We start from the raw sequence: 72,089 nt of genomic DNA on the forward strand, positions 1-72,089 counted from the left end.
ACTTCGAGTTCCATCTAGTGGAATTTGATGCCTGAAGGGTTTTTCATCCTCTAATATTTCTGTTGCATTTATTGACTTTCTTACAAAACTTAGCATTTTTGAAACCTTGGCAATAACCAGCTTCATGATTGAGCTTCATTCATTTAACCAAACTCTGACGACTAGTTGGAGAGTGTGGGTATAGCAGCGTAGGTGTTTGGAAGACAATCAGAGTCACTTTCAAACTCATTGTCATCACATGATAATTCTAGGTTTTCCTTCATACCCTCATCTTGAAAACCAGGGATTGGAATATTAAATGTCTTTACCATATTAGCAGCATTGTTATTAACTACACATGACATTGTATCGCTTATTTCATAGCATTCTTAAATCTCTTCATGCATGTCATAGTCTTGTCTAAAATATTCAGCTGTATGGTTGGCTTTAAAGCGTGAACAGGTTTACATAACAGATGTCATGGTACAATCTAATATGAAATGCCCTCTTATGCCCCAAAACCCTCTCATTTGCCTGTGTGACCACAAGTCAATAGTTAGACAAGGATTTAGTTTTTACTTTGATGTTGAATTCTGTCTTTATCATGTAATGTATTAGGCGATTTCTGCATTTGCCTTATCACATCATCTTCCCTGACACATAATTCTTTGTAATCGTCTTTTTCCATTGCATACGTAGTCCTTTCGTGATTGAAATATACACGTGTATCAGTTCAGTTTCTAGCGTCACAAAATTCTGTACAAACACCGGTACATTGACGGCTCATATGCATGTTCGACTAAAGAATTGTCCATTAGATTGACAAAAATTCTGTCCGCAGTGAAAGAGGGTCTTCAGAAATACTTTGAATCTGTTTACTCGCGTAGTGGTATTAGATAATTTTAAATCTTGATCTTTTTCTGAAATAAGTTATATCAAAACTTTTGATTTTTCAACCATGAATACCATCATTCCACATGTGAAATTGAAAACATAAAAATGTTAACATACGCTATAAATTTATTACTTTGAGATACTTTACGGCATATTTTGTTAGTAGTGAACAAAAAGGTGAAACATGCTACATGCTGGAGTTTCTTATTGACAATATATTTGTTGAATTTGGAAGTAGACTTCTTCAACAAATTGTCGGCATTACTATGGGAACGAACCCTGCGCCTTTCCTTGCAGACCTCTTCTTATTTTCATATGAATCGGAGTTCCGTCAGACACTTGTCAAAAACAAGAAGATAAAAAAAGCCAGGTCATTTAATTTCACATTTATATATATTAACGATGTTCTTTCCATTAACAATTCACACTTTTCCGATTGTTTTCCATTAATATATCCCCAGAAATAGAAATTAAAGAAACAACAGACACGGCTTCCTACGCCTCATTGTTAGACTTTTTCCTCGAATTTTACATACACGGTCATCTCAGTTCCAAAATCTATGACAAACGAGAGTATTTTAATTTTGAAATTATCAATTCCCCCCACCTTAGTAGCAATATACCAACCTCACCTGCATATGGGATATACATTACCAACTTATTCGGTATTCAAGACTTGCAGCTCCTTCTCAGAATTTGTAAAACGTCACCAGTGTCTGAGGAGAAAGTTGGAATCAGGGGTATGTCAAAGAACGTCTCGTTCGTTTTCTAAAAAAAGTTCATCGGAAGGTACCAAGACCATGTTGGTAAATATCCCGTATCAAATTCACAAATAATACACGATGGTTTTGAAGTATAGATTCTGGGTACTGATGTTGTTTATGATCTTAACCTGTTATAGTATTCTTTTATTTGTCTTTATGAATATTACTTTTTAGTCTGTTTTTGGTGATACCCATTTGACGTGAATCTACTTCTATATCCCGTCATAGTGTTATTGTTCTATGATAATTTTTGTATAATGGTCTTTCATTTCGGCTAATGTGCTTTTTCTATATGCCTTTTTTGTGTTTCTTTTATACATATGACGTGGCTCTGTACTTAAACATCCCTTCATTGTGCTATAGCAAAAGATTTTGTATTCTTGTCTTTAATTTTTGCTTATGTGCTTCATTGTTACATATTTGTTTTTATAGTGATAAAGATTATAATACAATGTTGACTGTTGTACTCCTATTTTTGACATTTTTACTTATTATGTCTGTTTGTTTTGTTCACACATCGTTGTCAATATAATGGAATTGAATGCTAGTCATACAAGTGAGAGGTTAAGCTAGCTTTAAAACCAGGTTTAATCCACCTTTTTCTACATAAGAAAATGCCTGTACCAAGTCAGGAATATGACAGTTTGATGTGTTTGTTGAGCATTTGATTTTGCCATTAGATTAGGGACTTTCCGTTTTGAATTTTCCTCGGAGTTCAGTATTTTTGTGATTTTACTTTTTTCTGTCTTCTATTACCGACCTAAATCCGTCATTTGAAAAATTATATTTTTCCGTTGTCCTCTATAACAAAACCGCAAATCTGAACCAAATTTGGCAGGAACAGTATATATGAAATGTCCATAAAACCATTAATAAAATGTTTATTTCCCTGTTTGAAACTTTGTCCAAATTTAACCAACCGCGTAGGACTGATGTATGAAAAATCTTCTATGAATGATTCACACTGGGTTCTTATCCAATTAAATGCATGATATGATGAGAGTCTGGTCAACTTACACGACACTATAGTCCAGATGGGATAGCATACTTTTCTTCAGTTGCTACGGTTTTATGTGAACACTCATATTTGCATCTTTTTGATTTATCTAATCACTTGATTCCTAGCGAGTATTGCGTACTGTGGTATTTCTGACGAGTATTGGAATAAGCGATTTTTCATTGTTCATTATTATCAACGTTTTCGTGTACAAAGATAATAATAGTTTTATTTAAGAGATAGTTTGCGGTAAAGTTGAACATATTCAATATAGTTATCATTAACTATATCAAAAGTATTGTATTGTTAAGTATTAGCATGTCTCATATAAAAGGGAGATCTTTACTGTGATACTATTTTAAATTAATGTGTTTAGAGAATAAATGAAGTATGTCTTGCAGAGCCAAGAACTTGGATTGATATCAGAATCTCTAGAAGGATAAGGATATCTACATCTTTTAAACTTTTTTTCTCCAAGTCATCGATAATGCGTAAAATCAGTTAGTGTTTTAATAGGTAGTAGACCTAGGCGTGTTTGTGAAAAATATACCAGTTTAAAATAGATATATGATGGTCTATTTATTAGTCTGTGCATTTAAAGGTATGGATTGTTTTGTTCTAATAGGTATTCTTTTGATATATTAAATGGAAATTGTATCTGAATGAAAACGTTTTTAGACTTTTAAGTTGGTTAAATGCATATAACAACACTTGTTTATTCTAACATGTGGTACACATGTGGTATATACGTTTCATTGAATTTACATTAAAATTTAATGTTCCAAACGAAGACTGCATTTGATGCGAAAGGAATATTAATTAAATCAGTAGAAACTGAGACAAAAGAATCAATCAAATCATCAGGGCATTCTTGATTGGTTTTGAAAATGATAAACACAGGAAGCTTAGTAATCAGGTACATCTGATGAAAGATTTTGGACTCTTTTTAAACACTTGAGTGTCTTCTTCAGTCGATTCAATTAGTTGATGGGGAAGATTTGAACTGATTTAGTCATTAAAGACGCCCAAATTTAAGCTTAAATATTGAAAATCTATCAAATATGCCATAAAATATCACTTTTCAGATGTTTTTGCGTTTTCGCATTCGCGTTCATTCTCAACCTTTATATATGTTATGTATTATTATCAAATACAACATACATTTAAATATTAAGACTAAACACAAATACGGCCACTTCCATTTGAGACGGAAGCTGTCTAAAAACGAGCTCAAATGCTAAAATTTTGAAGATTTGATTTATTCTGCAAGACATAATGATGGTTGTACCCGATACATGTGCATTGCATTGTCAAATTTTAAAGTATTACAGAATGACTGGTAAATATCATGCACAAATAGAAGGTGTGCGATACAGTGTTCCTGTATTTTGATTGTCTAACCAGAATCTCGTGTCATTCTGAAATTAACCTTCATTTCAAAATGAAATGTAACATTCATGATGACACGTGCTTCGACAATAAAGTGCACAGGTAAATAAATGAAAATATTCTTGTTGTCCATTCGTTGGATGTGTTTTTTTGCCATTTGATTACGGACTTTACGTTTTGAATTTTCTTCGGGGTTTTCTATTTTTGTGATTTTACTTTTTGATAGACATCCTAGAAAAAAAATGTAATTCTAGGTATTGAATGCTTTTTTTTTGTAATTTTATAGTGTTGTAAAAGCGTTGACTATGCGCACATTTTTAAAATGAAGCGCGGAAATGTACATCGGTCATTGCTTTTAAACCTCAATATATTTACAAAAAGAAGCATTCGTTTCTTAAATAAATGACATGCGACCAAAGGGTTTTGCTGGATTTACCTTCATTTAGATCTCTCAAAGCCGAATATTTAAAAGCCAATCATGTAAAAGAACCAAAACAGTTGAAGATCTATATAGCTAAAAAAGGTTAAGTAATAATAGCCAAATCCATCAAAGATAAATTTCCTGAGGGAGCATAAATCTTAGTTTCTTGATAATTTCTAAATCTATCAACGGACAATTTAAATCAGCTTGATATAAGCATATCGGTACTGAAGTCCTGTCTACTGAGCTGTTGACTTATAGCCCACCGACATCGATATCAACACATGATCAACTTAGAAATGTAAAGATTGAAAACAACACTATAAATTGCATGTTTCCAAAGCGGTTTCTGTGGACAATCTTATCTGTCACAACCATTACAGCAACTGTCGGTGTAGTATGGGTAATTTCCGTCATCTTGTGTTGATAGGTTTAAGATGCTCATTGTCCTCTATGTTCTTAATTTTATTTTGTATTGCAATTAATGCACTATATAATATATAAAATAATATAACAGATTCGTATTTGTATTTATCTGGAAAAATTACCAATTGACGTATTAATTCTGAGTTTTTTGGGTCCTTTTCAGCCTACCAGATCGAAGTCTTTATTTATAATATTTCTTACCCATTGTATTGCTCTTCCTATGTTTATTTTTGTTCTTTATTATTTTATATTATATTGTAAAAAACGTTCAAATTTGCATATACTGAACTTTGTAAAAAGAAAGTTCATCAGATCCTGCTTTCATATAGTTTGAAAAGCGTTGGTGAAATATTTTAACTTGAGAAAGGAATTCATTCACATATTATTACAAATATTGAAAACTCCAAATAAAGCTTGAAAATAAAAATCTGAAACAATAATGTCTCTCGCCTGCAGAGTTGTGGCGCTTTTTATTCTTTATTTATTCATAAGTACTTCTCACGAAATTTGAGAACGGTTATTACATTTAATACTTGGGTGCATAAAAAACTAAAAATATTACACACGACCAAAATTACCCATATACTGCCGACTCACCAGTTTAATCCTGAAATAAATACATATTTATCATGTTTATGAAATCAACATTTTTGTTTATGAAAAAAGAATTTTAGGTATGCAAGTTCTGAGAAAGTGGACACAGCGCTTACGGCACAATAGGGATTAACAAGCAGCAATCTAGATCTTAGACTATAAACAGTAAAATAAATATGTGACTTTAAACAATTGTAAGCCATTTATCTAATACTCGGAAACATATTTTGATTTGTAAAAACGATATGTTTTATTATATTGAGGTGACTTATAAATCGATTTGAATCTATAGTACGTTTTGTCTTTAGTAGGAGTTTTTCAATTGCCCTCTTTCGTAAACAAATATTTTAAGAGGGTCATGTCTTTCCGTGTAGTTGTTCATTTTTTTCAATCCTCCACCAACCGTGACTATATTATCGTCATTTGTTTTCTTATATATTGACTGCAAATATAAGTAATGGTTATGGTGAAAACGAAAGTCTAAAAGGTTTTCAATAAAAGAAGAATAATATTTTGCTTTGCATTTTGAGATTGTTTATAGATCGTTTATGTAAAATATTCATCAGAGGTAAGATAAACTTTAACACATCATTTATCCATCAGACAGGATTGTTTTTTTTTTTGTTTTTTGTTTTTTTTTGTTTTTATTTAGTTTTTTGTGTTTCATATCACTATGATTACATCATACGGTTATATTATATAAATACTTTTATTACAAGTTTCTGATTGTTAAATTTCATACGGTAACCTATTGTTGCGTACGTCCTTTTCCGATGGTCTGGTAAATAGTTGTCACATTGGCACTCATACTACATCATTTTGTATATAGATAATTAGGTTCAAAAGGTTATTATTAATTGTATCTTAACGTGAAGTGGACACTGATAAAATGATTTTACTTTTTTGTCTTTGAGACATGTTTGTATTAATAGTCGTAAAATTATGAAAGACAGTTAAACTGTCGTATTAATGATACAGTTGAATGAAACAGACAAAGGGGTACAGAAGCTGCAATACACAACCGGAACGAGAATTTTTTTTTACGGCTTACATACAAATATTTAGAAAAAAGAAGTCGGTAGATACAAAGAGTGCAAAAATAACCAGGATTCGTAAAAGAGAAATTATAATGTAGCCAAAAAGACTTTCAACTGCGAAATATTTATTACCGTTTAGAAATTCATTGCAGACAATAAGGCACGCTTTCCAAACAAATAAATGTATTGTTGATGTGTATATGTATATTGCTTAATTGACTAAAAGCGAGTTATCTGAAGAGTACTGAATTTACCCCAGTCGATTTCTTAACATTTACTGAAAAACTGAGCAAAACGAACCCAACAAGAAACTGTGGGTGCTCTCAGGTGTTCAAAAAGGGTAAGCAGATCATGCTCAAGTACAGTTCATGCAAGCACAAATTAGGTGATGAGTTGCATTTGCTGGAGCTCACATTTTTGTCTCGATTTATTACCGTCGGTTTGAAAACAATACGACATTTAAATACGTCAATAGGTTTTTGGTTTTAATATTTCTGTAGGTTGTCTCAAGTCTATACAATAAACTGACTGGTCCTACAAATTGAATTGTTTAAAAAATGGAAGAAAAGAAATAAAGATAAATTTTCAGCATTTAGACATCCATTTCTATGAACCGTGATTTGATAATTTTGCACATGAAATTTTGATATATAAAACAATTATTAATTAATCCATATTGATTTATATATAAAAGCATGTGTTTTAGTTGTAATATCACGTTATCATGTTACGTCTCATCCGGTTTCATATAACAAAAAAAGGGTCGAACAAAAAATAATCACTTGAATTTTACAGTTGTAAGAAATTAAACCTTCATTTCATTGCAGTACATAATTTCTTAGTCATAAACATATATCTTGGGTGTTTCAAGGCACAATTCCTTTTTTATTTGGTGTTTCTACAGAATATTTTGGAAACGTGAGGCTTAGTACATGGTTACTAAATCTTGAATACAGGTGGAAAAGGGGGAACATTTGATTGGTTAACTTCCAGTGATCGTTATTTCTTATATGCAATGAAATGCATTAATAATATCCTCGAATTAAAAACCCCATCGAAATTAAACCTCCAAAGATTAATACTTTCACTAACTGGAAACCATTACAATGAATTCCTATGAAATAAAGATAAAAAGATATAACCAAGAAATGGCAACATTTAGTAAATTAATGTTTGTATCCATTGCATTGAATATCATACCAAGAAATGTTAAAGTTTCTGTTATTAATGTGCCATGATAGAATACTTAGTTGTTGGCGTCAATGTTTATCATTTTGATAAATGCCAATTTATTTTTTTATGTTTCATGGGGTGACGTTGTGCTTAGTTAACAATGGAAGAATGTTACAAGTGTTTTATGGAAAGGAAATCTACCGTTTGAAACCTTCATTTACTAAAAGGTAAGAAAAAACACAGAAATTTTTGGATAGTGTACTCGTTAGTCCTGAAATGACTTTATATGTACTTTACCCATTTATACAATGTTAACGTTAACCCAGAGGTGTATAAAAATGTATTTTAGGACAAGGCTAGAAAATGATACTAAGTATTGTTTGATCCATACATGTATCTGTTTGATCATTGTACCCTTTAAAATACGAATGAAAGTATTCTACATACAGATTGTTTCGACATTTTTGAGCCAAATAAGAAATGAATAATAACCTTTTTAGTAGGCTGCGTCGTTGGAGCTGGAATAGGTGGCGATGGTGGAGTAGGTGACGTAGGAGGAGTCTGAGTAGTTGTCGTTGAACCACATTGACATGCAACACCACAGAAAGATTTAATTGTCGTCTGACAATGGATGTTGCGCGTTGGCGGTCGTTTTAACTCGTACTTTGATGTCATCTGACAACAGACATCCTGCGTTGGCGGACGTTGTATCTCGTATTTTGATTTCGTCTGACAATGGACGTTGCGCGTTGGCGGTATTTGTATCTTGTACCTTGGGGTCATTTGACAACAGACGTCGCGCATTGGCGGTCGTTGTATCCCGTACTTTGATGTCATCTGACAACAGACATCCTGCGTTGGCGGAGGTTGTATCTCGTATTTTGATGTCGTCTGACAATAAACGTTGCGCGTTGGCGGTAGTTGTATCTTGTACCTTGGGGTCATTTGACAACAGACGTCGCGCATTGGCGGTCGTTGTATCCCGTATTTTGTTGTCATCTGACAATGGACGTCGCGCGTTGACACACGTCGAACTACATTATCTATCGGGTGTTTATATATTTCAGTTTTTGAAAAGTCTTTTCATCAGCATGATCAGTTGTCGGTGTTATCGTAACATACCCAAAAGGTTTTCTATCTCTAGAATTTCTTTATTTTTTCCTCACTAGAAAGCATATGTTCTTCGTCTATATAAATATTGCCTCGTCTGCCCTCGGGAGCATATTGAACACGTGAATCTTTAATTCTAGATGACCTCACATCATGCTTACATCGCATACGCTCGCCCATTTTATAAATATCCTAGGTGTAAATTGAACACATCAGGAAAAATATACACTGTCGGCTGTTTTAACACATCAGCATGTTATTGTCTCCTTCTGTTGTTTGTTCGTTTTTTGTAAAACGGTTTGTTTTTAGTTTTTTCCGCTCTCGATTTATTATATTCATGTATGTGCTGTGCTGTCAACTGCTCATCACAGTCCATGGAATCATAGAACACAAAATTACCTCGTAAAAAATCCAGCCGCAGTTTAGGAAATTAAAGCATTTTTCTTTTTATACAAATGTGTAGTTATAATTACTAAATATAGGTCCATCCGTCAATCAAAGGCCTATTTCCTAGTTACCAGGTTTGTTTGGCAAATATAAGGTTAAACTATACTGTCAATTTCTCTACGTCACACACTTGAACTCATGTAGATCAATATCTCATTAAAAAAACCTTTAGAAAAAGAAAGAAATTATGTTTTACATTTATTCTCCGTAGAACAATGGCCATATATAAACGATTATCAATAGCGCGTTAAGTCTATCCATATCGTTGATTCAATGTCAACCCTGGTATTATTAAATTTTTAGATTGAAATTTTATATTTGGTTGTCTAATTGCGTGCGGTGATTTTTCGATTTCGTCTATTAAAAGTTATTCGCAGAATTAAAAAAAAACAAAAAAACTTTTAAAGTAACAAAATTGCAAAAGTAATTAAGCTTTATTCAGAATACCAGCATATAATAAGTATTGGTACATTTTTGTTTAATCCAATACAAAATGGCATTGTAATCGAATTAATCAGAATTACAGTAAGGCTATTACATAATTAATAGATAGTAGTTAATTGCTTTAATGTACAATTGGACATTGTTGTACGGATGCATATTTTGAATCAAAATCAATGAAAAGCACCTACCTGGAAGATCAGAGTAATCGATTTCATTGTAATCAATGATGTTATCTCGTGTCGTCTTTAAAGACAAGCGTATCTACATTATGCTATCGTGGATTTCGTGGGTACAGGTGAACCACGAAATTAAATGTTCAACGAATAACAATGTTTTAATAGACTTGTGTGCAGACTTCGGCAAAACCACGACCTAAAATATTCACGAATATGCAAGTTTTCCTTAATCCACGAAAATTGATACCCACAAAACTAAATGAATCCACAGTACATTGTAAATAAAATATTTATGAATATGTGTGAAAATTATTAGTAAGATGTCAATACAGGCTGGTAGATTAAAAAAATGTATTAAGACATGTAAGATGATGCTAAAAAATGAATTTAAAATAAACCAGTTGATGAACTTTAGAGTCAAACAATGTTTCATATAACCACAAATGAATATCAAATAGGTAACCAACCACAAACTTTATTCTGGAACATTAAAGACAGAGACATTTTTAAGATTTGAAAATGATTTCGATGTATTCGGAAAGTAGTGTATCAGGATTTAATCATTTTCAAAATAAGGTGTGAGTAATTGTTTACATCCGAAATATATGAAGATTCGTCAAAAATCTTTATAACACTTCGACATTTAATGTTTTATCATTAATTGATACTTTATTGTTAAGTCCAAAATCAAGAGCTGTAAGTTTTCACTGTCACATTACAAACTATGTTATACAAAGATATAAAAAGGGTTTAATCTTTCTTCGAAACTCTTATTGTATACTACTAAAATTTTTTTACCATCATTTTTAAAGTTTTGGACTAAAGATTTCCAAGTACATCATGTACTTTTTTTATTTAGTGTTGTTATGAAGTAAGTTTCAAACTTAGACAAATGGATTCAAATATTTGATTTATGATATTTTGTGGGTTTTGTTACTAGTTTTTATTCAGCAGTTTGTGCGGGTGGGGGATAAGTTATATATATATACAACATGCATGTATCGTTTCAGGCCGATGGGATTTCTTATGGTCAAGTTACACCTTTTGATGAACCTAACATTTACCAAATGACGGGGTTTTAACAGTTGTAAATATGTCAGCATGAATAAATGAGCTAGCCAATCGTCTAATATGTCTTTATCATATTCAGGGAAAATTTGAAACACATTAATATTTATTGCACAAAAATGTACGCACTTGTAGATCTTTGCTTAATACAGATATAAAGTAACGTACCAATTTAGAATATATGTATATTGAACATAACAGGGAAACCTCCGGAACTGATCTGATATAATGTCAGATCCATATCTAACTTGTTTGCTACGTCGAAGTTATGAATATACTAATGATTTCTACATACTACCTAGTATTTCATATCAGGCTAAAGTGTCACAGGCCGGTGACCATATCAACAACAAAAAGTTACGAATAATCGATTTCGTACCTTGGAAAACTGTATTCACCATTTTTAGAGGGAATATAAATTTTAAAATCTGTAAATGTGGGGTTATTGGTATAATAAACATAATTTATATGATAAGTAAAAAATCGAAAATTTTCCCTTAACCTACATGTTTGTACAATAATCATTTCTCCCGAAATTAAAAATTAGGAAGGATAAAAAACAAAAAAATCACAACCTAAACTATATATGGCCAACTTAGAGTTTACACCTTAGTTTAAAAGAAACAACATTGTTATAAAATACATAATTGATATGAAAATAGCATGTTAAGTATGCTAGTCATGCAAAGGTATGAACCTTACACCATTGACAATAAAATAATATGTTACTTCATATAAATGTACGTCATTTATCTATAATCATACACAATGGTTTGATAAATAACGTTCTTTTTCTGTTCTGCCGATAAATTGGAGTTTTGTAATTGCTGTCTTTCGTGACAGAATCTCTCCGCAGGTCCATGTCTTTCCATAGAGCTGTTCCTTGTATTTATTTCTCCATCATCCGTGACTTTATCATATATATATACCCGTCTTTCTGAAATATTGACAATGTAAATATTAGTTACAATCTCATTGATTAAAGAGATAGTTTACAGTGTTTTCAATAAACTTGAAATATTATTTTTTTCTTTGCATTCTTAGATTAATTTTTAGTTATTCGAAACATATTCAATGCCTTTCCGCAAAAATACATACATTCTATTTAGACTTTACGTTGATGTGTATGGGTACCGATATGATTCAGGTAAATATATCAGTAAATAATTAGTGTTTACTAAATATATCCTGAAAAAAACTAAACCATTAATCTATAAAACTAATATATACCATACCTATAGGATTTTCCATAGGGCTGTTTCTGGTATTCAATTCTTCATCATCCGTGACTTTATCATATATATACCCGTCTTTCTAAAATATTGACAAAGTAAATATTAGTTACAATCTCATTGATAAAAGAGATAGTTTTCGGTGTTTTCATTAAACTTAAATCACATTTTTTACACTTTTCTTTGCATTCTTAACTTTGATTTTGAGTTAGTAAAATAAACACCATATGCATTAACCAAGTAAAAAGGATATATTTGTTATTTCTCTGGATTTTTGTTTTTGTATTTCACATCGGTAGTACTTTTAGCTTTTGTATTACATCATACAAGTCAAAATGTAAATATTCAAATTAAAAAAAACACACACACACACTTTAAAGTTTTAGTAGTACACAACATGGCAAACCAGATTTGATGAATGAGATACAAGGACTAGCTGAACTGTATCTCTTTTGTTGTTGTTGTCGGAAAACACGTCATATAAATGTCAAAAATATATAACTCGACGTTTGCGTATCCAAATACGAAAAACTGATAACGATCTTGAATGAAACAGGGTAAATTATTTTTAATTTCCGCACAATTATGTGTCCATCCTTTTTTACTCTACTAAAATGATTTTAGTGACCACCAATTTGTAGCTTGTTTTTGGCTGCAGCGTTTTTCGGTTTAAAACAGCTTCTTTACATTGCAGCTGTTTCAATTGCATTCTTAGATACTAATTTTGTCAAAGAAATGTATGGATGATTGAAAAATGTTTTTTTTAAGGTATATGTAAAGCCCTCGTCGACCTCCTACATAAATCGACTTCCTTTTTTTTAACATACATCATACAACGTTTGTAAAATATGTGTCAAAGTGATATTGTGCATACTGAAAACTTTCAAATTGACAAAATGAAACAGAAATCATGTTTCTGAATTTTGAAACTGTACGTCTCAAACAAATTCATTTATACTGGCAACAAATATGTAAGTTAATGATAGTCTATGTATTGACAACGACACAAGAAAAGGCACGAGAAAAAGATAATGCCTACATGTAGCGATGCAAATTTTGAATAAAATCTTATCAAACGTGTCAATGTCAAATACGAAATGATGGTTTGTAAAATAAACTTATAGGTGAAAAACTTTGCTTTTGGATATCTCTTAAATATATAAGTTACAGTAAGTAAGTGGGAAAAGAATATTAAATTAATAAAGTTATTTTCTAAAGAAAGAACAGAGATTATTCAAAATATTTGGTATATAATCGTGAAAGTAAGCCAGTTAGTAAAATGTAACAAGTGAATCAACTACTTGCAGAAATCAACAGAAAAACAAAACAAACCCAATCGCTTCGTTTTGAAAAAATCAACATTTGCTTAACCAAACACTTTTGCCTTAATATTCATACTATGTGTTTGTATTGCTATAAATTATTTGTTACATTTTAAATTCAGTTCATTGTTTTCTGTTTCTTCGAAAGTATTTAAATTTTCGATCCAGAGAAAAACATACGCACGATTATGTTGAAAACATTATATTTTAATGCAAAAAAGTTATGGTTGTTTCCTCGATTGTTTTACTGAATTTTCACGTTTGCGGCTACTGTTGATGATACACTGTTCATCGTTGAGGGATTGATAACGCCGTTGGCTTTTCTGGTTTTAATTGCACCTCATTCTATCATTCAAGACATTAATTGTTTTTGTTGATTTGCTCATCGTTAAAGGTAATACGATGACCTATATTTGCCTACGTATATGCCCGAGGGTCTGTAGGATAGTTGTCACATTGACCATCATACCACAGTGTCAAAAGATCATTGTCAATATATATCTTAACACGAACTAGAGACTACTTTTTGTCTTTTAGAAAGGTTTGCATTTCTGATCGTAAGAAGGACTTTTTAACTGTCTTATCAGTGCTACAATAAGTAGATATAAACACGAGCAGTAAAGAAGCAGCAATACACAACCGATACAATAGGAAAATTATTGCAACTAACAAACGATGATTAAGTAACTAAGTAGGCAGTAGATACAAAGAGTACAACAAGAAAAACAGACTCATGTAACACTGCGATGAATAAAGTACTGTTCAGAAAAATTGCAGAGAGTTAGGTAGGTATTTTCAGACAATTCGGTGTGTTGTTCATATTGAATGTTGATGTGCAAGGGTAAATAACAATAACTGAACAGTCTGAACATAGACTGGACAGATCTGAAATTACTGCAAGCAAAATATCTGAACAGTATTGAATTTACCGCAGTAGAGAAGTCTGAAAATTTACTGAAAGACTTAAATTGTCTTACTTACTTATAGTTCAGTTTATTAAGATCTGTTCAGATTAAAAGGGTTAACTTGTAATAACGAGCTGGCCTGATCTTCAAAACGGTACAATAAAAACTAAGAACTGATCCACTAGAAACCAAAAAGAAACCACGGGTGATTTCAGGTGCTCATGAAGGGTTAACACATCGTGCTCAACTAGTAGTTTATGGCATGCATAGAGTAGGTTATGAGATGCATTCGTTTATGCCACAATCGAGGAAACAGGAAAGGGTTTTGTGGTAGTTCGGACAAGTCCATGGCTATCTGTGACACAGCTATCTCATAAAGAATAGGATTAGTTTCTTTATATTCTATATCCGAAATGAATTAACTCGTTGTTTCATGATTTTATTTAAATGCTGTTTATTTTGTATCTTATTTTAATTTGTAATTTTAGGATTTTTCCGAAAAGGTTTCTTACCTTCAGCTGAGATATGATAGCAAGTCCAAATACTTCAATTGGTTTTGGCTGTAATGTGTCTGTAGGTTGTCTCAAATCTATATAATGAACGAACTGACGACTGTTTTTACGTGACTTCGGGTACAATGATTCGAAATCTTTATCGTAATAAATTATTACTTCAATGTTGTCGGATAATGGAGTCAGAGATCTCGGAGAAGGTGTGTCAGGATGAAGAAAGACTGGAATTTTCTTGTGTAATTTCTTTCTCTGTTTACGCTGTGGTTGTATTGTGTAATGTGTTGTCATCTGACAACGGACGTTGCGCGTTGACGGACGTCGCATTACATATTCTTGTTGGGAGTCTTTATAATCTTGTCTTTGAAATCCCCTTTCATCGAGTGATTCTTTTTTCGTTATATACCCAATAGGATGCTCATTACGCAAATGGCTTTTTTGATTAGGATGCGGTTTCAACACGTATTTTGTTCTCGTCTGACAACTGACATTGCGCGTAGGCCGATGTTGAACTTCATATTCCGATGAGTAGTCTACTTCCTCTATACAAACATTGTCTCGATTGCCCTCGGGAGAATATTGATTACGTGAAGCTCTAATTCTAGGTGACCTCAAAGCATGCCTAGATCGTGAACGCGAACGCTCGGCCATCTTAAGTGTATTTTTTTTATATCGAGAGAATATTCACTGTTGACTATTTATCCAAATGTTAATGGCTAATTATATTGTTTGTTCAAGGTTTTTTTATAACGTTTTTTTTTTATTTTCTTTTGCCCTCATTCAATCATAGTCATATGCGTTGCTGTGTTGTCTATACCTACTCGTCACAGTTTCTTGAAAATAAGAAAAACCTTCAAAAGACACAATAGAAAATCCAAAACATTTATCTTTCTATACACATTCGTAGTTATGATTACTGCATAAATGTCCATCAGTCGGTCAAAGGCGTATTCCCTAGTTACAAGCTTCGTACGGCTAATAGTAAGATTGTATATATACTGTCAATTTGTCTTCGTCACACTTTTGAAATGATGTGATTGAATACATCATTAAACACAACTTTATAAAACAAGAGCAGTCGGAAATTATTATTTACATATATTCATAAGAAAACGTCCAAAATATATACGAATATGAATAGCGCTTTAAGTCTAACGTTTATCGTTGAATCTATATATGTAACCCCTGGTTAGTATTCAACAAATTAAAATTTGATCTTTAGACAAAATTATTTAAATGCGTGCAGTGATCGTTCGAGTCCTATTTTAAAACAATAATCATTTTTTGAAATCTATATAATAAGGATTATTTTGAAATACCACAATGTATAGTATGTAATTAAAGACATATTCTTATTAACACAAAGTATACGGAATTAATAACTATAAAATACTATTATATTACATACAAAAGACATGGACAAAAAAAAAAAGATTTCGCAGAATTTAAAAAGAAAATTACTTTGCTTATTTTCTGATATAATCATAATTGCAAAAGTAATTACGTTTCTGCAAAATATCAGTAAATAATAAGTATCAATATATTTTATTTGTTGTAAAAACCGAAATGATTTTGTTATCTCATTAATTGGAATCACAAACTTAAATGACTAGGATTGCAGTTTTCTTACCTAAGGTCGGTAATTCTCTTTTTCTTTGCAAAAACAAAAATGCAAAAGTGTTAAACGGGACTATAAACAGCAATCCATCAATACAACTACTTCTTTTAATCATAATAATGTATAGATAAATAAGGATAAAATATATCTATCTGGTTATTTTGTTTATTTTAATGTTTTCTTACTCATTATTAATTTTTTCATGTAAGAAAGTAATTTTTTGTTATTGTATTTTGTCTATTCACTTCTACCGTTGCGACTTACAAGTCCATAGTGGTATCGAAATATTGTCACCTTCACTTTTTCCATCCGGTCAAATTTATTTTACTTCATTTATATTTGGTACTTTTTTTTTGTTCAAAAGTATAAAAAATAAAAAATAAAACATTTTCAAATATTTCAAAAAAGGGCTTTTTTCAACTATATGTGATTGACAATTATTAAACTAGAAATAGGAATTAGCAGGTAAAGTTCGTGATGTATCTTTTTTGATGAAACAAGAGGAGGCCGAATATCTGACATACGAGTCAAAAATAAAATCAGTGAACTTTATTGATATGCCATCTGGGCTTCCTTGGGTTAATTTCGATTTAACAACCAATCATTGCCATATATATTACGATTAGTTCTCAATGTTTCATATTTCAGACTTCTTCTACTCTTTTGTAATATAATTGGAAAATACAAGACCAGACCATATCATGTGTTATAATGACAACATGACAGTCATTAGGCTTATTAGGCTTACAAAAGTTCCACAAAACATGAAGACAACTATATCAGTCACAGTTTTTACAGTAACAATTTTTGAAGTGTTACCGATTTTTTTTCATAATTTGTTTTCTTGCCAGAGTTGATCTTTTTACGTCAATTGATTCAGCTACTATGTGATGCATTTTATATTTTAATTTGATTGACATACAGTTTTTAATTGCTAAAGATATTGATCAAAATCCGAGGTTCAATATAATTTAGCAGGTCCATATATAACGTATTGACTGAGTGAAAGTCCTTAATTTATATATAACATATAAAGATCATAGCGTAGGTTTGAAAACAAAAATACTGCCTCGATGTTACGTTTCTGGAAATGATATTGACAATATGTTACTATTTTTAGTAACATTGCCTCATAATTATTTCTAAATATAGTAACGTCGAGTCAATCTGTCAAAATAGTGCAAAAATACAAAATAAGTATTGGAAAACATATGACCAAATAAACCAATGAGAAACAAGAAAAATCAAATCATATGTAATATCCATTGATATTAGTAAAACGTAAACATAACAAGAAAGACTACAGCTAAATATATCATGCCAGTATTCGAGTTCAAAATTTTTATTTGAGTTTCAGCATTGAATTTTACGACTTGATGATAAAATATGAAGAAGAAAATGCAAAATCTAAGTATATTGTACATTTATTCATTTGTTTTTTATTTGCATCAGTTGTGTATTATCTTTTGTTTCCTTATTTTTCGGATTATATTTCGTGGCTGAACTTTATTTTCATAATGATGTTATGAGTTGTATATTAAAGTAAAACATTTGGTCGATTGATTATCAGTTGGTTTGTTTAACTTTTGATACAGATCGGAGACAATACACTCCTGGCATGTGTCTTAGGTTTATTTTGCTTTAGGGTTAATTTATACTTTGATATTTTATTCTGTCTTTATCATTTAATGTATAAGTTAGTTTCTGACATTGGATTTTTACTACTTGTTTTATGCAATGATCTATAGGCTCTATAGAAAGACTTGTTCATTTCCTTCTCTTAAATGTCCTCTTTTGACGCGTTGTCCAATTAAACCAAATGTGGTCAAATTAGTAGGACTAATGCATGAAAATTGTCTTCAAATAATTCACATTTTGGTTTTAATCGAATTAAAAATGGCCGGATATGACGATTTTAGTTTCTGTTTTGTCAAGTTACAAATTGTAATCATGTAGATCAGGTGAGATACATAACTTTGAATATTGTCTTTTGTTGATATTGTGTTTTTGGTGAAAACTCGAATTTGCATCTTTTGAATTTATCTAAATACTTGATTTCTAGCGGGTATTGAGAACGGGAATATTTCTAGCGACTATCCGAAAAATCGACAACTAATTATAAATTATCATCAATATTTTTACAAAGATAATTTAAGTGTTGTTTAAGATATTTTACAAAATTTGAGGGAAAAAATTGTGCTGAATTATTATTATCATAAACTATATCAAAAGTAATTTATTACCTTTCTGACACTATTATGACATCAGTTTTGAGTCAAAGAAACAAATAAAGAATGAACATTAGGTCTCTCAAAAAAATAAATTGGATTGAATAATGCTGATATAAGATGATTGGGATATCCATGAACATATGTTCAAACATTTTTATTTTTTTAAAACATCGATAATGCATAAAAAACACAATTGTCTTTATGAGTAGTACACCTTGACGTGTTTTTGGAAAATATACAAATCATATGGCCTGTTTCTTAATCTTAATGTAACCGTGAATCCAAAGGTATTCATTGTTTTGTTCTACAGGAATTCTTTTGAAATGTTAAATGCAAAATTATTATATGAATCAAAACGTTCTTAGATTGTTAAGTTGTTTAAATGATTATATAATTACACTTGTGTATTTTAACAATTTGTTTATACGTTTTATAACATGTATAAGTAACGCATGAAAGTTTAAAATGCAAAGCAACACTTCATTTAAAGTGAAAGGAATATGAATGAATAATGTTAGTAGAAAATGAAATAAAGGATCAATCAAATAAGCAGAATATTCTTGATTCATTTAAAGGTGAAAATATAACGAAAACAGAAAACAGTTTTTTTCAAATAGTTCGTTTCTATGCATGTTGGCGTGTGTTTTTGTTGCACTTCAGTGTTCCTGTTGTTTTCCTCTTACAGTTGATGTGTTTGCCTCGGTTTTAGTTTGTATCTCTCTCAACCGATTTATGACTTTTGACCACCGGTATACTACTGTTGTCTTTACAACGTTTGAAACTTATAAAAAAATCAAAGTCAACATATAAAGTTGGATTCTGATTCTCTTACGAATATTTTATCTCCTTAAACAAGATTGGAGATCTGTGTGTGTTTTTTAAATTGAAATATGGATAAAACACGCGTCACTTGTTTTAAGCCATTAAGATACGATATTATTACTGGTGTTAGAACATGTGGATTTTGTACAAACGTAGAAAAATGAGAACAACGCCTTATAAATGTCATTCGTCCAAAGCGCTTTGCTTGGTATACCTTCACCAGAAACTCTCACAGTCGAATCTTTAAAAGCCAATCATGAACAAAAAACGAAAAAAATGGAGAGCTATATGACCACAAAATGTCTAAAAATATTAACCAATTCCATCAGAGACAAATTTCCTGAGGGAGTTAAAGCCTTATTTTATTTACAACTTTTATTTGTAGCAACGAACAAATCTACAAAAATATTTGTTATTATCATGTTGGTACCGATGAAATAGATACTGAGATAATGATATTTCTGGGAATTGATAGTTCGTCAGCACCTATTTCAATCAAGTGATGTAAAAAATAACAAAACACTTTCTAAATTTCACGTGTCCAAAACGCACTTTTGTAGACAGTGTCGTATAGTCACAGTCAATAAAGCTACTGTCGGTGTAGTGTAAGTAGTTTCCGTCATCTTGTTTTGATTTATATCAGTTGCGTACTGTCCTCTATATTCCTAATTTAGATTTTTATCGCAATTGATGCAGTATATTTTCTCAAAAATATAAATAAAAAGTAAAATCACAAAGGAAGAATATCCAAGTATTTTCTCATAACGTTTGAATATCGTTGGTAAATTGATATACCTCGTGGAAAGAAGTCTCATTATTATTTCAAATATTGACAACTCACAACAAAGCTTGCTTATTAAAATCAGAACCTAAAATGACTCGACTGCAGAACTATGGTGTCTCATATGAACAGTGCTTTATTTAACAGATAATATTAACTTAAAACAAGCATTTCTTCCGAATGTGAATGACATTTTCTTGGAACGAACATAGCAAACAGATAACACCAATTAAAAATAAACCACATATGACCATCTCTAAGTTTTATTATCGCTATTTAACGAAATTTTCCTTTCAATTTACTGACTGATAATTTCCTTTCTCAGCACAGAAGATTGATATGAAACATTTTCGCTCGAAACTTAGGGCGCACTTGCCCGTTGAAATTAACAACGTCGTCATAGGTAAAAAAGCGATAAACAGATTATCATTGGTCATCTCAACTCGATTGCTTTTCTCACTTTCGCTGTGCCGGCTCAAGCGAGAAAATCAATCTCGTTGAGATCATCAACAATAATCTATAAATACAAGTGCATTGTTATAGAATACACATTTTCAATATAACAATATCATTCTAGGTATGCTAGATCTGAGACAGTGGACACAGCGCATATGGTACACTAGGGGTCTGATTCTTTGAATATTAACAATAACATAACATATATAAAGTAACTTTACACAAATGTACGCATTTATCTATTATCCTGAAAAACATTTTAATTTATAATTTACGATAAGCTCTACTATATCCAGGTGACTTATAATGGAATTGGAATCCATAGTACCCTTTTTTTTCCGGGTAAATTGGTGTTTTTCAATTGCTCTCTTTCGTTAACGAATGTCTTCACTGGTTCATGTCTTTCCGTAAAGTCGTCCATTGTATTCCATCCATCACGAACTGTGACTATATAATCGTAATCTTTTTTCTGAAATATTGAAAATGAAAAATCATTAGAAATCGTAATGGCGTCAATGATAAAAGTGTTTTCAATAAAACTAGAATAATATACATTTGACACTTTTCGTCTATGTAAAATATACAATAGAGACAAAGTCAGCTTTAAAAATCATTAATTTATCAAGAAGGATTTATTTAAATTTTTGTAGTTTGATTTTTAGTGTTTCATATACACCATAGGTTTTAGTTTTTGTATTACATTATCATGATTATATAAGCCATATTCATAAAGATTTGAATATAAAGCGAAAAAAAACCTTTTCAGTTTTAGCTGTCCCAATTATGTCATGTCAGATTGGATAAATTGGATGCAATGACTGTCAGAATCATGGCTTTTATTTTGTTGTTTATTGTTAAAGATAAATAACTGTGTTGTCTTTTCTCGTTAACATTGTTTAACATGTTATCGTTAAGGGCCTTTCATTACTTACTATACTGTAAATGATTTGCTCATTGTTGAATGTCGTACGATGACCTGTAGGTGCGTACGTCCACATCTGATGGTCGGGTAAATACAAATGTTGGTGTCATATTGCCAATCATACCACATTTAATTCGTATAAATATAATTAGGTTCAAGAGGTCACAATTCATATATCTTAACGAGACCTGGACACTGGTTACATGCTTTTACTTTTTGTTTTTGAGAAAAGTTAATATTACTGATCTTTAAAAGTAAGAAAGACATTTAACTGTCGTATTAGTGATGCATTTAAATGACACAGACATGAGGATTCTGGCAGCAGCAATACACAACCGAAACGAGTATTCCGACTTACATGACTGATATACAATACTTTAGAAAAAAGTAAGCAGTAGATAAAAAAAATAACCATGATTCGGAAAAACGAAATTAATTATATAGCCAAAAAGACTATCAAGAAAAATATAGTGCTTTTCGGAAAATTCGTTGCAGTCATAAGTACAATAAGTAACGTTTTTAAGTTAAGTTGATTTTACTTTTTGAGTAGCTTTTCAGACAACTCAGTATGTTGACCTTCCGAAGCACCTGAGATCACCCCCAGTTTTTGGTTGGGTTTGTGTTGCTTAGTCTTTAGTTTTCTGTGTTGTGTCTTGTGTACTATTGTTTGTCTGTCTTTTCCTTTTTTTAGCCATGGCGTTGTCAGATTATTTTCGATTAATGAGTTTGAATGTCCCTCTGGTATTTTTCGTTCCTCTTTTGACGTGTACAGGTAACAATCTGATAACAGACTGAACAAAGCTTAATTCGTTGTCAGTTTATTTTTAATCTATGGGTTTGACTGTCCCACTGGTATCTGTCACCCCTCTTTTAATTGTCTACAAACGAATTATCTGGACATTTCTGAATTTACCGGATTTAATAAGTCTTAACATTAACTGAAAGACTAAGATTGTCTTTAGTACTTATTGGTCAACCTTTTAAGATCCGTTCAGATCAAAATGACCGCTACAGATTAAATTGTTGTACCTGTGATAACGAGCTGACCTGATCTACAAAACGGTAGAATAAGAAATACGACTGATCAACAAGAACCCAACAAGAAACCGCGGTACTCGTAGGTGCTCTAGAAGGGTTAAACAGATCGTGCTCAACTAGCACTTGCTGATGCTACAATCGAGGTAATAGGACAGGACTTTTGCTTCATGTACGGCATTTGGAACATATCCGTAGTCATCTGTGACACAGATATCCCACAAAGGATAGTGGTGGTTTCTTTTCATTCTTATTAAGAATTAATTCTAGTTGTTGTTTCGTGATTCTGTTTGAATGCTGTTTTTATTATATCTGATGTTAAGAAGTAGTTTTTGGATTAGTCTTTTTTTTTCTTACCTTTTTTACCTTCGGTTTAGGTAAGATACGGGGTTCAATCTCAAATGGTTTTGGCTCAATTATTTCTACATGTTGTCTCAAATCTATATAATAAACGAACTGTTCCTACAATATGAATTAAATGTTGTTTTAAAAATGAAAAAAAAAGAAATAAAGTAGTATACTCAGCATAGACTTTGTGAACATCTATTTCTTTGAAATATGGTAGTTCTCCAATTTGACAATATTTAAAAAGTATTAAGCCATTGATTTATCATGTTTATATAGCAAAGCATGTGTTATATATATATATATATATGTAAAAAGTTTCATTTGTGTTTATATTTTGTATATTTAAGGATAAATATTATTCTCGAAATGAAAACCCCATTGAATATAACCTACATAGACTTATACTATCGCAAACTGGATACCACAACAACTAATCCCTATGAAAAACAGTTAAGAGACAAAACCACGAAATGTAACACTAAAACAAATAATGTTTCTTTTATATATCATCCATTGTCATTGCTTTGTAAATAATATCAATAAAAAGTTTCTATTTGTGAAGTGCCGTGAAAGAATACTCTGTTGTTCTCGTCTGCTAAGAGGTTAACTTGACCGAAATTGTCAGTCGACTTTATATTGACTTTATGGCCCTTGAATGATGATTTTGTTATCCAGTTTTGCCTATTGTCTCGAAAACTGCTATACAAATGAGGATAACCTGAAACCCGAAATAGTACCAATGACCAGCAAAATAAGATCCACAAATAAGCTACATTGGCTGAAATTTTCAGTCGACTCGTTAATGAATTAGTTGCCATTAACAGATAATTTAAAAAAAAAATGCATTGTTTGCAAGTAACTTTGAAAATTATATTAGATAAATAGGAAAATTATAAGGAAAAAGTATCAACAAAATAAGATCTATAACTGTATTAACATGACTGAAATAGTCAGTTGAACTTTAATAAAATTGTACCATTTAAATACTGATTTTACTAGAAAGTTGGCATCGTTTAAGTTGTAGGTAAATGACATAGCCTCTTTAGAGCCTCTAGTGTATACAAATCAGGCCTTCATTTTAGTTAAGCTTTCAACTGATTTTAATAGTTCGTTCTTAAGTTGTACTGTTACACCACTGTCCCAGGTTAGGGGGAGGGTTGGGATCCCGCTAACATATTAACCCTGCCACATTCTGTATGTATGTGCCTGTTTCAAGTAAGGAGCCTGTAAATCAGTGGTTGTCGTTTGTTGATGTGTTACATATTTGTTTTTCGTTCATTTTTTGCACATAAATAAGGCCGTTAGTTTTCTCGTTTAAATTGTTTAACATTTGTCATTTTGGGGTCTTTTTAGCTTACTATTCGGTATTGGGTTTTGCTTATTCTCGAAGGCCGTACGGTGACCTTTAGTTGTTTCATGAGTTCTACATGAATTGGTCTCCGGTGGAGAGTTGTCTCCTTGATAATCAAACGACGACTTATTTTTATATTTATCATTATGCACCCTATCTTGCGTGAAAATCGGATACCTAAGATATTTCAAAGTATCTAATTTTTTTTAATCTTAACAAAAACAAAATGTTCAGAGTATTGTAAATAAATGTAACAAACCATTTGCTTCAGTTGAAATAAAATTTTTATTAATTTTCTTAATTAAACCACTGTGTATTATGGCATAACAATTACAAAATTGAATAATTAAAATTATCACATTGTGTCTTTTTGTGCCGTATGAGGTACAATGTATGTTATCAGTCACAGTTTTGTAGTTTATTTTTACCATTCGTAATATTTATATTTATATTAAATGTAAACCTGGCATGCAATACTTGATAGCAGATGTAAAAGAAAGCACCTTTTGTCAAAGCGTTAACGAAGATTACATTTCAAGGATTTTACGTTATGACGATTTTGTCATTAATAAAACAAAAAGCGTTTTTAAATCTGAGGAGAGTTGTTCTACATTAATTAAATGAATTACAGTGTTTGTAAGAAATAACCATGTGGATACATCAAGTCAAATAATACTTCAAAGTGTATGCTATCAACATCATAATCTATGAAAATCCATAAAGGATATGTTTGTATGCAACCAACGAGTTGGACAAAAACCACATGCTGCACAGTAAAACTATTTTGAACAATGATTGAAATTGTTTTTCATAACATAGAATTTTACTCATTTATTATGTTGAACGGATTTTTTTAGCAAAAAGTAAAAACACAAACATACTAAACTCCGAGGATAATTCAAAACGGAAAGTCCCGAATCAAATGGCAAAATCCAAAGCACAGACACATCATACTAATGGACAACAACTGTCATATTCCTGACTTGGTACCGGTATTTTCTTATGTACAAAATGGTGGATTAAACCTGGTTTTATAGCTAGCAAAACCTCTCACTTGTATGACAGTCCCATCAAATTCCATTATATTGACAACGATGTGTGAACAAAACAATCAGTCGTAATAGGTATGTTTATTTTACCATAATGTACAAAAAAATGTATGCTTCTTTCGAAGGGAAATTGTGAGCTTAAATGAACGGTGACCCCATTTTTTTATTTTATTTTTAAAATATCGAAATCCTATATTTAAAAAAAAATGGATTTATACCTTCGAGCCCCCTCAATGAATTTTTTTTCCCTTTTTTTAAATCAAACAGACAATTAAAGTAATCTAAAATAGTTATATGCACCATAAGAATATGAAAATGTTTAAAGATATTACATTCAATGATAGTTGACATGCACAAACTATGAAAAATAAAATGGAAGTTATGGTGGCCGTTTCACAATGCATTAAAGGAACTACTTGCTTTTAAATTTATCGAATGCATAACAAAAATACAATTTAATGATACAATGATTTAAATAAGATTAACAACAAAACTTAATCATTGTTTTTAATAATCGTGCAATTAAGTGTTTACTCGTTAAAGTAAAACACATAATTAGTTGAACAAGTTGAACAACAGGACCCAAAAATGAAATATCAGCCCGAAAATATTGAATAGATTTATGTTATGCAAAGTCATTTGATTAAGGACAACTTTAGAAAATGAGAGTAAGTATTGTGTGATTTATATCTGTTTGATCATTTTCAGCTAAATAAGAAATAAACATTACCTCTTTAGTTGGTATTGTTGACGCTGGTGGTGGCGGTGGTGGAGGTGGCGGTGATCGAGGCTTTGATAGTAGTATCACATAATTTGTGGTCATCTGACAACCAACGTCGCACTTTGATGGCGGTGTCGATGGTGGTGGTGATGGTGGCGGTGTTGGGGTCTGAGGGACGTTTCGACTTGATAGTTGTATCTCGTACTTTGTGTTCATCTGACAACCGATGTCTCGCGGTGAATGACGTTCAACTACATATTCCTGTCGGGAGTCGACATATTTTAGTCTTTGAAAAGTCTTTTCATCAACTTCTTGTTTCATCGTAACATACCCAATAGGTCTCCTATCTCGAAAGCTTTTTCTAGTAACCGATTTAACATGTGTTTCTTCAGATTCTGACATTTTTCTATACACTTTCGTAGCTATGATAACCGAATCCGTCAGTAAAAGGCTAATTCCTTAGTAACAAGCTTTAAATAAGCAATTGTCTGTTTATCATATACTGTCACACGCAGCTAATCAGATTCATAGCAAAAGTGCAAACAGTCATTAATTATTATTTACATACATTCTTAGCAAAATCCCATATCACTTGTATACGAATAGGAATAGCGCTTTAATTCTAAAAGTTTATTGTTGAATCAATGTAACAGCTGGTTATAAAAAAATTATTTCTAAAATTGGATCCTTGTATTATATTGTTTAATTGCGTGGAGTTATTTTTTAAATGTAATTGTTTAGAATCATAACCGTTTCAGTTGATGGTTTTTATAATACTAGCCCTACTTTAAAACAATTAACTTCTTTAAAAATCTGCTTAATTAGGATATTGTTTTGATAAAATAATTTATATGTTATTAAATACACATGCATAATAATATACATTATATGCTATCATTTTCTAGAAACTGACTTCTATATGTAACTCCTTGATATGCAGAGGTTACTACGACTTTCTTGATTTATATATTGATCAACAAGTTTTTAGGAATGACTATCACTTTAGCACTCTCCTTTCAATGACTTTGTTGTATGCAGCTGCACTCTTTTACGGAAGGTATGATAGAAAACACAGTTTCACTCTTAAATATCGTAACAAATGTGATGTATATACTTCATATATAGGTGTTTTTTTAATAAATATATTTGTTACCAAAACACGCCGATTTGATGTTAAAAAATCACTTCCACCAAACGTTTCACACAAATTGTCATTTTATTAAAATAAATCATAAAACAGTTTTTTTTAACTCTATTTGAATCGCGATGACCGGACCTGATTTTACACACATGTATTTCAAGTCCGTAACCGTTACCTTACTGATAAGAACTTTGTACTATGAAAACAATAGATAATGGAAGTTTGCAAAATCTTTTTCATTTAAAAAATGAAAACCTTAAAAGAGTATAGAGATTTTTAAAAACAGAAAATGATCCGATGAAGGAAATTAAAAGGAAATGTTGCCTCAATGGTATATTTCCTGCACCGCCAGTGGCGAAGCAGGTCTTGTTATATTGCTGTTCCAGTCCGCCCGAAAGACCATTTGTACGAATCGGTCATCTAATTATCTTGACTTTTATGGAGGGGAATGATGTTGTATTTGGTCATCCTCTTGAGCTTTTTACAATCAGCGATGCAACCACTTCCTGACTGCCACTAGTTTGAAATTATTTAACACTCGCTGTACAAGAACATACTTGTTTTGGCTTTTATGGAAGGAGAAGGGTCAGTCGTGTTTCAGTTTACATGTTGCCTCATTCTATCGCAGGTCCAGACATAGTGCTGATCTTGTGAGCAAATATTAACAAAAAAGAGACGAAATAGACCAAAGGGACATTCAAACGTATAGTCAAAAATAAACTGATGACTGAAAATGAAAAGACTTCATTGGTATTTTTTTTCAGAATCAAAATTGGCTCTTCTAAAATAAATTGAACTAGTTTAAACTTTGGAATTGATTTCCCATAGAAATGTTTTCCAATGTCACCGGTAAATGTATTTTAATAGATTAACGGAGAGGAACTCTTAATTGGTAAAGTTAAAAACAAGAAGTATAAATCGATAAAAGCATATTAGGAAAAGTGGGATTATTACAGGGACACGGATTAACAAGATACAAGGTTATATAGATGGTCGTAAATGGAACCCGACGGGTAAGTTGAAGATACTTGAACATATCGAAAGTAGAAATCTCAGTTCAAATAATTCAAGACACATTGTTTTGGTTTCACATATTAGTTCTGATTGCATGGTAGATGGGATAAAAACGGATGTAAACATCCCTTATTTTTATTAACTATGTATTTGCATTGTATCACAGATAAAATTTATTCGTTCATTGTGTGTTAATTTGTGTTACTACGTTTTTTGATTGGGTTAAGCCTTCCAATTGATATTTTATAGTGTTTCTTTCTATGTTGTGATGTTATACTATTGTTTCAGAAAAGGGAGACGGTTTGGTACCATTTAAAAGTTTACTCCCACTGCAATTGTTTGCACCTGTCCTAAGTCAGGATCTGATGTTCAGTGGTTGTCGTCTATTTATGTGGTTCATAAGTGTTTCTCGTTTCTCGTTTTTATATAGATTAGACCGTTGGTTTTCCCGTTTGAATGGTTTTACACTAGTAATTTTTTGGGGCCCTTTATAGCTTGCTGTTCGGTGTGAGCCAAGGCTCCGTGTTGAAGGCCGTACCTGGACCTATAATGGTTTACCTTTATAAATTGTTACTTGGATGGAGAGTTGTTTCTTTGGCACTCATAGCACATCTTCCTATATCTATAGAACTGTTTAACCAGAACAAACAATTAAAATCCGTACGTACCAAACAAACAACACTGAATGAATTTGGGGTTGGTTTTAACTTAAAATAAATTAAATGAAAAATGGATGACAGCAACGAATATATACCATCTTACGAGAATTCTGTTGCCGATACAGATGCGTATTTACAAATGGAATTGTTGAAAACATATATAACATTATGATTGTTATCCAGCAGAAAGAAGAATTGAACTTTACCTTAAGATCATTTTATTTGATAAATCATACTATATAGATATTAGAAGTTGTGGTATGAGTGCTAATGAGACAACCCTCTAACCAAGTCTTAATAATTTACATTTTTTGTCAATGAGGAGAAACAAGAATAATACAAAAAAAAAAAAACACAAGAAAAATGAAAAGCTATTATTCTTGAAAACTTTAGAATGACCAATATTACGGATGAGGCGCACTTTGAGGCTGTTTATTACAGTAAAAAAATAATCGTTAAATGGAAGAAAAAATTAGAGGTGTTTAAACTGTTCTTAAGATAGAACGATTTCGATATAATTGTTTAATAGTTGGACTTTCAGAAACTTCGGAAAGGTTCTACAAACTCATCACAGATACCAGACTTATATATTGAATCACTACATAGCACCTTGAGGCTGTTTATTACAGTTTAAAAAAACAAAAATAATCATCAACTGGAAGAAAATAAGATAAAGCTGTTTAAACTGTTCTGAAGATAGAACGGTTAGTAGGATAGGAAACTGTTCCAGGAGGAAACCGTTTCTGCAAGAAAGGTTTTTGAACTTATCACAGATAACAGGCTTCTAATTTGAATCACTATATATATTTTGGCTACTTAAGACTCACTAATCATGGTAATGGCATTCGTATAAAAACACATTTAAAAGGCTTAATACATTATGATGTTAAAGAGTATTTTGAACCGAAAATTCCGAAAAATTCGCAGATACGTCTAATGCAATATATGCCTTAGTAGTTCAAACAGTTGCACATTTTATTAATAATAAGTTAATGAGAGTTAAGATATCATTTTTTTTTTTATGTCAAACCAAAAGATCTGGCTAAACTGTTGATACTTTCGGGTGCAAAACGTATACCAGCATGGCCATCTTAATGTCATAATTCATATTTTACGTTTGAACTTTATAGCCTTATAATGTTTATGAAAAATATCACTTTATGGGTTAAATTGAAATGACATTTTTGTTCAATTGTAATTATTTCATTTGAAAGAATCGAATTGTTTCTTTAGAAGATCATGTTCTCCATTTGCATTGCTCTTTCTATGTTAAGCTGTGGCCTAACTGTTATGTTTTATTGTATAAAATGTTTTAATTTGCTTTAAATGATAATTGTATTTCAGCAACATTATTAATATATCACAAGAAAGAACAACGAAGCCTGCTTACATATAGTTTGAAAATCTTTGATGAAATAAATTAATACCGAGAAAGGAATTTTATTTATTTATTTATTTTTTTTTTTAAATTTTTAACATATTTTATTAATAATTACCTGTTACATCAACCCTAAGTTGACTAGGAAAGCAACTAAGGGGGCCCCGATTTTTACAGGCTCAAAAAGGAATTTTAATTGACAAACTCGCATATCAAAATCGGGAACAGAAATGTCTCGCCTACCGACTTGTTGTTGCTCATGTGGTAAGTGCTAGGAAATTTGATAGATAACACAAATTACAATATGCATTTCTGCCGAAAGTTGAGAAGTGTTCGTTACATTAAATATGAAATACAATAATTACATGAAAACAGATCACACAAAAACAATATAAACCATATATGGCTAACTCAGAGTAGAACTCTAATACAAATACATATTTATAAAATAAACATTTTTGATATAAAAATAGCTTGATATGTTAGCTAGTTCTGAGACAGTGAACACAACGCTGATGGTACAACAGGGGACAAACAAGCAGCAAGCTGGATTTCAGACTGATAACAATAAAATAAATATGTCACTTAACACAACTGTACGTTATTTATCTAATATTTTGAAAAAAAACATTTTGATTTATAAAAACGATATGCTGACTTATATTGAGGGTACTTATAAATTGATTTAAATCCATAGTATTTTTTCCTATTTTCCGGTAAATCAGAGTTCCTTATATAAACGAATCCCTGCACAGGGTCATGTCTTTCCATATAATTGTCCATTGTATTCCATCCTCCACCAACCGTGACAATATCATCGTCAATTTTTTTCTGAAATAATGACTGAAAATATTAGCAGTCGTAATGGTGTCAAATATGAAAGCGATATCAAAATGGTTTTCAATAAAACAAGTATATACAAATAAAGTAGATGCGGTATAATTGACAATTAGATAACTATCCAACAAAACTCAAAAGAAGTGGATGTTAGCAATTATAGGCAATCAACGGGATGATAAGGAACAGACTGACTGTGAAAATAAAGAGGAATTTTCAGGTGTTACCTCCTTGTGATGTAGAACGTTGCTGATGTTACTTGCATCAATGCCTTTGTTGGTACACTAAACAGTGAGGAATAAACTCTTCAGCACTTCGGTGTTGACATGAATATCAATTATATGGTCATTTTTGTTTTTATAAATTTACTGTTTGTAAAAGAATGAATTATTCGAAATACGTAGAACTTTCTTATCCCAGGCTTAGATTACCTGAGGCGTATTTGGCACAACTTTTTGGAATTTTGGGTTCACAATGCTCTTCAACTACATACTTGTTTGGCTTTCTAACTATTTTGATCTGAGCGTCATTAATAAGTCTTATGTAGACGAAACGCGCGTCTGGAGTATCAAATTACAAGCCTGTCACCTGTGATAACTATTTACACCACTGGGTCGATGCCACTGCTGGTGGACCTTTCATCCGAAAGGGTATCACCAGCCTTGTAGTCAGCACTTCGGTGTTGATATGAATATTAATTATTAGGTCATTTTTTTTTTATAAATTTACTATTTGTAAAAGAATGAATTATTCGAAAAACTAAGGACTTTTTATCCCAGTCGTAGATTACTTTAGCCGTATTTGGCACATCTTTTTGGAGTTTTGGGTTCACCATGCTTTTCAACTTTATACTTGTTTGGCTTTCTAACTATTTTGATCTGAGCGTCACTGATGAGTCTTATGTAGACGAAACGCGCGTCTGGCGTATCAAATTATAACCCTGGTACCTTTGATTTCTATATTAATCATGTATAGTTTCGGATCTTACTGGTCTAAAATAAAAATAGCCACATTACAAATTATACCTACCAGTCTGTTAATGTATTAATATATCATTTGTCAAGTGCATAATTTAAAACATATATATAATCTCTCAAATATTATTGAAAAATAACAGGCAGTGACCAAAGAATAGTTCAACCGTGATGTTACCCTAGCAGATGATGATGATGTGAAAGAAGGTAACCAAAGCTCTCAGATGGTGATCTAGATTTGGAAGACTTTTTTACATTAAGCCGATGGTTATTTTTTTGCCAATCACTACGCTGGATTTCTAAGGTAATACTAAGTTCATTGCATTTACATCTCTGCAGGCTGGATGTTATCATTGTAACCCTATGGCATTACAGTACCTACTTCTTTATGCATTTTCTCTATCTTATCGGAAAGCAGTATTTGGCAATAAGTGTGGCGGTGATGCGTACTTTCATAAACAAAGAAGGACCTTGGTCAAGTTGATTAAAATGGTAATAAAAAGTCCTGAATTGCACATCTTTACTATAAGGCCGATGTTGATTCATCATTTTACGCAAACTTTGTTGAGTGATACTAACATAAAGTAGTCCACACAAGGTACATTCAATTATATAATTGACATTGTCCGTGGAACAGTCCAAAAGATTTAGTATAATCAGTTATCTTGTTAAGTTACTAGTGAAATCAGGAGTCGTGATTAACATTTTACATGTCTTATACCTGCTCCTTTTTCCTTTTTTATACTGACAAGAAGAAATGGTAGGAGTTTATTCACTTTGTAGCCGATCGAAAATATTAACGCTAAATGTTTTATAATTTTGAAAAGTATCTGAATGCTTTGCATTTACTGTTTGTCTTTGATAAATGATTGTATTTCTGGTTGAATCAAGTAGGAAAGAACTTTTAACTGTTGTATCAGTGATACATTTAAATAAAACAGGCAAGAGGAGTACGGACGCAGCACTACACAACCAGAACAAGAGAAAAAAATGAATACGACTATCATTCAATTATTTAGAAAAAAGTAGGCAGTAGATACAAAAGTACCAAAATAACCATGATTTGGAATAAAGTAAATAATAATACATGTATAGCCAAAAAGAATATCCGCTGCGAAAAATGTAGTACTGTTCAGAAAATTTGATTGCAGACAATTAACTACGTCTTTGGCAGTTTTTCGCACATTTCAGTATGTTGTTGATATGTTCAGATAAATAGCAACTACTGAACATGCGGAACACAGACTAAACAGATCTTAAATAACTGTGCTGAATTTACCGCAGATTTCTCTAAACACTTACTAAAAGACTAAATAGTTTTATTAAGATTTAATTCGTTTACTAGTATAACATGCCGCCCTGATCTACAAAACGGTAGTCAAAGAACAACGTCTAAGTAACACGAAAACCCCCTAAAAACCCGCGAGAGATTTAAGATGATCTGAAAGAGTAAGCAAACGTGATCAACTAGCAATGTTTATGCTAAGCACATATCAGGTGATGAGTTGCATTCGCGGATGCTACAATAAAGGAAACAGGATGAAATTGTAGCTTCATGATATGTACAACAGATGGAACATACTTTGTTATCTGACACACAGATGTCCTTGGGAGAATAGTGTTTCTTTTATTTTTATCTAGAAATTAATGTAGTCGATGTTTTTTTTATTTCATTTAAATTGGTTTTTTTTTAAATCTGGTTTTAATTTTTAATTATTGGATTTGTCTTTTTTTTTCTTACCTCCGTTTTAGGTACGATATTATCTTCACCATCGTCAAATGGTTCCGGCTCTAACGATTCTGAAGGTGACCCTGATGTTTCGGTAAGTTGCTCTGGTGTGTAAATAGTTGGCGACGAATCTATATATTTCTGGATTCCTTTTTTAGGTGATTTCGGGTACAATAATTTAAAATCGTTAGTAATTATTACTTTAATGTTTTCAGGTGATTTGTCTCGCGATGGCGGCAGCGTTGATGAAGTTGAAGTTCTAGAAGAAGGTATGTCAGGCGGAGGTACCACTACCTCTGGTTGAGTTTGAGTTTGTTCATTATGTCTTCTCTGTTTCGAATGCGATAGTATCACGTAATGTGTTGTCATCTGACAACAGACGTTGCGCGTTTCTGGACTTTGACTAACATATTCCTGTGGAAAGTGTATATATTCTTGTCTTCGAAAAGCTTTTTCATTTTCTGCTTGTTTTTTTGTAACACAACTTATATGATGCTCATTGCTTAATGGTTTTCTCTGTTTAGGCTGCGGTTGTATAACGTAATGTGTTTTCACTTGACAACGAACGTTGCGGGTTGACGGACGTTGCATTACATACTCTGGTAAAGCTTTTTCATCAGCAACTTGTTCTTTCATAACATACACAATAGGTTGCTTGTCTTGATAACTATTCCTGGTAACATATCTTACACTAGTTTCTTCAGATTCTGACCTTTTAACATACGTTTCCAGTTCTTCGGATCTTGGTCTTCTAACTTGTTCTTCATCTCCAAAAGTTTTTACTAGGTTTTCACTAAAATGTATATCTTCTGCATCTAAATAAACATTGCGTCTTCTTCCCTTAGGAGAATATTGAATACGTGGTGAATCTTTAATTCTAGATGACCTCACCTTTTGCTTAGATCTCGAACGCTCAGCCATTTTCTTATTATCCCTAAGTGTAAATAAAGTGAGAAAAATATGTCGATTATTTCAACACATCCAAATGATTTTGTTTCGTTTGTTCGCGTTTTGTTTTAACTGTTCGTTTATATTTGCTTTACTCTAACTTCATTATAGTCATGTATACTACTGTGCTGTCTATATCAGCTCATCACAGGCTTTTAAACCTTTTCACGAATAAAACTACCGAGTAAAAACAATAACCGCACGACAAATCTTCAGAAAAATAAAAAAACAGTAAGAACTTATTATTTACATATATTCTAAGGAATAAACGAATATAAATAGCTATTAAAGTCTACAAATTTATCGTTGAATCAATGAAGGTCATGGTTAGTTTTTTAAAATTTAAAATTGGATCTTTATATAAAATTGTTTAATCGTGTGCAGTGATCGATTGTGAAGGTTCTTCACTGTTTGAATTGATTTTAAACTGATAGCTTTTATAAAGCTCGTCCTACATGAAAGCAATTAACATTTGACAAACCTGTATAATAAGGAATATTTTGAAATACCACAATGTATATGTAGTTAAATGCATATTCATATAAACGTTACTTATTCATGCTATATTGAAGTATTTTCTAAAGAATGTTATTTCTATATAATTCTATAATATACTAAATATAAAAGGCTTGAACTATACAAAGTTTTCGCAGATGGGGATCTCAACCGCTTACAAGTTTTCAAAAAGAAGGGAGGGGGTGGGGGTAACCCCCGTGGACTCCTCCTATATTTCCTTTGATTTGTTGTATTGTCCCATACCAAAATATATGTGGTGTAGGGGTGGGGATCTCGACCGTTTACAAGTTTTCAAAAAGAAGGGGTTGGGGTGAGCCCAGGGACTCCCCTATATTTCCTTTGATTTGTTATCTTGTCCCATACATGAATATATGGTTTAGGGGTGGGGATCACGACAGTTTACAAGTTTTCAAAAAGAAGGGGGTGTGGTAACCCCTGTGTACTCTCCTATATTTCATTTGATTTGTTTTATTGTCCCATACAAGAATACCATCAAAAGATAGGTATATGTACATTTTTGTCCCAAACAAAATAATTTTGTAATATTATTAATAAGAATTACAGTGAGGCTTATATATAATTAACAACACTAGTAATAAACTGCTCTGATTTACAATTTTACATTCTTGTACATATGCATAGATTATTATGACAAAAGAACAAAAAAGATGAAACTCGATTGAATTCGTCAGCACATGCAGATTCGATAAAGCAGACACATTCTCAAGGCCAATAGTTTGTAGATCCAAAACAGTATTGATAGAGAACTCGTTCGAAAAAATACAAAACAATGGTATAGATGAGCAATTCCCGAAAGAGATTAATGATCGTTGCAAGGTACTATGGTTAAAAGAAAAGACAAACTAACGCCTTTTAAATGTGATAAAAATTTGATAAAGATGTCAAAGAATATTTCGCTTACGACAGAAAATGATCACGACATGTAGACAGATAACAACCCAGCAAACACTACAAAATAGAGATATGAGAAACAAGGAGCTTAACAGAAGCACTTTCCATGTAAAGGACCAAAAAGGAAGAACAATTGGGACAGTAAATAAGTGAACCGTGGAGGATCAACAGACATTTATGGTAAATTCAGATACTCAAACGAAACTGACGACCTTTCTAATGAACGATTAAATTTGGGCGTAGACTATATCAATATTCTATAAATGTTGAGTTTAAATGTATATGAAGTGACAACAACAATATGTTACACAGAATTGCATACATTGATCAACACTTTCGATATTATCATGATTATCTTTAAAACAAAACTAGATAACTTTATTTTTAATTATAAGGATAGATAAAAAATTATAAATCAGGTGGCATGGCTTCATGCGATAAAAGATTATCCGAAGATTGTTTTAAAAACTACAAATTTATACTGTATATAGAATCATTGAAAGAACCAATGTGTTATATAACTTTAAGGTAGGCATTCAGTATTCTACTTATTTATTATTTAAAAGAGATGTTTAAAACACATTTAAGATTGATTTGTACGGTTTTTTGTTATTCAGTGAACATCATTGCCTACACATATGCCCAAATGTGTACCTGGATGGGAGAAACATTATTAATATTTATTGTCTGAAAGTTTAAACAAAAGTGGTTACTATCTGTGCTTAACATGGGTTGATGTTTTTTGGTTCATTTACTTAGAGCCTCGTCAAGTATATTATCTTTGTCATCAGATATGATTTTATAGAGCCCCACAGTTGGCTTTCTTTGAAGTTATTGCTATCATACCGTCAACAACCTAAATCATTTAAATTAAGTCATTATCGTTTTCTATTTCATTCACTAGTCCCAATGCGAAAATGTGTAACTGTTGTCAAACTATGAACTTGTTATTCATGTGTGTATTTACCAGTACATACAAATTTTCATTATATTATTTAGACAATTAGCGGTCAATACATAGTCCTTAGCAAAAGACATATTGCAATGCACTTCGGCATGTAATCGCGTGGTTACCAGGTTTACTTCATATAGGGTTTGTAGGCGATGTTTATTTCAATACACGTTTGTAAAACGACACAGTGTTGAGGAAAAATCTGAAAGGTTTCATCAGGCAAAGAAATGGATGATGAACGATTGAAACAAATTCTTTAAACAAACTGAAGTTGTTATTGTTGGCATTTATTTTTTGTACAGACCAATGTAAGAATGTTCTATATATTGAAGACTAGATCACTTCAATAGGCCACAAGTCTTAATACCATTTTGGCCATGGCGTTGTCAGTTTGTTTTTGATCTATGAGTTTGACTGTCCCTCTGGTATTTTTCGTCCCTATTTTATCAAGATATTCGGTAAGATAAATTCGTTACACAGTGTGCTTGTGAACTTATAAAAATATATAATGCATTATTATATAGGTTCATATGTTCGTTATGAATTAGGTAAATTCAGCGGTTTATGTTGACACTTAGCTTTTATAAATTAAAATTCTGCAAGCCTTGCATAATCTAGTTAAGATCTTTCCTTAGACCTTCCTGTAGCATATGCTTAAGTAAAGAAAGCCAACAAATAATATTAACTAGTAGCAACCTATCAACCTATCACAGGACGACAAAGAGAAAACTCCAATAATCTAATTGAAATTTTTTATTTTTGCTTTTGAATTAATATAATCGAAAAAACATTATAAAGAATAAACACATCAAATGCTTTTAAAACAAAACGAATCAATTAAAAAAGGAGAAGTTCCAGTCTGCAAGAATTGAAAAATGTAAAGAAGACGACCTGCGTAGCAATAGTTGTAACATGTGTAATGAATAATACCATCTGCGAAATCAATCCTCCTGCGCCCAACTTCAATAATGACGGTTCACTAGCGACAGAAAAATAACGTTTAATCCAACCTCAGATGCATCGATTTACTTAATTTTTTATATAATCAAATTTTCTTGCTTTTTCAGTGCACATGAAGCAAATACACATTTTGTCTACTTTAACATCGTGGGATGAAAATTCATAGAAAACAGCAATTTCATTAAAATATTGATTACATAAGTAGTTTATTTTACGATGAAAGTAAAATTATATTTGTTTGCCTGCAACTATCGAGTAAATATTAATGCACCATTCTTTGTTGAGCTGACTGAATTATTACCTAAAGGGCATTAACTTCAACCATCATTGTTCAGATTTTATCAGTAAACACATATTACTTTTTTACAGTTTTGTCGTGTGTAAAGAAAGAAGTCTACGGTAAACAAAATAAGTTCTATTTTTGCGTGTTTACGTAGCTGACACAAGACACAAGGTTGAAAAATCATGTAGTCTTATAAAGAAATCATATTTCGTCTGGATTTTGCAACATTTCCTTTTACATAATTATCACAATTGTGCAAAATTTGAGACATACATAACGCGCGCACAGATGACAAATAAACAAATCGTCCCTCAAAAATATACCCATCAGCAAACGTAAATGGGGTATACAATATTGTTACCTACACCTCCCCTGTCCTTCAGTACATGTAATAGCAATAAGTATATTAAATTGAATGTGCGGAATGAATTAACTAGTTTCCGCTTAAAGACGTGAAAGAGTGCATGTTACATTGAATGCATCGTGCCGGAACAGTAACCTGCTCTCTGTAGTTTAAATTTGTTCACATATTGTTGTCAATATAATGGAATTGTATGCGACTGTCATACAAGTGAGAGGTTAAATTCGCGATAAAACCGGGTTTAATCCTACATTTCCAAAATAAAAAAAATAACTGTTCCCTGTCAGGAATAGAACAGTTATTATCAATTCGTTCGATGTGTTTTAACTTTTGGTTTTGCCATTGGATTAGGCACTATCCGTTTTGAATTTTCCTCGGAGTGCGATTTTTTGTTATTTTACTTTTTAGGTAAATGACCAAGGAATCAAACATTTGGAAGATCGTTTGTGGCTTGTGACAAGGCAACACGCATATTCTTGTTAACACAATCTTTTGAATTAAAGATTTTATATTTGTCAACCTTCATCAGGTTCAACCAGTAGACAACATGAACATTTTTTTGGCTGTGCAAAAGGAAGCAAACGGTATTAATGAGACATTCAAAATCTCTACCTTCTAAATTCTATCTCATACATTCTAATTATTCAGTTGTAGTTCAAATTTTCCGCACTGTTTCATTGTCATCCATCTTAAAAACTACTACCTTTGTATTAATTGTGAATTTATTATCGCCTTGAATATGCATAAAATGCCTTCCGCTGTACATTAATATAATTATTCATACGCAATGGTATATAAAAGAGGGACAAAAGATACCAGAGGGACAGTCAAACTCATAGATCGAAAACAAACTGACAACGCCATGGCCAAAAATAAAAAGACAAACAGACAAATAATAGTACAGATGATACAACATAGAAATCTAAAGACTAAGCAACACGAACCCCATCAAAAACTGGGAGTGATCTCATCGTTATATAAATGAAATGCGAACAAAATAACGATCTGAAATGAAGATAGAAAATATCATGTAAGCAAGAAATTGGTATCGCCTGTATATGGATTAATTAAATGTTTTCGGAGCTGATTCGATTTCAGATAGATTGTATCTAGATTAATAATTGATGGTTCAAGATTGCATCAGAATCTTTAAAGTTTTACCAAACAGAGTTTGTTTTTTCTAAAAATTAGTGGAAAAAAAAAAACACTTCTTTGCTATAAATAGTGCTTACTTAAACATGGCTGAAATAATGGTAATGTAAGAGTAAATGAATATCATATTTTGCTGAAGAATAAAACTACAGATGTGCACATAGAACGCTTGCATGAAATGTTTTTTTTTTTTAACACTTGAATAAAGTTTTATTGCACTAAAGCTGTTAACAATGACCTTACCGCTACAGCTTTAACAGTAAGGTACCCCGATATTATTAATATCTATAAGAACAGGGTTTCATATAGATAAGTAGTATTTTCTTATATTTTATATTAGTAATAGTACAATTAAATACAATGTTCAATAATAATATGACATACTAATCCGAAATTAATTATCTACTGTTTTTTTACAATTAAATACAATGTTCAATAATAATATGATACACTAATCCGAAATAAATTATCTACTGTCATCTCGTTTATCAATTGCATGGTTTAAATGTGTGGAATATCGATTTTCTTGATCGGATGTTTTACCTTGTTTAAGGGTGAGAGCATGCTTTTTAATGGATGTTTATTGTGGAATTTGCCGATTTTATATCTTTATCCTTGGATTTCAAACTTATTAGGTGAGTAATTTATTTATTTATATAGTTAAGATATCTGTCTGCTTAAGAATATCATAAAAATGTTTTTTTTTTTGTGAAGAAAACAAATTTCTGTTCTTTAGATTAAATTTTGAAACGTCCGGACTGCATTGTATTCTTTGTCTAGATTGTATGATCTAAAGTATTCGTCAAATTCAGATTTAAAGAGAATGAATACATTAGTAGATTTATTTCTTTGGTTTGATACATAGTACGATTTGTAGATTGCAAATCCTATAATTGTCAGAATTATATTGAATCCGATATACTCGCTATCTGTTATTTTGTAGCCTATTACTATATCTTTTAAGTTGATTTTTTTATTAAAGTTCATTTGAGATAAAATTTTATTTATAATTTCCCAAAATTCTTTTAGAAATTTACATTCAATAAAAAAGTGATGATACGTGTCTTTAAGTTGACAAAGTTGACAATAGGGGCTAGATTCGATTTTCCATTTGTAAAGATTTTCTCCATTTGGGAGAATGCAGCTTATCAATTTCCATCTAAACATTTTTAGTTTATTCAGTTTTAAATTTTGGTGTATAAATTTAAACATATATTTGGTAAAATTGTAATTGATTTCTAGTTCTTTTTTCCATTTATTTATGCCGATGTTTGGAGAAATTTTTTGTCGAACGAGGTATTGATATACCTTTTTGTTGCTTAAATTTTCAAATTCAATGTTTTCTTTGTTTATATTGATAAATAATCTGTTAAAATTTACATTTGATTTGATGGATTCTTTCTTGGCTAAAACTTTTAGCCATGAGGTTGGTATTGCTTTTTTGACTATCGAAATTTCTGAAATCCAATTTTTAGTGTTTTGCAGTTTTTTAAATATTTTTTCGTGGGCAATTTTTCCATTGTCGTCAATAATATCATTAAGATAAATGAAATCACTGTGTATCCAATTATGCATAATAAGCGGCTTGTTTTGAAATTTGATAAATTTATTACCCCAGATAACTTGCTTTCTTATCTCGACAAAGTTTTTCAGTTCTGTGTTTTTCGTTTCATGAATTAAAATCCAACTTTTTATTATATCTAAGTAAAAATCTGGAATATCCTTAGTTATATCTAGTTTTTTTAAGGTTTGGTTATTTAAGTTCATTCTAAAAATAAGGTAATTTTCCCCTAATTTGTTTAAAAATAGCTTTGGGATCAATGTCCAATTTTCTTGTTTTGCCTGTAGCAACCTAGTGACCCATCTTATCTTAAGAGAGGAGAAGTAGCTTTTTATGTCGATCATATTTAGCCCTCCCTGGTTGTAATCTGCTACCAATGTATATCTTTTGATTTTATCTTTTTTACCATCCCATATAAAACTAAAGATTTCTCTTTCTAGTTCAAGTATATTTGAGTTACTTAAAACTGTAACGTTCGCTAAAAAAGTAAATTGTGGTATAATGAGGGTTTTAACTATTAGAATTTTACCTAAAATTGTTAAGTTTCTTTTTTTCCACGATGTAATTAGATTTCGACTCTTTTCATATCTAGTATCCCAATTCAATTTTTCACAATCTTTTTTATTAATGCCGAAATATATTCCTAACACTTTAACGGGTTTATCCGTGAAATTAATTTCATCTACTTTATCCCTACAATGTTTGAGTTTACCAATCCAGATTCCTTCTGTTTTATTTTTATTTAGTTGTAGTCCGGAAAAAGTTCCAAAAATTTCGATTACATTTAATGCTGTTCGGATTTCTTCTTTCGATTTGAGGAATAGAGTTGTATCATCAGCAACTTGCGTGATTTTCAAGCTATGTGTTTTACTATCAATTTTTAATTCTATGCCTCTTATATTTTTGTTTTGCCTTAGTTGGTTGGCCATTATTTCTACTGACATTACAAAAAGTAGAGAAGAGCACGGGCATCCCTGCCGGATACCTCTAAGGGGTCCAAAAGGGGCAGATATCCACCCGTTATTGAATATAGAGCTATTTATATTTGTATACAAGGTTCTTATCCAATTTATGAAGGGTTTATTAAAACCAAAATATTCTAAAGTATGATACATAAAATTCCATGAAATGTTTAATTTGAATACCCCTTGTTGAAGTTACCTAAATACAACATATATATATAAATATATGTAAGAACTTAGGAACTCTTTGCTTTCATACCTATTTTACACATGATGTTTTCACCCTATAAATGAGTTAATTTCATACTAATTTGCAATGATTATAATGTAAGATGAATCATTCAAATTGAAGACTCCATTCATAGATTGATAAAATCTAACAATAAATATATTATTATGTAAATCCAATAGAACATGGAATATATACTACTTGGATGGAGAGTTGTCTCGTTGGCACTCATACCACAGCTTCCTATATCTATAGATAGGCATAATATGAAAAGACAATAAGACCATTATGGAATATCCGTGTCAAGGACCACGGATATGTTCTAATTATCTGAACGACAATCCCGTCTTCATTTTCCACAATTATGTCTTTACATAACTTGTATATAATGAGCAACATAATAAATCATGGATTTATTACCCTTAAGCACCAGATATCATCCCAGTATTTGATGGAGTTCATGTTGCTAAGTCATCAGCTCTCTTATACTGTACTTCGACATGGCGTTGTCCGTTTCTCATTGACTCATGAATATAGGATCTTTCGCCTCGTTTTTCCATACATGACATCCTACCGTAGACGAATTGTAGGGTTCTATCGCCTTAATCGTTATTCGAATCTTTTACCCAGGAGTACAATCCATTGATGTTATAACTACGCAGGCACGTCTAGATGGAATGTAAGTGGTGCCAATTTCTTGCTTTTATAAAATACTTTTTAAATTTTAGGTATTCATTATCTTCATCCGCAATCATGTCTTAAAAGTTTATCTTGGCAATTTTACTGACTGAAGATGTAATAAAGAAAATGTCTCCTAGTTTACATGTTGAGAACTATGGGAATTTTATTGAAATGTGTGTTTCAAGGAATTTGTTACAGTTTAAATAATTATTATGTTAAGTCAATCTTGACCCTAAAATAAAAAATTTGAATTTGATGAAATAACCCCCATTTCAATTGTTTTGTCTTAACTCGTATTCTTTGATATTGAACATAATATGGATGATGGTCTTCAATTATTTCTGTACGGTTAAATTCTTACTATTAACCGTTTGTTTTTTTTCTTTTATAAATGTAAGAGTAAGACAAAACATATCTTCACAATTTACTTAAGCTTCCTCTTTGTTAATGTAGCTAGCTATACTATGTTAACATCTGCATAATTTTTATGTAAAATTTATTTGATGGCTAATTATTTGCATAAGGCTTTTTATTTCAAAGCATCTACTGGTATAATTAATTTCTGACAAACTCGATTTTTTCCTTTAAAAGTCTTCGTTATATACGTTTCAAACCAACTGACAGAAAAACAAAATCACTATCCGAATTTGAGTTATTTATGACTAGTTTACTGGCTAATGACATATCCTCCCGTCCAGTGGTAAAGGTATAATGGAAACAAAAACCACTATGCCATGTTCTGAACATTTTTGCATCACTTTAATGAGGGGGCCCGTAGTTGGCCTGTTCCATGAAACAAGTTCTGCCCTATGAAAACGTTTCACATACTCCAGTGGTAAACATTTCCTTTCTGCTGTACTTTGACCACCAACCCGGAACCTACTTATTGTATTTCATGTTAATTCATTCTTACCTTGAGTATTCATGAAAACATTAGTACAAACATTTTCCACCAGATGTAATTAGGCAAACGACAATTAAAGACATCAACAAGAGTTTTCAATAATCTTTACCTAAGTATTGATCATGTGTTTGCCACGCGAAAAACCGTTCTTTTTTTTTTAATTCTTTTTTTAAAAATTTATTTTAAACATGTTCTACAAAAATTTTCTATTGGTTTTCGATATTCTCTTAAATATACATGATACATTTGCCGCTAGATGTTTATCAAACAATAGCATATCAAATATTTATAGCACTGTGTGCCTCCATATTGGTTTGAAACTAATGCTTTTTTGTTTTATTTATGCAAGATATGCCTAAAAGCAGTTTTATAAACATCTTTATTGAAAAACATGCTGTCATTTTAGTCAGATTATGTGCAGTTCTTTAGCTTTGTTCATCGAAAGATGTATTCAATGATTTATAAAATTTGAATAGAAATATTTACTTAAGCAAAAACATCTGATAGACTTTTTGGATTAGAAAATAGCTCAAATCTCAATCTTATGTGATAACTTTTCTTAAAGGTACTTTGCCAATCTTCTTCAATCCAGCATAGGAATGGCTTATTAAAATTTAAATTGGTGAATATGTTATTGTTTGCATGCAAAGCATATAAGATGTTTACAAATCAAGCTACGATGTGACCTAATCTACAATTTAAAATGTAGCAATGAAGGCCTTCAAGTAGATTTGCAAAAAAAAAAAAACAGCTTGAGATTGTCATTTGGTCTATAGACATGATAGACAGTACTATAGTTTTAATAGTTGTTGCAGATTCTAAATTGCGATAAATAGACGACCTTTCGCTTTAAGGGGGAGGGGTTCAGATTTCAAAAATGAAAATCACATGCTTGTAAGAGCTGAAGATACATAATCTTGTTCAAGACAGAATAACAATGATTAGTCTGCAACAGAAAATGCAGGAAATAAAAAAAAAATGTAGGTGTATACAAAACTGTTACAAGCAAAAATATATTTTTGTGGGCAAAGCTGCGGATTGAGGATTGCGGAAAAGGATAAGCCTGTGTAGCATCAGTTGAAAATTATTTGTGTGCTCGGGCCTCCATGTTAGCTAGATGCGATTTTACTGTTCAACATTAATATTATTGTATCGCCTAAGCCCTTTTGTCGTTCCGATCTCCATCCACATTCTTTTGGTTACAAACAGCGCCAATGTTATCGTCTTTTATCCCTCCACACAGGAGATCATAATTCGTGACGAGGCTTCTAGTTCTTATATGGTTAATCACACCCACGACCAACCGCAACCACGCTTACATTTTAATATAATAGCTGATTGGCTCGCACGTTTTAGTATGTGAACAACCTCTAATGAGAGCTGAAAATAGACATTGAATGCTTATAGGTACAAATTAAAAATGTATAATAAATCCGCATAAATCCTGCTCCCTCCCTCCCCTCCCCAGAATATCAAAAAGGCGTTCCCTTACTTTGATTGTTCATGTAGTTTTTATATTTATCCCGGTTATTGTCCCTATAAGGATGTTCTAATGCTGCAATACCATAAAAAAACGTTTATCACAACACACATTCTATTATATCTGAATTCATAAATCTATTTGTGTCATTTAGACTAAACGACGCCATGTTTGTTATATGCCTCTGCCGTCTAAACCACCTATTTAAAAAGAAGAGATAGAAGAGGAACAGAAGATCTTCCCAATGCAAAAAAAAAATAGAAATGGACCTCTTTTGGTTCACTACCAAAGAACAAAAAAAAAAAAACACGCCCCTGGTCTTTAAGTTTCAACTCAATACTTTGAATTACCCATTTATCTAACAATTGATTCAACCATATATTTAACATTCCACAGGTATCAAAAACATTTTTTACAAATGATATTCATTTACATTTGAGACCATGGTTGAGAAAATTAATATACAATAGTTTATATAAAAGACGTGAAATTTAACCTTCTTTGCCACACAGTAATCTACATAAGAAACTAACCATACGAACTTTGGCATTAACAATTGAGGATATCTACCCAATTCTTCATAAACAATACAGCTAGGTGTACTCTGTTTTAAATGTAGAACAAGCTTACAAAATTTTAAATGTACACGTTCTATCAAATCAAAATTTTCAAATCCCCAAATTACCGAACCATAAAGAGGTATAGGTAAAACTAACTCAAATAATTCAGCGCCTTCTATCCACTACTTCTCTCTTTTTGGAGTGATCGTAGTGATCATAATATGACGACTGGATTATTTGGGTTAAGGTAAAACTATCTTATCAAACATGTCTAACTGACATTCTATAGTCAAACTGTTTTGTGTTCTCTTTTTTAATATAACATACATTGTCTTTGTAGCTTTTTCAAAAATATATTTTCGGGTTTTGTAGATCTTCACTACTATCGGATAAAATCAGTGTCATCCGCATATAATAACATAAATATTTTTAAAAATACTGTCGACTCGTGCTGTAAATCATTTTAAAATATTGCAAACAGACCAGAGGAAAGATTTTCTCCCTGTCTTACACCTATTTCACAAGCAAATAACTCTGATTACTCACCATTCAATATAATACGTGATTTTACATTTTCGTATGCATGGTATGTATACACATATTTTGCATAATACGGATAATTTGCCATTTATATTTTTCTCTAAAAGTGTAATTAATAAAAAAAATTCTTTCTTTGTATAAATTCAAAGGCCTTTTCAAAGTCGACAAAGGCACAGTACAGTTTTTTCTTCCTTATGAAAATAAATGATCAGTTGAATATCCACTCTGAAACCGGCTTGATTTTCTAGTAAAATACAATACTCATCAAGATAATCACATAATCTAGTGTTCAAAATATTAGTAAAAATCTTACCAAGAATGAAGTAAAAGGACGGTGTAGATAGTCTGAAATCCCTAGGAATGTTCCTGTATCTACTAGTTTCTAGTAATAAATTAATTCAAAATTTACAAATTAATTATCTATGTTCAAAGTTTTTTGCAAAGTAGGTATGTTTCAAAGCTACTATATTTTTAAAATTTCTTATAAAACATTTACTTTATTCTTGTGAATTTGATATTTTATTATTAGATAGATTTTCACAAGAGTTTTCCAAATTTTATTATTATTATTATTATTGTTATTATTATTATTATTATTATTATTGTTATTATTATTATTATTATTATTATTATTATTATTAGTATTCGTCCTTTACTTTCAATTTTACTCAATCATTTTGATTTCTTTCGTGATTAACATAAGAATACCATGAATATCTTTTAATTACATGTTTTTGATATTTATGGACCTTTTGAGTGTGAAATAAATATGATCTTAACTTTAAAAATAAAAATTAGATGCTTAGTGGTACAATAAAAAAAATTCAGAATGAAAAAAACAAAATGAAGTGTCTTATCCCATGAATCAGGTGGCCTACAGTATACTGGCATATTCCATTCGTAACTATAATCGCCCTTAATCAGCGTTATGCATTTGCACCAATCTGCACTTCATTTGCGCCTATTTTTGTTTATATTTGCGCCAATTTTAATTTTTCATTTGCGCCAATGTAGATTTTTTTTTCATTTCCGCTCTATTGATATTATTGATTCATGTAATTGTAATTAAATGATCATGCATGCCAATTACTAATTAATATCAAAAGTCATCGTAAAAAACAATAAATAGAGCGGGCCTAATGTGTAAGTATATGTAATTGACATCTTTACATTGCATGCGTTTGTATTGGATACCTAAACTTCACAAAATTCCATACAAACAACGGTATATTGCCGGCTCATCTGCATGTTCCACTAAAGAATTGTCCATTAGATTGACTAAAATTCTGTCCGCAGTGAAAGAGGGTCTTCAGAAATACTGTGAAACTGTTTACTCGCGTGGTGGTATTAACCATATGTGGATTCTTAAAAATTCTAAAGAACTTCTGGATAATTTTAAATATCGGTCTTTTTCTGAAATCAGTTCTATCAAAACTTTTGATTTTTCAACCTTGTATACCACCATTCCTCATGTGAAATTGAAAAACCGTCTAAAAGAAATAATCCACAATGCTTTTCAACATAAACATGGTAGCATAAATTTATTACTTTGGGATACCATAGGAACATTTTGTTAATAGTGAACAAAAGGGTAAAACATGCTACACAGAGGAACAAGTGATCAGTATGCTGGAGTTTCTTATTGACAACATATTTGTTGAATTTGGAGGTAGACTTTTTCAACAAATTGTCGGCATTCCTATGGGATCGAACTGTGCGCCTCTCCTTGCCGACCTCTTCTTATTTTCATATGAATCGGAGTTCCTTCAGGTTATTTAAGTTCACTTTCAGATATATTGATGATGTTCTTTCCATTAACAATCTGAACTTTTCTGATTTGGTTCCATTAATATATCCACCAGAACTAGAAATTAAAGAAACAACAGACACGGCTTCCTCCGCCTCATTTTTAGACTTATACCTCGAATTTGACATACAGTCATCTCAGTACCAGAATCTATGACAAACGAGACGATTTTAATTTTAAAATTATCAATTTCCCCCACCTTAGTAGCAATATAACAACTTCACCTGCATATGGGATATACATCTCCCAACTTATTCGGTATTCAAGAGCTTCCAGCTCCTACTCAGACTTTGTACAACGTCACCAGTGTCTGAGCAGAAAGTTGATGAACCAGGGGTATGCATATGTCAAAGAACGTCTCGTCCTGTTTCTAAAAAAGTTAATCGGAAGGTACCAAGATAATTCAATATCGAAAGATCTTTTCGATAACTCGACTATAAGAGCAACAACTTCTCCTAAAATGATCTTAGGACATATCTTAGCCCTAAGACACTAGATGACACGGCCCCAGGGGTCGTGTCAATGAAAGTATCCCCTGATATGTCTTAGGACATGATTTAGGATGGTCTTAGGACGTGTCTGAGACATACCTTAGGATGTAAAACAAAGCTTTTTTAGGGCAGTCCTAACTACGATGGTGCTGGACCATCCTTACATATTTATTTATTTGAAAACAATATGCAGAGATTTCAATGACATATTTTATTGTATTTCAGTATAAAAAGAAGACTTTTTTTTCCCACATTAAAATAATTATTGCACCGTTTGGTTAGTCGCAAAAAAAAAAGATTGTTGCTAATGATGATAGTATTTTTAAGCTCCAAAAAGGGCAACACGAATTATTGTAAATGATCATAATTCTATGACATCGTCAAATATACTTTTTGGAGAGTTACTATTGATGCCCTTTCATACAAATTTGTATATAGAAAAGCAAATTTAGTTAATAAAGCACTTCACCAAATGACTCTGCAATATCTCAATGTATTTAAGTATGTGCATCAAGTGGCTTCTAGAAGACCCACACGAAGGTTTTTTAATATGCTTATTATTCCAAAAACTCAAACTGAATACTATGAACGCTCTTTGTTGATATCTGGAAGTATTCTATGAATCAAATTTGTCTAAAAATTGAAAATAATGTAACACAATCGAATCTTTATCAAATATTGTAAAATATTATGTTTGATCAGTTTAATTCTAATAACAGTATAATAGTTTAATATTGTATTAGTATTTTTGTAATTGAGTATATGCCGTACTTGTTGTTTTTTATTCGTTTATGACATCGTAACTTTTTATTTAGGACTATCATAAGACATCTATTTATAAATCCTAACTTTAGGACCATATTTAGGAGACGTGTCCTAGTACCATCCTAAGACATGTCCTAGTCCTAGGAGAGCTTCGTTGACACGGCCAACAAAGTCAATGGTATATATATTTTCCCTTGTAACCGAGCGTGGGTTGTGCAAAATCAAAACCGAACCGGCACTACAGTGTTCGTGTCTTAAAAAAGAAACAATTAATTTAATAAATTGATATGGATACAATGCAAAATGATTCATTTAGTACCCGTTACGCAGCATTTGGTGAATGAATATAAGGAAAAATATGTAGATTGGTATTTAATAGGAATATACAAAATAAACAAAATTGATACGAAACTAATTTAATTTTTCTCTAGGCGTTATAATTTAAAAAAAAATTTTTTTTATTATTCGAAAACTTAGGTACAAAATGTACCAGTTATTTAAAACTAACTTGAATAGTGTGTTTGATTTTTCAATGAATTTGTTGTTTCTTCATGATTTAGTAATTAGAATATGGTCTTAATTCATCCTATGGGTAATTGGAAAAATAGATCTACAACATATGTACATTTCGGAAATATAAATTGTTTGTACAAGTATAAATAAAGGGGAAAACTATTTGTGTACCTGCTATTTGTACAATAATTGGCTGATTGTAGGAAAAATTGTCTTTTTTTCATTTCAGTTGATCATAATTGGCTATTTCGTCGGTAAAAAAACAAAAGCAACAGAAAACATATTTCTAATCTGCTATGTCTCTTTCAAATTTAAATTTTCAAATCATTTATTGTCATTAAATAAAATCGTCGCGATAAATATGATAATTTTTGCCACATATATATATATATATATATATATATATATATATATTATTTAAACCGACTTTAAAAAAAAAAACAATTAATTTGAATACTCTAAAAACTGAGACTACTATGTTATAGTCGTTATAGTAATTTCAGATAGAAACAATGTGTTGAAAGGCACATACATTGCATAAAGTATGTTTGTTCATTTGTTCATAATTTTTCCACAATTTTTTAGTTTAATTTGTTTGAGATACATATCAAATTCAAGAAACAAAATTGTGTTTGTATTATCTGAAAATGTAACATATAATAAAATAAACCCGTGACAATTCTGCTTCTATTGGTGCCATGATGATTATAATCAAACCAGAATTTACCTCATCATAATTTGAAACGTTCTATGGTCGGCATCTACGGAACCAACTCCTTTGTGTTCCTTGTCTTTTTGTATTTGCGAATTATAGAGCATAGCTATATGGTCATTAGTTAAAAAAAACCAGTTGCTATATTTGAAAAAAGATAAGTGCCATATACATGATATATAAGATAGATTAGCTGTTTGGTTAAAAGATGGTAAATTAAAGAGAAAAAAAAAACTAATATCTTTCAATTTTGACTATATAAAACATCCTCTTTTCTTATTGGCTAAAACTTTAAAAGGTAATCTTATAACTTTGATAAAAAATTATATCAGGTGGGAAAATTATGAGATGAATACTAGTAATTATAAGATTTGGAACGGCTAACATGTACCTAAAAATATTATTTTCCCTATGCAACGTTAATAGCGTAGGTTTATGATCTGATAATACCATGTCCCGGATCAATAAGGGAAGAAAATAAAATACATCCTATCTGATTGAAGGTACACATTGAGTTAAACAACAATAGGTACTTGCACAAAACTTATCAAATTTTGATAGAAGAGCAATTCGCAAAGTGTCAAGGGAAAAATAATAATAACATATTCATTTAGAAAAAGCAACACAAAAAAAATCACTTCAACTGAAAATAAATATCAGTTATGTATTATCCATTCAAGGAATTGGGCCGCCATGTGGTGATGCAATGTCTATATCTAGATAACGTTTGGATCTAAAGAGCCCTAGATTGAATTGTAATAAATTTTCATGACGGAAATAAAACAAAACACAAACGAACAATAGGGATTTTTTTTTTCTGACGAGACTATGTTTAGCTAATTTAGTTGAGCTATCTTCTATTTTTCGAAATTCCTATGTAGCACGAAGATGCAAGGTTGACATGTGTCGTTGCATGTAGTGTATGTTTTGTCCTTGATAGGACATGATAGGCAAACAAGTGGAAAATGATGATATATTCATTTAGAAAAAGCTACACGAAAAATGAATCACTTCAACTGAAAAACAAAATCTGTTAATATGTAACATGTGTAAGTTGGGCCGCCATGTGGTGATTCAATGTCAATAAAGTTTAGATCTAAAAAGCCTTAAGTTGAATTGTAATAAATGTTCATGACGAAAATAAAACCAAACAAATACAAACAATAGGGATATTTTTTTTTCTGACGAGCCTACGTTTAGCAAAATTTGTTGAGTTATCTTCTATGACCCAAAATTCCTATGTAGCCCGAAAATGCAAGGTTGACATGTGTCGCTGCTTGTAGTGTATTATGGTCCTTGATAGGCAACCATTTAGGCGAAACGAGAAACGCCATCTAAGTCCTATGACAATCTTGATTTAAAATATTCAAATATGACATATATCATAAAAAAAAAAATTCAAAAGTCATAACAAAGTATTCCTCAAATGTAATGGGGAGCTAATTTTGACCTAATAGAATCCTGACTGTTAGTTTGCAGTATAAAATCCACAGTTGCTGTTGCTTTCTTTACATTTAACAAAATCAACTTTATCCAGGATATTTTTTTTAAGCGGAAGTATAAGACAAAAAGATCACGACATGACATTTTTATATGATTCGATTGTATTATCAGCTCACTGTCGATATTATCACTCGAGACTTTGGCTCTTGTGTTGATATCATCACCTATGGATGATAATATATCTGGAAGAAAAAATGGCATGTACAAATCTGATAATACCATGCCCCGGATCAATACGGAAGGAAATAATTTGAAACCTATCTGATTAAGGGCACACATTGAGTTAAACAACAATAGGTACTTGCACAAAACTTATTAAATTTTTTATAGAAAATCAATTTTCAAAAGTGTCAAGGGAAAACTAATGACATATTCATTTAGAAAAAGCAACAGAAAAAAGTAATCACTTCAACTAAAAAACAGTATCAGTTATGTATTATCCATTTAAGGAGTTGTGCCGCCATGTGGTGGTTCATTGTATATATATAGACAACGTTTAGATCTAAAAAGCCTTAAATTGAGTAATAAATTTTCATGACGAAAATAAAACAAAACACAAACAAACAATAGGGATATTTTTTTTCTGACGAGCCTTTGTTTAGCAAATTTTGTTGAGTCAAAAAATGATGAGAATGTCACAAACTACCTACCGTTAATTTTTACAATCAGAAGAATCAGAATCAATTAATAAGGAACCTTCTGATTGTAAAAATTGACGGTAGGTAGTTTGTGACATTCTAATCATTTTTGTCTCTGTCATATTTTACCTTTCTATAAAGGTTTACAAGGTAATAGACAATACATTTTTTGTAATTGCATTTCATCCCTATGTACTCTCGGGAAGCTAGCTCACATTTTCTGGGTAGGCTGAGGCACATATAAAAACAAACGTTTCTCATCAACATTCTATTCTAATCTCTAAATTCTAATTACAAAACAATATACGGAACATAATATTGAAGAAACTATACAAAGAACGATAACTCTATGAAAACTCACTGACCATGGCAATCTACATTCTAACATCCCCGCCCAACAAAAAACAAATCCATTTTGTTTCAGATGGTCAGTGAGATTTCATAACATTAAAAAAAATTATTCAAAACATATCAATCATCATCAAATACTACTACTTTCGAAGACTCAAACTCAATGCTATAATATCATTTGCATGGTATATTTAGACTCACAGTAAATATTCATCAACAATGTGAATAACACTGTAACATGTATGTATTCCCTTAGAAAATGAATAACACTGCAAACTAAGCATGTTATCAACAGTATTAATGAAAATTCATAAATATACGGATGATTTTACGAGAGTACTGTTTATAAATAGGTATTCCATTTTTGGTTTACACTTGAAACCGGAATTAACCACATAGTTCATTGACCTCTCAAAATATTTTATGACATCCGATAACAATGTGTACAATTTGTTTTCATCTCATTGAACCGTAAATTCGTTATCTCAAGGGAAATTTGTCATAATTCTACATGTGTAAAACAGTCATCAATAATCAAAAATACAATATCAGTTGTACACAATAAATTGAAAAATCAAACTTCATAACAAATACACAGCAAAAAAAAAAAAACTTCAGACTTTATATTTTTCTATTGTTATCTTTTTTTTTTCTTTTTTTTTTCTTTCTTTTAATTATAACTAGCTACTTTACTAAAAAGCAAATTAACGACTAAGAAAAATTTAACTAATGCTAAAACACAAAACTAACTACAAAAACTTTAAACTATAGTCTATAAGATGGAAATGCAATCATGTCTATTGAAATGTCAACATATCAATTAACGAAGTAATTTCAAATGGTATTTAAAGTCCAGGAAAAGAACATGAAGAATGTAACATCATCTATACGTCTTAATCTATAACTGGAGGTGGTCTTTTTATTATAGATTGTTTTGCGGCTTCATTTAACTGGTTCTCCACGGTCCATATCGCATTTTGTGCAGGTTCACCTTTATATTGCACTAAATATTCATAACACTCGTTCCGTTTTCGTTGAGCCAAAATGCGTTTGACTTTGTAAAAAGTATTGTCAGTCTGTTCAGATGATGAAGTATCGGCTACTGTACTTTCACTTATATGGCCTAGTTCTGATCGATACCGAATTGGCTTACGAATTTGTCTCACGGGTCTTGTTCGTAAATTATTGTAAACTGAGGGTTCACTATTTGGTTTGTCAGAGACGACATTACTGGAAAGTTCGGAATAAGCGATAGCTCCTTTTTCTATTTCATTCAAAGTTTGCTCATTTTTCACTGATATTGGAATAAAATAATTGGTCGGATTCGGAGCGCGAACAAACGCTATTTTAAGACGGTCCAAATGCACTGGATTCTTAAACAATTTACCACTGTCCTTTTCTCGGAGTTTAACTAAATGTGGCGATGAAATTTCATGAACAACATATGGTCCCGCGTATTTTGGTTGAAGCTTTTTTCCTGGTCCAAAAACTTCTTTCAACATATATACAAAATCACCAATGTTAAGTTTAAGCGGATTTGTCTTTTTGTTTTCACGTTCCTTCATAATTTCACTTGCTTTTTGTGCATTAACAACTGCTTCTTCTCGGATTAGTTTCAGTTTGTCTATTTGTTGGTTCATATAACTATGATAATCACAATGAAGCGAATTAAGGTCTATTCCAAGTTTTGAAACGGAGAGAGGAAATTTTGGACGAAATCCGTAAACCACTTCGTAAGGCGAATATTTAGTTGAGTCACTTGGCGAGATATTAAAAGAAAATGTTATTGCAGGTAACATATTGTCCCACTGTATTCCCTTTTTAGTATAAGGTGTTCAACGTTCTGCAACAGTCCTATGTGTACGTTCGCACAATCCCAAGCAATGGTGTATAAAACTTGGGGTAAAGTTTTGATTTACTTCTAAAATTTTGCAAAGCTGATCGGTGCATTGTGAAATAAATTCACTACCTTTGTCACTTATAACGCAATCACACACGCCAAAAGTACATACTAATTGAAAAAGTGCATGTGACACTGTAACTGAGTCTGAACTGAGTAACGGAACACAAAATAATAGTTTGGAAAACATATCAACTGCTGTGAAGACATATGCGTTCCCTTTTTGTGTTATTGGCAATGGTCCAAACAAGTCTACCTGCCAAGTTTGAAATGGTTCTGTAGGTGTTCGAAAAGAAATTATTATGGACTTCGTATGAGCTTTTGTCATCTTTCGTTCCTGACAGTCGTGACAAGAACGAACATAACTTGACACTGTTGATGGCAAGTTTTGAAAATAAAATTGTTCTGAAATATTGTCCACTGTTTGTTGTATACCCATATGGCCTGCTAAAGGTGTTTGGTGGTAAGTTTCTAAAACTTTAGGTATCAATTGTTTAGGAATAACTAACTGAAATTCTCCCATTCTTTGGGTGCGTTTCGACTTTGCAACCCGCGAGTGAAATAACAAGTCATCGATCATGCTGTAATCAGGTGCCTTTAATAACAAACGACGAGCTTCCTTCTGAAGTTTCGGTAATGTTCCATTTTCTAAGTAAAGAATAACTGGAAGTAATGTTTCGTCTAGTCTTTGTAAATGTTTAATATTTTCTCTTTTAAAATCAATTGGCTGATCACGTGACTTATCAGCTGTGCCAACAAATTTTATATCCTGTACTTTTGTGAATTCAGTATCAAATTCAGAGTTATGTACATGTAAATATAAACCAGTTTGATCACATTCAGTTCCACACAAATCAATAAAATCAATAGGATGCCTTTGTAAAATAGGAGTTAAATCATCAATGTGTAAGTTATCAGTCTCATTTTCATATTTATTTACAAACAAAGTATCTTAAGCAAGGTCAGAAACGCATTCATTTCCACATACATCGAATAAATCCGTCGGGTGCCTCTGTAAAAAAGAATTGTTTTCGGAACTATCTACGTCACATGAACTATCGATAAAAAGTGAATCGCTTTCATTAGTAGTTCGGTTATCATCAGGGTAAATCGAAGTAATCCCACTATCGGCTAAAGTCACTGAATTGCACGGTAAAGACGAATGTCCATCAATACTTTCTTGTTTGAATGTCAATTTACTCGACCCCTCCTCGGTATCTGCTGTATAACCATTTCGATTTCGTCAGTACTGAGTTTTGCAAAATTAATAAATGAAATTTTTCCAACTTCTTCGACTTCATACGGAAAATGGGGGTCATTTTCATTAAGTGATTCTTCCGCATTAACGTCCAGTAGTGGCGCATTTTCGACTCTTGAAAGTGCATCGGGAACTTGCATATCGGCGGCAGGCTTGTATTTGATATCAAAATTAAATTGTTGTAACACAGCTAACAATCGGTCGTAAATTGCTCCTTTAAACTGATTTTGAAATAACGATCGCAACGCCTGATGGTCACATTCTACGGTGAATCTGTCTCCGCGTAAATAACTAGCACAGTCAACTATACTTGTAACAACTCCTAGTAATTCCAATTTGGTTGGTCCGTACGATTTCTGCCATGAGTTCAATGATTTGGACCCAAACCGTACCACTCGGATTTGTTCACCTGTATCACTTGGGTGTTTTTGATAAAGCATGTAGCCTATACCTGTTGCTGAACTATCTACTGCTAGGAAAAATTGTAAATCAAATCTAGGAAATGCCAAAACTGCGGATGTTAACAATAAATGTTTGATTCTTGTAAATGATGTTTCCTGTTCCTGTGACCACACAAATTTAGCAGATTTCTTTAATAATCGAGTAAGCGGTTCGGCCGCTGAGCTGTAGTTTGGAATAAATTTCCGAAACCAATTAAACATACCTAACGCACGACGTAGCTGTTTAACATTCTGTGGAGGAGGAAATTCATCCAAAGCCCTGACACGGTCGGGAGGAGGTCGGATGCCTTCTTTTGAAATATGCTGTCCTAAAAATATTGCTGACGAATTTGCAAAAGTACATTTCTGTGGATTAAGTTTAAGCCCTGCATTACGGAAACGATCAAAAACTTCTTGAAGATAAGACATATGTTGTTCGAATGTTTCGGAGCAAATGAGAACGTCGTCTAGATAACATAAGCAAGATTTAAATGTCAAACCTCGTAAAATTTTGTCCATTAACAACTGAAATGAGTTGGGAGCTGTGTGTAAACCCATTGGTACTCGCAAAAACTTGTAAGTCCCGAAACATGTATTAAATGCGGTATATTTCGAACTATTTGGTGACAACTTCATTTGAAAAAATCCACTACTTATGTCTATTGACGCTATATAATTTGGAATTCGTTCCGTAAAGGATTCTGTTAACTCTTGTATATCCGGAATAAATGATTTAAGAGGCTCCGTTTTTCTAGAAATTCGCAATTTATGCTGTCACCTTGTTCAGCTGGACATTGTTTCACTAAATTAATATTTTGTACAACAGGAACATTGTTCTTGCAATTAACATGTCGGACCTGGTACTCCTCGGTCAATTGACTAAATTTGGCAATGATTTTACCTTTCGGAATAACAACAGAATTACTGCCGGGATTCAAAATTTTAACGGGTACGGTTCTGTCTTGTGATACAGTAACTACGGCTTTACTAGAAATTAAACCATGTGATAATATCTGAGTACTACTTTCACACATTCCTTGGTAACCGAAGTGAATATTTCTCGGTAGTCTACCCCATATTATAATTTCGCTGTGTGGATCTAGAGTAATGCGTTTTCGACACCTTATGCTTGCATGTTTTTGAACAACTTCGGACTCCCCAAAATCGATAGTAATTTTATTGTCTTTTAAATACGATGTACCCAAAATAAATGGATGGGACGTTTGCTCCAGTATATACACTTGTAAACAATGTTTATCACCCTCATAGTACATTTTCACTGTAGCAGAACCTTTTACCTGCACATTTTGGTCATTAGCTAACTTTATATTGTCACCATTATTTACATCAATCATCGATTTACACGCTTGTGGAATAGAATTGTATAAACTTGTGGACATAATATTGATTGAACTTCCCGAATCAAGGAGTGCTGCAACTTGTACAGAATGAAATTTAACATGTAAATAGATAAACTTAGAGTCTGTTTGTGCAATCGATAAATTTTCGTTGTCAGAGTAAAACTGTATCATTGTCACTATAACTACTATTCTCACTAAAGCTAGGTACATTATTAGTATTAGTCAAAGTATTTACAATCCCTGAATGACGAAAAGGAGCAGGCTCTAGATATTCGGCACCATTTACCTTCCTGAGGGGCCGTGCCTGGTGTCCCCCAGTAAAATTCGGGTTTCCCTGTTGAGCGAATTGATTGTGATAGCATTCAGATGCTGTATGGTTTGGTTTAGAACATATCTGACAAACAACACGATTCCTATTATAGTTATCAGTTTTTGCTTTGAATTTTAGGCATTGACCTGCACCATGTCCTGACTGATTACATAGCTGACAAGAAATGTCAGCCGATATCGTTCCACTTCCATTCCAATTGCAATACCTTTTAGCGTGTCCGGTACAACTACAATTAAAACAACCTGATGACTGTCGTTGGTCATTTTGTTGAAATGTCTTATCAGGGGTCAGTCTCTTCATCATGTTAGTTAACTCAGAAATTTGCGATTTCATCTCCGATATATCATCGGATTGTGGAGCATTTCGGAATGAGGGACCTTTTCCGACAGCGGCGCATTGTTCGTGAATTCGATATTTATATGCCTCGCCTGCTTTGGCAAATGATAACGCTTCTGATTGAGTTTTTGGATGACTAGTCCTAACATAAAACGCTAGTTTCTCAGGTAGACCATTGATGAAACGAAACATAATTTCATGTTCAGGTTTAGCTAATATTTGCCCCTTTTCTTGAACTTGACAAGAAAAATCTTCAATTTCCTGTATTGGACCCAATTGCATATTGTGAAAAGTTTCACTTTCTATAACTACCGAAGGATGCTGCCAACCAATCTGAACATATTTGTCAGTAAATAGTCTCTTTACAGTGGTCCATGAAAGATCCGGGCTAAGACCGTTAAACCAAGTGAGGGCAGTTCCCTCTAAATGAAGATGAAAAGCAGCAACTGTCTTTTCAATTAAAATGTCTAGTTCGTGAAGCTTACAGAATGACTCAAATTCTCGTAGAAATTTTGTTCCATTGTCTTTAGGATAACCCGCAAATTTTCGGCATGTACCCAATTTTTCCATTACTGCAATGCTCCTGTATTTTGAACTTGAATTTATGATTGAGGGGGTACTTGTGCTAAATGTTACTTTCTTCAAACTTTCGGAATTGAATTTAATATTTTGTCTAGCGGAAACTAATTGTTCATCAATATCAGCAGGTCTTAATACAGTTTTTGTGAAGTATGGCTGCATTGGGTCTATTTCAGGTGTTTCGGGAGTTTGTACCATTAAATATTTTTCTGCAAAACTAGAGTCAGAATCAGACCTTGTAATTGGTGTATATGTTTCGCCCAAACAATTTTTGCTAAGGAAAGTGTCACTTAAAACGGATTTGTCTGAAATGTTATTAAATGACAGAAATGTTGGGTTGAGGTAAAAATTTTCATCGTCACTGCCACTTTGATTCATCAGTGTTCGAGGGAAATGCAATCCAACATAGTAAGTTAGAATAAAACGCTCGACAATAAGTTCATAATAAAACGCAAAGACATAAACAAATTGTTTTTCTTGTTTATCGTGGCCAAGTGCGAAAACGAGGTGCCATGTGGCGATGATGTGCTGATGCTGAGTGTCAAATTTTCAATGTGTATGTAGGAAAATCTTACTTTGTGTTCATACACTATTATAACGATGATGTATTAAAGTTATTACTAAATTCGGGTACCTCCACCATCTCGGGAAGCTAGCTCGCATTTTCTGGGTAGGCTGAGGCACATTTAAAAACAAACGTTTCTCATCAACATTCTATTCTAATCTCTAAATTCTAATTACAAAACAATATACGGAACATAATATTGAAGAAACTATACAAAGAACGATAACTCTATGAAAACTCACTGACCATGGCAATCTACATTCTAACAGTACTATTAATAGTCTTGGAGGAAATGTAGGTTGGCAGGCTGGATCATCGGACATTTTTTAGCAAGACCCCCCAAAAATTTGTGTGGCCTATTTTGATTTCTTTTGAAACAGTTGTTTCAATAGAGATTTTTTTTGTAAAGTAAACGGACGACATACGACGACCAAATACGATGAAATTCCGAGATCGACGACGGTGGACGATAAACGTCAAGTCATGACAAAAGGTCGGATTGGCCTTCTGGGCTAGGTGAGCAAAAAAGTATCTTAATAGATATAGACATACCGATTTATCTAAATTGCAGTTATCCAGATGCAGGAGTCATCAACTTCGTGTGCTTGATATACACACGCAAATTTGTAAATTAAATATAGTCTTCCTCCTGTTCCTAACTCATGCGAATGTAAACATCACGTGTACATATAGTGTGCTAGTACAAATCTCGGTGCAAGTATTATGGCATCTATTTAATTTAAAAGTTTATTTTTAGCATTAACTTAAATATTTTTCATTTGCACACGCCACGAGGAGGACTTAATTTATTCACCTGCTATATTATCAGATATGTAGAAATAAACAAAGATATTTTTTTGTTTGCTGAATGTACTTTCTTATATAACATATAAAGACATCCTACACAACTCTGTATGATGTATCGATTCAGTTCTCTAATCAGACAATAACGTTTAGCATGCAACATGTGCAAGTAAAATACAATTATAACTTACTTGAAATAGCTGTGATGTGAATCATTTTTTGTGCGTGGAGTGCTCGGTGCAGTGATCGTTGAATTCAACCTGTATTAAAGCAAATTCACCGGAATTGTATGCATGTGTATAATGAAATATTTTACATGTCATTGTTATTAAATTAAACACGCATGTGGCGTGTTCATGTGTTTTGTAATAGTAATACTTGGATCGACCACTTATAGTCTACCGTAACAATACAATATTACACATCTATAAGAATGAATATATATCATATACACTCAATGTTGAGTTGCATATATTGAGGAATATGAAAGTTGTTTTCCATTCGTTTGGTGTGTTTGAGCTTTTGGTTTTGTCATTTTACAAATGACTTCCCGTTTTGAATTTCCTATGGAGTTCGATATTTTTGTTATTTTACTTTTTACAAAATTTGCTATATTAATGCAAAATAAGACAACAAGCATACAAAATCACAAAAAAAAACCCAACAAAAACACTTTATGCGCATGAATACAGTGTATATGTTTACTGTGTAATTATACCCATCTTTATTTACAATTTAAACGCTTGCCGAATCAAGGGCGGATCCCGGATTTTAGGTTAGGGGGGGTCGCAAAATTAAATTTTCCACTTATAGTCTACCGTAACAATACAATATTTTTGTGGTAAAATTATCGAAATATTCTTTATTAAGCTGAGGACAACCCATGCTTTGCAAATTTTTTAGGGGGAGGGGCGCACGCCCGCCACGCCCCCGCCTGAATCCGCCCCTGCGAATCACTAGATAAGTATATATCTTGTGATTTTCAATTTTTTACTCTATTTTCTGTTTCTAAAACTGAAATGAACTAGAGTGTTCGCTGAGAAGCAACCTCTTAGCGCATGTAAATATGAGTAATCCCGCTATTAGGTGGATTTCTAAACATTGCTTATGGGAGATTTCCGTTTGTTGCATAGAAAAAATGCCATGCAGGTTAAACTTTAAGCGGCATGGCTGCGTTCTTCATAATAACTAAATACAAGATTCTAGCAAAATATGATTTATTCTTTCTTCATCGAAAAGCATTGTATGCCCATATTTGCCAATGGCTTACAATTTATATTTTAATGTTTAAAAAAGATTGGAAAAAAATGTATTAAATAACTGTTTTCAAATACATTTATTTATACAAATAGATTTTCAATGACTCCCTGAACTCAATTTTAACGACTTAAAAGGGGACCTCATTTGTTAGTACGTCTATGTGTCAGGGCAAAGAATTTGTTTTTGTTATAAAGCAGTAAAAACAATTGATTTACTGTAACATTAATTTTTACATGAACTCTAATAAGTTTTGCATAAGAAAATAAATGGGGAATGTGTCCATGGGACACAGACGATGCCCCCACTTGTATATAACATTAAAAAGGGACATAACTCAAGAACTGTAAAATTGACGCTACCCAAATTTGTACTTGATCTGAGTTTTGTGGTAATAAGCATTGTTTATAGGTTTCATAACATTTAGTTGAGGCAAGCTTAAGTTAAAGAATGGAAACGAAAATTTCAGCAATTTTTCCATTTGTAAAGGGGCATACCTCTAGAACGGTAAAAGTATGCCACCAAAATCCAAACATGATCTGTGTTTTGTGGTAATTGGCATTGTGCATAAGTTTCATAACATTGGGTTGAGGCAAACTAAAGATAAAGAACAGAAACGAATATTTTAGCATTTTTTTCAATTTGTAAAGGGGCATAACTTTAGAACAGTTAAAGTGATGCCACCAAAATTCAAACTTGATCTGTGTTTTGTGGCAATAAGCATTGTGTATAAGTTTCATAACATTTGGTTGAGGTAAACTAAAGTTAAAGAACGGGAACGAAAAATTCAGCAATTTTTCCATTTGTAAAGGGGCATAACTTAAAACGGGAAAAGTGACGCCACCAAAATTTAAACTTGATCTGTGTTTGTGGTAATAAGCATTGTGTAAAAGTTTCATAACATTTGATTGAGGCAAACTAAAGTTAGAGAACGGAAACCAATTTTGGGACATACGGACGGACGTACAGACGGACAAGGGTAAAACTTAATGCCTCCTCCGCTACGGCTGGGGCATAAATACTGTTCACTGAACATAAAAGTCTTATTTAAGGGTATATCCAACAGTTTATTTCTGACGTTGAGAATTTTTTCCCTTTAAGATATTTGGTTCTTCAATTGACAGAGAATCAAATTTTGCCAAAAAAAATATTTGACGTAGATTTCGTCTTTGCAAAAAATGCGGCTGAAAATTGGACATTTTTGCAATTTAGGAAAAAAACGTTTTTTATTAAAAAAAAATAAATATGATTTTTTAATCAACATATACTTATGTAATGGGGCTCAAATTGAAGCAAAACAATTCAAGATTGTTAGAAAAATCTCACTTTACCATTAAAAGCATTAATTCTTACTCAAATAAAGCCAAAAACGTTATGGTTTCCCCAAAAAACGGCAAGAAATGAACATTTGAAATGCACATTTTAGATTTTTAAAAGTATTTCCAACGGTGTCGATTTGGCCAAAATAAGATATGTTATTCTTTAAAAAAAATGGAAACGTCATAACGTTTTGAAAAATATTTATTAGTATACTCGTTTTTGAGAAAAATCGAGTTATATAATATTGTTTACTCAATCCCTTCCGCAAGCCTCACAAAGTGCGCCAAAAATTAAGACGTTGCGGGAAATAACGTTATATTTTCCCACTAATTTTTCAAAGGCAGTGCGACAGTGTGGCAGACAAATGTATATATACACTGTGACTTGGTTGGAGAGTTGTCTCAATGGCACTCATATCACATCTTCTTATTTATAATGAACCAGTATCAGGACGAGATAATAAATCAGTTAGTTTTACTATTGTGTTCGTCAAAATTGTGAAACCCGAGTGTGAAACATCCAAACCGTGGAATTACAGACTATTAAAACAAAAGCATTGCTTAAAATAACCAAGTACCATGTTTGTTATTAAAAGCGGACTTTTTTTTAAAAAGAAACAAAGATTCCAAATCATGAATATATCCAACATATTTATTATTTGATTTGGTATTTTGAATTTATTTATTTATTTATTTAGCGTTTTATTTATAAGATTCGGCTACTTCTTTAGAAACCCACTATAAAAGTGTGTTAAGTACAAAAACCATCGGACGGTGAATCATTAGTTGGTGTAAGTGTATACCTGGTGCTTTCGACTGGAGAACCGTCGTACATAAGCATCACACAATTTGGCACTCCGAGGCGGATGGGGTGCAAGATGACGAACTGTGGTTTATTTTTTATCAATAGTACCACTTAAGTCGACGCTAGGGACCGTCTTGACCTCGTTGTGGTGTATGAATGAATCGCTCATTGTTGAAGACTCGACATCGACTGTCAAGATGAAGAACAGGAATAAAAGACCTGTTCATTGATAATTTGTATTTTTTCTATGTATTTTGTGCGATTTTGCCCCATGTACATTTACTCCATATCCCTTTATTTTCTACCGTATATATGAGGTTTTTTTTTTAAATATATTATATTTATATTTGTATATAACAGTTATATATAATTTTCATCCATTTGAATATCATTCTATTTTACTATTCTAATATTAATGCAGTGCAAGTGCATGGTGGACACTCTTCTGTAATAATTCGTTTTTCTAATCGATTGGATTTTATTTGGCATTCATATGTTCCCTCAAAACGTTCTTGAGATATTCTTCCGCATGCGTTAACACAAATTTTCGGTATTCTCGATTTGTTATTGATGTATATATTTTCTCACGACAAAACATTTTCATATCATTTATCTATTTTCTTAAAAATTATTTTCATGAATATTTATTGATGAAATTAATATATTACATGCGATACCTGTTACCTGTCTGGTATTTTCATTCTTTCTAAGGGTCACTCCCAGGCCTTATGGGATAGAATAAAACAGTCTATTTACATAACTTATATATAACTACCTTGTGAAATAACACCATTTTTAAACCCAACCAAGAATCTCCATTATATCGTTATTGTCTATGACTGTCACTTAAATTTTCACTTCTTTCTAAATAGTAAAGCTGACCGTTTGGTATGTAGACCGTAACAAAAAGTTTTTGTAAGGTATTCTACGTCCCTTTAATATGTTGTCACACTTTAATTTTACTAAATGATGTAATTTTGTTGAGGATGAATCAAGTGTAAATCGTACAATTAAGTTCGCTTTTTCAAGTCTATCAATTATATTCTTACTACTGTAACAGTTGTTTCTTATGTACTGTTTTTATTTTGAGCAGATGTTTTTTCTCTAATGTATTTAAGTGCAGTACATTCTAATAGGAAGTGCTTTGTGTCTTCTTCACTTAGACCTCATAAAGTACACAGATCGGATTCTTTGTGACCGGAGAATTTTGACTTGTCATGTTGAAGCGTATATGTTCGTGTCACTAATTTCGCTTTTACATGTACTTTAGCCTTTTTTACATCTAAAACTGTGTTTGAAACCATTTTCCAGATTCGATAAGGAATGTTATTTTGCACTCGATAATATCCGCGTAATTATACGAAATACGTTCGGTTATCAGTCAATAATGCCAACAGAGTCGATACCATATGGGATAAACGGCAATAAGACAGTAATCAAACAAGAAGAAACCACACTTGGAGGGCAATATATAGTGTTCAATATTAGACAGGTCAAGTTCTAAAACGTCTCGAATTATATATAACAATTGTGAATAAATTTTATAGAAACAATCAAAGATCGACATTAAAATGCAATTCTCCAAAAATATTTTACAATTTAAGAGAAAGCCTGAAATATAAAAAAAAAAGTCACTAGAAATATTTTAAAAGCTACAAACCTTTTACATATTACCCTTTTCTTTACTTTTAACAAGAAAACTTACACAGGAGCCGTGGAGTATATATAACTTATCTGCACGGTCGGGGCTGAGAACACTATATCCAATATATATGTTCCTGGTCGGGGTGAGCATAAAAAAAAAGATTGGAAAAGACTTTTTGTAACATGATGACCATGATGTGAAATGAATTCAATGGGAATTGTTGTCCTTACCTCTTTGCCATTTTGTTTCTATTTTTGTACTAGAAAAATGCTTAAGATGTATTTATAAACAAAATGTTCCAATTTAACGATTTTCAGATGTCGACCTCGATCATGAGATAAACAAATACAGGAGATCTATATTTTTTTAGTTCGAATGATTGTTGTGTTCTTATCTCTGTGCATCTTCATCATAATTTGTTCACATACCAATGTTCAAATATCATTGTTTGGACCTTTCTCCTGCACTACTGAGCATTTGTTATATGGAGTACAATCCATGTATTTAAAGACTAAAGACTTTCAACGGATATTCAATCATGATTAGTATATCAGGCTGGACATTTTGTGCTAACTCTTGTTTAACAGTTCAGTTGACGAATACGGCCCACGTCTGTATATAGGCTACATGAATATAGTACTTTCACCTTTATTTAGATATAGGAAGATGTGGTATGAGTGCCAATGAGACAACTCTCCATCCAAGTTACAATTTATAAAAGTAAACCATTTATTTTAAACACTCCATGTACATAATAATATTTAAGTGTAAACGATAATAAAAATTACAATCTGTCGTAAATGCAGATATGATAACTCTATCAGGATAGACATTTATTATTCAATTTCATAGATGAAAAACACAAAATTGCTGAATTTTTCGTTATACATGACCGTTTACCGTTTTGTTTCTTATTTTTAAAGCCTTTCAATGGAGATAAATTGTTTTTTCTAGTATTGAGACAGAATGGCAGGAGCTCAAATTATTAAAAAATAAAAGGATTTAACACCCGCAGAAGGGCTGGAAGTGCATGACTTCTTAATGTTAGACTGACAATTAAACCTCACGCAAGTCTACGACTTTCATTATTCCCGATATTGGCAAATCTACCGATTATCGAACACTCAGTCGGGAATTTGCGACCAATATTTCTCGTCAGTCGTAAATCGTAAATATTTGTGAAACGGTCGCATATCGTTAAGATGAGTTCTATTTCTGTGAATATTCTCCATGAGTTTTTTGGCCGATTCCCGCCGTGCCCTTTCCTTTGAGGAAAGAAACCGCCCTTTCCCGACGGCCTACATAGCAATTCCAATGGTGATTCCGTTATAACGTCGTTAAATCACGGGAAACAATAGACGACGTTTACGTTTGTTATTACCTCCCCTGAAACTGTTGGATATGCCCTTAATGTATAACTTGTGTATTACATTTAGATACATGAGGCCCCTCATGGGGGTGTCCAAGTAATCACATAATCAAAAATGTTTTGCCAATATAATCACATAATCATATATTATTTTTTTAAACAGGATAATCAAATAATCAAAAATACAGTCCTAGATTATCAAATAATCAAATAATCATGAAATAGTTGGCCTGGTAATCAAATAATCACTATAAAAACGGCCAAATAATCAGATAATCAAAAATCCCATGAGGAGGCTCATACATATTTGACAACATAAAGTTTGTCATGAATGTATTTAAATTACAATATCTAAGTAAGCAATAGTGTGTGCCCTCCATCATTTATATACTCAAATCAAATGATTCGATCGTTATACACCATGTTCACAGAATTTAAATATGATCACAGATCTTACCTCTTTTAAAACTGACAGTGAGTTGTCTGACATCTAAAGTGTATGAAGAATTGTCTCCCTTATAAATACCAAGACCGAAAATAAAAGTGATTTTACACTTTCCGAAAACCTGGTTCACGATAATCGATAAATGACAAATAATCTGATTGTAGATACTCGCAGTGAATAATAAGTTAAACGCTCGCACGCTGGATGTCTTATTCTAAGTCTATAGTCTATAGGAATTTAATCGTTATCTTTCTTCTATAGCAGGAGCTTCGCTTTTAAAACGAATTAATACTTACACACCTACACAGGAAATTATGGAAATTAACAACTTAGAAAATAAAATAATTTGAGTTGAGTTTGAATATTGTAAACGTTGTTTAATGTTCCATAAATAACAAAATAAAGAATTTAAAAGAGGGCAAAGGTGTGAGTAAAATAACATCTAAACTTAAGTTCACGGGGGTAAAACACATGTTCTTTGTGCTAAACACATTTTTGTAAACTGAAACCTGATAATAAACGTAACTATGACATGATACATATGAAGGTGAATTTTTTTAATAAATCAAAGAATAACTGTGATCCGATAACCTGGGACAGTGGTATAACAGCACAACAAAAGAACAAACTGTAAAAATCAGTAACAATTAGCTTTACTCAACAGGTCAGTATGAGGCACAAAAAAACTAACATAAATCAATAGAAACAAAGACAAATACTACCAGTTACAGAAACCTAGTTCAAAGCAAATTTCAACTAATAAATAAATCATATTCTCCCAGACTTGAGATTCAATCAGTACACATTCAACGTATTTAGTGTAAAGACGTCTTAGACAGTCTGAGAAACGCATGACCATGTATATATTCCTGAAACACTTGACAAAGTGCGAGTCCATTTGAAATAAAAACGAATGTTGAGATAAAACTGTGTATATACTATGTTATGAAATGCGTAAACAATATTCGTTACAACAAATCTCAAGTTGGTTTGAAAACCAATAACCATATCAAGTTCGGAGACAGTTTTGTTGGAGAGAGAGAGTTCAAACCTATTACCTATCAGTGCCAAGTAGAGGCCACACGAGAAGGCAGTTTTCTACAATCACTATCGACCTGAAAACAAGTAATGTTTGTGCATGATAAATTGTGTTTATTGCTTACGCAGGATTTTCTAAAAGCATTATTCTCCTTTGCTTGTGCCAGCAAGGTTCAATAAATAGTCGGAGGATAAAAGACTTTCAAAATAAATAGGTACTAAAGACTAGTGTGAAGCTTGCCGTCGTTAATATTCACGAGGCTAGCCTGCAATAATATTCATGATACGACTTGCGTTCGGTTAAGTATTATGATAAACATTCGATTATTATGATAAAATAATGTTTTCTATTTATATTTGTTATTACTATAAATCACAACAAAATCTTGTTAAAGGGAGTCAGCTTCGAGGTCCGCGCTTTCTTAATCATTCCAAAGTCAAAGGGTTCTTCTCCGAGGTCCGCACTTTCTTAATCAATAATAAGAAAGAAGTCTTCCGTAGTACAGATAATTACATTTTTTTCTGTGAATTATGAAAAATGTCTGTTGAAACAGCAATAAATATAAAGTAGCTTATCTAATTTATACATTAGGCTTAACATGAAATAAAATCTGCAGCTGCTCCATGGTACATTGTAAAGACACATTATATGTACATATAAAACACAAAAGGGTTATTATTAAATTCTCTATAAAAATAACAAAAAAAAACCACGAAAACTCTTTACTGTTTCAATGTGGGTATACGTATTTAAACTACGAAGATTTAAAAGATCCAGTAAAAGGCACGGCCTCTATAGTGTCCAATGACACTTATGTCCTAGACCCGAACAAGTTTTTTTAGAAAAGAGTCCGGGGATGGGTGGTATACCCCGGTAAGGAACATAGTACAACTTTACCATTGTCAAAATAAGAAATTCTGCACATGTGCCATGAAACAAGAGGTAGAGATAGGCACTGCCTTTTTTTTAAATGGCCTATAGCACATATACCCTAGACCCGTACGAGTTTGTCATTATAACTATTACCGGTCGGCCGATCAAAGAGATTCTACACGTGGGCCACGATACCAAAGGTAGATGAAGGCATGCCTTTAAAAAAAAGCCTATAGCATTCATGCCCTCGACCCATACGAGTTTGTCAGCATTCTAAGGTAGGGGGGATTAACCCGGGATATCAACCCCCCCCCCCCCCCCCCCCAAAAAAAAAAAAACTATTGCCGGTATGGCATATAATACAACTTTATTATTGCCAGCTTGCCAATTACTAAGAGATTCTCCGAGTGGGCCATGGTACCAGAGGTTAAGGTATTCGTGGCCTCTAAAGGTCACCAAAGGGTGAGGGTATCCAGATATGGCGCATAGTTCAACTTTACTATTACCGGCTGGCCAAACTGAGATGTTTTTGATGTGAGTCATGGTACCATGCAGAGGTAAATATAGGCATGGCCTCTAAAATTGCCAATAGCACATATACTCTAGACCTTGGAGTTTGTCAGCAAAGGGTTTGGAAAATGGGGGGAGGGGGTACCCCGGTATGGAAAATAGTCCAACTTTACTATTTTTGATGGCTGGCCAAACTAAGATATTTTCCACATGGGCCACGGTACCAGGAGTGGAGGAAGGCATGCCCTCTTAAATAATGCATATCACTTATACTCTATACCCATACGAGTTTTTCAAGAAATGGTGGGAGGATACTTAAGTAAGGAACATAGTCTAGCTTTCCGTTGGTGGCTAGTCATACTAAGAGATTCTCCTCGTAGGTCATGCTACCAGAAGTAGAAATAGGCATTAAAAATGGCCCTTACCACTTTTCCCCTAGACCCGTTCGAGTTTGTCAGCAAAGGTAGGCCAGGGAAGCCCAGAGTATCACAAAGTCAAAATTAAATATTGCCGGAAGACCAAACTAAGATATTCTCTCCTTTGGCCATAATACCAAAGGTAGAGGAAGGCATTTCCTTTAAACTGGCCTATAGAACTAATGTCATACACCCGTACGATTTTGTCCGCATAGGGTGGGGATCGAAAGGAAGATGGGAGTACCCCGGTATATCACCTTAAAAAAAAAAATAAGTATTGCCGTCTAGCAAAACTAAGAGATTTTTCTAGTGGGCCATTGTGCTAGAGGCAAAGGTAGGCATGGCCTCTAGAATGGAAAATATCACTACTACCATAGACCCGCAATAGTTTGTCAACAAAAGGTAGGAGGGGGCTTGGGTTAGCCAGATATGGCACATATTGCAACTTTATTATTGACGGCTGGCTTAACTAAGAGATTTTGGACGTGGGCCATGGTACCAGAGGTAAAGTTAAGCATGATGGTCCATAACACTTATATCCTAGACCAGTACGAGTGTGTCAGCAAAAGGTGGGGATACCACGGTATGGTACTTAGTCCCACTTTACTATTGCCGGCTGGCTTAACTATGAGATTCTCGATGTGGGCCATGGAGTACCTCGCTGTATCACAATGTCAAAATTAACTTTTGTCGGCTGGCCAAATTAAGAGAGTCTCAATGTGGGCCATGAAACTAGAAAGTAGAGGTAGGCATTGCCTTTTAAATGGACCATAGTACTTTTACCGTTAGACCCGCACGAGTCTGCCAGCATATTGTGCTGTATCGTAGTGTTGCAAGATATCAATTGGGTATTTGACATATTATAAATACTTTTTTGTGTAAAAGTTCTCTCCAAGAAAATTTGTTATCGCTACTTCTTCGCAACCGTATAAGAAATCGACAAAACTTCCACAGGATATTGAGAATAATTTTGACCAAAGCTATCCACAACGATCTAGACTCCGTTCGAGAGTAATTCCTCTTAATGTATTCGACATAAGTAAAATGTAAGCTAAAGAGTCATCGGGTCTTTGTGTCTAGGTCCAACAAGAGAAAATCATATT

At 32.2% G+C, this 72,089-nt stretch overlaps 2 protein-coding genes and 1 long non-coding RNA gene across 3 annotated transcripts; all 3 read right to left on the reverse strand.

The window, feature by feature from the left end:
* Window positions 1-9,650: 9,650 nt before the first annotated feature.
* Window positions 9,651-16,140, reverse strand: LOC127724247 (uncharacterized). Its single transcript, XM_052231176.1, has 3 exons — window positions 14,891-16,140; window positions 12,155-12,233; window positions 9,651-11,856 (listed from the first exon to the last, which is right to left on the reverse strand). Exons 1-3 carry the CDS (start codon window positions 15,536-15,538, stop codon window positions 11,669-11,671), a joined length of 915 nt encoding a protein of 304 aa, XP_052087136.1. The 5' UTR covers window positions 15,539-16,140; the 3' UTR covers window positions 9,651-11,668.
* Window positions 16,141-20,457: 4,317 nt separating this feature from the next.
* LOC127724262 (uncharacterized) lies at window positions 20,458-26,892 on the reverse strand. Its single transcript, XR_007992414.1, has 3 exons — window positions 26,231-26,892; window positions 23,110-23,214; window positions 20,458-21,264 (listed from the first exon to the last, which is right to left on the reverse strand). It is a non-coding gene; the product is annotated as an uncharacterized LOC127724262 (long non-coding RNA).
* A 2,344-nt stretch (window positions 26,893-29,236) lies between these two features.
* On the reverse strand, window positions 29,237-34,874 carry LOC127724243 (uncharacterized). Its single transcript, XM_052231171.1, has 2 exons — window positions 33,966-34,874; window positions 29,237-31,244 (listed from the first exon to the last, which is right to left on the reverse strand). Exons 1-2 carry the CDS (start codon window positions 34,872-34,874, stop codon window positions 31,023-31,025), a joined length of 1,131 nt encoding a protein of 376 aa, XP_052087131.1. The 3' UTR covers window positions 29,237-31,022.
* Between the last annotated feature and the right edge of the window lie 37,215 nt (window positions 34,875-72,089).

The sequence above is a fragment of the Mytilus californianus genome, unplaced genomic scaffold (assembly GCF_021869535.1).
Source record: "Mytilus californianus isolate M0D057914Y unplaced genomic scaffold, xbMytCali1.0.p SCAF_14, whole genome shotgun sequence".
Classification (NCBI taxonomy): Eukaryota; Metazoa; Mollusca; class Bivalvia; order Mytilida; family Mytilidae; genus Mytilus; species Mytilus californianus.

Coding starts and splice junctions, on each gene's coding strand:
- LOC127724247 (XM_052231176.1), bottom strand. CDS start 15,538: ATGGCCGAGCGTTCGCGTTCACGATCTAGGCATGCTTTGAGGTCACCT. Junction 12,234..14,890: donor CTATCATATCTCAGCTGAAG/GTAAGAAACCTT, acceptor TCAATATTTTAG/AAAGACGGGTATATATATGA. Junction 11,857..12,154: donor CCCTATGGAAAATCCTATAG/GTATGGTATATA, acceptor TCAATATTTCAG/AAAGACGGGTATATATATAT.
- LOC127724243 (XM_052231171.1), bottom strand. CDS start 34,874: ATGGCTGAGCGTTCGAGATCTAAGCAAAAGGTGAGGTCATCTAGAATT. Junction 31,245..33,965: donor ATATCGTACCTAAAACGGAG/GTAAGAAAAAAA, acceptor TCATTATTTCAG/AAAAAAATTGACGATGATAT.